Genomic DNA, 72,089 nt, shown 5'->3' with positions numbered 1-72,089 from the left:
GCCACAAGTGTGGGACCCCGCCGCAACTGCAGGGCCTCTGCGGTGACTGCGGAGGCCATTAGTGAATCAGGCCCTGAGTGTGCACGTTGTTGCATCCTGATATTAGTTATTTTGATTACAAGAAAATGTTTCTGGGAAAGGCCCTGGGCTGCTTTGCAGCTTGATGTAGAGCTCTACACAGAACCTGTGCTTGGGTAAGGGTGGAAGCTCCAATTTGTGTAGAAACTGGTTGCTTGACACTGGAAGTGGCCTCCTATATTCTACAGTCTACATTGACCCCTGCTGAGTTTCCGTATGAAGCTCAAGCTGGCAACTACGGCCAATAAAGACCTTTGCATGACCTCGGCCCAGTATTGGTCAACACAATTCAGTGGGCTAAATCTCTGATATGTTCTATAGGCCTCTTATTGCTTTGCCTCAAATTCAATGTCTAAACTTTAAGGGCCTGATTACAACCTTGGCCGATGGGATACTCCATCACAAATGCGACGGATGTTACAAGTTCTATTATATCCTATGGAACTTGTAAAACAGCGGGCGGGATGTCTGTCATGTTTGTGACGGAGTATCTCATGCGCCACAGTCGTAATCAGGCCCTAAATGTGTGTCCAATTTGTGTGCTGTGCCCCTATTATGCAATTTTCACCCACCTTCTATTCTATCATTTTGTATATTTTGTGGTTCACATATTTTCTTTTTTCCCTTTGTGTAGGCAGTAGTTGTTGTCCAGGAGGTAAGTTGTAGATCTTGGAACTTAGACACCTGCGGTTTCATCCTTGCTTTTGCACTGAATCACAATTCATAAACCATTTCATTTTTCTGTGCCTCAAATTGTAAGTATTTTTCGGTAGGAAGCAAGCTCTACTATGTACTGTACCAACAGGGCTGGCCACAGACTTTTTGTTGCCCTGGTTGAAAATGCTTAAGTACACCACCTCTCATCTCTTTGTACACACAAACACACAAACAAATCAGACAGTTACTTAATATATAAATTGCACCCATATGTAAGATTATTAGCAGTAATAGTTTTTACAATCTACAAAAAGCTTTGTCTTCGTAGCTCTCTATACATAAACATATTTCTCAGACAATTCCAGGCCTCGTGACAGTGCTTAATTAGTACCAGAAGTTGCTGGTGGTGGGCATCAGCAACCATTTTTAAAGAGTCGGAATAATTTTTTGTATCCTTATGAAATGAAAAAAAAACTCATGAAGTGTAGAGTGGTGGAAAAAAGAGCAATGTCCTTGAATCCAGACTAGGGTAAAATCAAGATAAGGGCGAATCAAGATTATAAATGCATGAAAATTCAAATTTCAAAATTAGTATTATTCACTGTGGGAATCAGGGACATGGTTCTAATATTTCTGTAGTCTAAGTAATGAATGTAATGAGAAGGCGTGTGAGTAGTTCCTGTTTGTTTAGGAAGCTTGGCCTTGTGTTACACAAGTTGTGTCATGTCATTTTACAGAGCATTGTGGACCGCAGAGAGAACCTCCAGGGTCTTCTCACTTCCATGATCCTCATGGAGGATGAGTAACTTCTTAAAGGTGAATCTTCAGTGCCTCAAGTTGCACATCACGCCAGTGGGGGGTGGGAGAGAGCTGATCCCCACTATATGTTAAGCTATAAGAGTTGGACATGTTCTTGGATAGGTCTATTTGCTTGCCAGGACCCGGGCCCTGTGGTGGGTCAGGTTGTCCCTTAATGTTTAGATTGTTGTAGATAATTGTTGGAAAATGGTCTCTCTGCAGGGACACCCCAAACTTTTTGCCTTCCTCCTCTTCCTTTCTGTCCTCATTTTTGCTGGCTTTAGAACTCTGGATACTTTAACCCCTGCTATCTAGTGCTAAAGTGCATGTGTTCTCTCCTTAAAAACATAGTAACATTGGCTCCTACCCAATTGGCATATTTAATTTACTTGTAAGTCCCTAGGAAAGTGAACTACCTGTGCCCAAGGCCTGTAAATTAAATGCTACTAGTGGGCCTGAAGTACTGATTGTGCCACCCGCATAAGTAGCCCCTTAACCATGTCTCAGACCTGCCATTGCAAGGCCTGTGTGTGCAATTTCTCTGTCACTTCGACTTGCCATTTAAAACTACTTGCAAAGCCTTAAACCCCCCTTTTTCTATATATAAGTCACCTCTAAGGTAGGCCCTAGGTAACCTATATGGCAGGGTGCTATGAAGGTAAAAGGCAGGACATGTACTTATGCGTTTTACATGTCCTGGTAGTGAAAAACTCATAAATTCGTTTTCCACTACTGTGAGGCCTGCTCCTCTCATAGACGAACATTAGAACTGCCCTCATATGCTCTTAAGAGGTAGATTCTAATCTGGAAGGAGTAGCCATGTCTTGTTCGGTATTGCCAGAATGGTAATAGAAAACCCTGCTTACTGGTAAAGTTGGATTTAATATTACTACTTTAGAAATGCCACTTTTAGGAAGTGGGCATTTCTCTGCACTTACTGCCATCTGTGGCTTACAGCCTGTCTCCAATCCACGTCTGGTCTGTGCTGGTTGACAGTTCCCCTTGTGCATTCCACCCAGACAGCCATAAACACAGGACACTCAGCCACATCTATATTCATCTGCATACTGAATGGGTCTCCCTGGGCAGGAGGGATGGAGAGACTCCCTCTTACAATTCAAAGGCCAGTGGCCTGACCTCACACAAAGGACTGATAACCCCACAGGGATCCTGGCAGACAGGACTGGGCTGAAAGGGGAACATGTGCGCTTCAAAACAACTCTTTGAAGTTTCCCCCACTTCAAAGGCATTTTTGGGTATATAAACTGGGTCTCTGACCCCATCAAATCAGACACTTCTGTACCTAGACCTGCACTCTGTCACAGTAACTGCCTGGCTGCCCAAAGGACTCATCTGGACTGCTTTGCTGGCTGAGAAGAACTGCTGCCCTGCTTGTTGCCTTGCCTGCTTCTGACTCTGCTGAAATGGCTCTGCCTTCCTCCTGAAGTGCCCTCCAAGGACTTGGATTGAGCTTGCCTCCTGTTTCTGAAGTCTCAGGGCCAACAAAGAATTCTCCTCTTCAAAGAAACTCCTTGTGCATCGAACATTGACGCAATGCCTGCAGAAATCAATGCAAAGCCTGCATCAGGCCTGGGCAATCACTGCTCTGTGGACCGAAACGACGCAGCACCGACTTCCCGATGGAGAATTCGATGCAGTGCCTGCCTTGCAATGGAAAATTCGAAGCATCGCATACTGGATTGATGCAGCAGCTGCTCCTTCTACCAGCGTGTTAAGGATTTTCAATGCATCGTCCCTGGGTGTCAAAATATCCCCGCATCACAGTAAGGAACCAAGACTGTGCGCCTGAAAAACACCACAAACCCTTGCAGTGTTGAAACAACACATTGTGCCGCGCCGGAAAATACGACGCAACACCTTATTTTTCTATGCATATCCTCCGCTGTGGTCTCCATGCGTCGTTATTTTCGACGCATCCCAGGTACTGTGTGTAACAACTATTGATTTCTGACGAATGAGACTCTTTTAAACCTTTTAAAAGTGATATTTCAACTTATGCTTATTGGATCTTTGCCGATTTTACCTTATTTTATTCAGATAAATATTGTCTTTTTTACTAAACCTGTATGGTGTATTTTTGCAGTGTTTTCACTGTGTTACTGTATGATTTATTGCACAAATACTTTACACATTGGCCCTCATTCTGACCCTGGCGGTCGGTGATAAAGCGGCGGCCAAGCCGCCAACAGGCCGGCGGTCTAAAATATGCAATTCTGACCCTGGCGGGAACCGCCAACACAGCCCGCCAACTTAACACTCCGACCGCCACAGCGGTACAAACAAACAGCGCGGCGGTTCCCGCCAACAGCCCGGCGGCAGACAATGTACCGCCCACCCTATTACGACCCACCAATCTGCCACCTTTTCCGGGGCGGGAGCACCGCCGATAAGAACACGGCGGAAACAGACTACGAACGGGAAAACGCTCACCTCTACGCACTCCACGCGAGATTCCGGCAGTATGGAACCAGAGTTGCAGGTCATCCCCGCACTCCTATTCCTGCTCATATACCAGGAGCACGCCCGGCGGCGCGGAAGACATCGGTGAGTACTGCACCTACGACACAGGGGAGGGAAAAGATTACCGGCACACACCCACCCACCCACACCCACTACAACACACACATCAATGCATTCCCACAGATCACTGTCACAACCCACAAACCACCCCCCTCCGAAATAATGCAAAGACCAAAAGAAGAGATCATAAACGGGCAGATATATTGAAATATGTACACCAGTAATCCCAATAAATAAATAAACTATGTACAAAATATATACAGCTACTAAATGTAGTCCAACCACTGTCCGTGGATCACAGGGGTCCTGTGCAAAGGGGCAAGGCCCAGTCCCACGACAAGAACTCCACGGAGAGAACACTGCAGGGGCATCAGAAAGAAAATAGGACAGGCACCTCAGGGGGAAGGGAAGGGGGGGCCCCTCAGCCACTTGAGTACACGACGCCAGATCCACGAGGGGACTCCATGACCACTGGCCCATCCTGGGGAGAGCAAAGCCACAGTCCATACAGTCCATACAGTGGGTGGCCTGCCCACTGGGCCATCCTGGGGAGAGCAAAGCCACAGTCCAAACAGTCCATACAGTGGGTGGCCTGCCCACTGGGCCATCCTGGGGAGAGCAAAGCCACAGTCCAAACAGTCCATACAGTGGGTGGCCTGCCCACTGGGCCATCCTGGGGAGAGCAAAGCCACAGTCCAAACAGTCCATACAGTGGGTGGCCTGCCCACTGGGCCATCCTGGGGAGAGCAAAGCCACAGTCCAAACAGTCCATACAGTGGGTGGCCTGCCCACTGGGCCATCCTGGGGAGAGCAAAGCCACAGTCCATACAGTCCATACAGTGGGTGGCCTGCCCACTGGGCCATCCTGGGGAGAGCAAAGCCACAGTCCATACAGTCCATACAGTGGGTGGCCTGCCCACTGGGCCATCCTGGGGAGAGCAAAGCCACAGTCCATACAGTCCATACAGTGGGTGGCCTGCACACTGGGCCATCCTGGGGAGAGCAAAGCCACAGTCCATACAGTGGGTGGCCTGCCCACTGGGCCATCCTGGGGAGAGCAAAGCCACAGTCCAAACAGTCCATACAGTGGGTGGCCTGCCCACTGGGCCATCCTGGGGAGAGCAAAGCCACAGTCCATACAGTCCATAACAGACCCCACTGCCACTGGAGGAGGCAAGTTGGCCAGAGGACATCCTGCAGCCCTGCCCGAGATAGATCCTGCCCTGCCACGTCTGCCAAAGGGCCAGCGGTTCTTGCCCTGAAGGGCCCAGTTCAGCGGTTCTTGAGACGGCGGGGCCCAGTTCAGCGCTCCTTGCCTTGAAGGGCCCAGTTCAGCGCTCCTTGCCTTGTAGGGCCCAGTTCAGCGGTCCTTGCCCTGAAGGGCCCAGTTCAGCGGTTCTTGAGACGGCGGGGCCCAGTTCAGCGCTCCTTGCCTTGAAGGGCCCAGTTCAGCGGTTCTTGAGACGGCGGGGCCCAGCGGAGCGGTGCGTGAGACGGCGGGGCCCAGCGGAGCGGTGCTTGAGACGGCGGGGCCCAGTTCAGCGCTCCTTGCCTTGAAGGGCCCAGTTCAGCGGTTCTTGAGACGGCGGGGCCCAGCGGAGCGGTGCTTGAGACGGCGGGGCCCAGCGGAGCGGTGCTTGAGACGGCGGGACCCAGTTCAGCGGTTCTTGAGACGGCGGGGCCCAGTTCAGCGGTCCTTGCCCTGAAGGGCCCAGTTCAGCGGTTCTTGAGACGGCGGGGCCCAGTTCAGCGGTTCTTGCCCTGAAGGGCCCAGTTCAGCGGTTCTTGAGACGGCGGGGCCCAGTTCAGCGGTGCGTGAGACGGCGGGGCCCAGTTCAGCGGTTCTTGAGACGGCGGGGCCCAGTTCAGCGGTCCTTGCCCTGAAGGGCCCAGTTCAGCGGTTCTTGAGACGGCGGACGGTCTATGGCCAACTGCTAATTGCCTGGTGGTGCCCTCCTGGGCAGCGGGGATGGTGCTCCTTCACTGCCCACCTGGGCTGTGGGTGGTGGGGCCCTCCTGGCCAGCTGGGCTGGGTCCTCCCTGGGCAGCGGCTATGGGGGTGGTGGGCTCTCCCGGGGCAGCTGTGCCGGTTCCTCCCGGGGCAGCGGCTATGGGGGTTGTGGGCTCCTCCTGGGCAGCAGGCCTGCTGCCTGACCTCTCCGACTTGCTGCCCTTGCCCTCCTTAGTCGTGGGCCTGTGGCCCTTTCCTCCCTTTGGAGCTGTGGCTGGTGACTGTCTCTGGGTGGTGTCCGGGGGGGATGTAGAAGGCGGGCTCCTGCGGCGACCCTTCCGCCTTCTGCTCCTCTTCCCAGGGGGTGGGATGGCTGTCCCCTTGCTGCTGGGCGAAGATCCAGACATGCGGGCTGGCGGGCTCCAATACCCCTGCACCCTTGTCAAGGGGGCTGCAGGGCTGGTGGTGGCTGAGGTGCTCTTCTTACCCCGACGAGAAGGAGGGGGGGGCTCAGGGTCAGGAAAGAAGTTAGTAGTGGCGAGGAAGAGCTTCTTGGGACAATGGAGAGTGGTAGGTACAGTGGGAATGGGAGTGGAGGGAGAGGATGTGGTTGTAGGTGAGTCACGTTTGCTGTCTTTGGGTGTAGGTGCAGGAGGGATAGGCTGTCGTGAGGTGGATGGCTGTTGGGTGGGTGGGTGGCTGCGTTTGTGTGGTGTGGAAGAGGGGGTGACAGACACAGTGGGAGAGGACACAGGGGACGTGTAAATGGCAGTGGGGGTGGTGACTGCACGTGTGCGGACTGGAGTGGAGGGTGTGCTGGTGATGGAAACACTGGCTGATGGTGAGGTGAATGGAGGTGTGAGTGTAGACGTCACAGGGAGGGAGGAGGGAGACGAGGAGGTGGGGGTCACAGAGGTGGTAGTGACTGTTGGCATGTCTGCATCGGAATGTTGCGTGTGTGAATGTCTGCGTGATCTGTGGTGCTTATGTTTGGATGAGCTTCTCTTGGGTGTTGAGGTGTGTGCAGGCTGGTCTGATGGTGTGGGTGGGACAGGCAGAGGAACAGGAGACTGGGAGGAGGGAGTTAGTAGAGGGAGGCAGGAGACAGGGACAATGGCTGCCGTCAGTGCTGAGGCCAGAGCCTGGAACGATCGCTGATGGGCAGCCTGACCCGAATGAATGCCCTCCAGGTACGCATTGCTGCGATGAACCTCCCTCTCCACCCCCTGGATGGCATTCAAAAGGGTAGTCTGCCCAACAATGAGCGTTCGGAGGAGGTCAATGACCTCCTCACTGAGGGCAGCGGGGGTAACAGGGGCAGGGCCTGAGGTGCCTGGGGCGAAGGAGATGCCCGGCTTCCTGGCAGAGCGGGCACGGGGCGAACGCTGAGGGGCTGCTGGGATGGCGGAGATGGTGCGCTGGGTGGCGGCTGTACCTGTAATGGCGGGGGGCACGGATGGTGCCACCCCCGCAAGGGAGCCCCCTTCCGAGGACGTGTCGGTGTCGCTGCAGGGTCCAGTCGTCCCCGTTGTGGAGCTCCCCTCGCCCTCCGTCTCACTGGTCCAGTCTGACTCTGTGGCATGGCCCTCCTGGGCCATGTGAGATGCAGCTCCCTCCTGCCCCGATGCCACTTCTCCTCCGCCTGATGATGCTGATGCACACAAGCACAGAAAGACAAACAAAAAGGGGGGGGGAGAGAGAAATAAAGGGATATTGAGTACATGGATCTCCGGTACAGTTAGCGGACATGACAGACACAGATGCCCCCTGCACTAAGTTGCGCACTTGGGGTCCGCTACGCATTCCGTGGAACATGCCCTACACGCCTAGAGTTGACAACTGCACCCATGGATGACACGGCCCAGGGATGGCTGTACTGACAAACTATTGAGGGTGGTGGCTGGGGACACAGGGGCTTACGGGGGTGCCCAGCCTACAGATATCGCCCTGGCCTAGGGGGACCCCCAGCCCTCCTCCCCCACCCAGACACCTCCACTGCGCGACAACAGAGTAGATAATGCTTGTACTCACCCCCTTGTGTCTGCTGTGCTGCCCTCACGCGCCCATCCAATTCAGGGTAGGCCACCGCCAGGATCCGGAACATCAGGGGGCTCAGTTGACGGCAGGCACCCCGCCTACGTTGGGAGGCCATCCCCAGCAGAGACTCGGCGGTCTTCTTGGTCCCGCGGCGGATGTCCTCCCACCTCTTGCGGCAGTGGGTGCCCCGTCGATGGTGGACCCCCAGGGTCCAGACTTCCTTGGCGATGGCACGCCAAATCCCGATCTTCTCATGGGCGCGGACCTATGTGACACGTACAGGGAGGGAGAAATACCACGTTCAAGTTTCTCAGCATTTTCCTTTCCAGTGGCCCAACGCCCCCCATCCCCGCCAGGCCCCCCGCCAGGCCCAACATGCCCCCCATCCCCGCCAGGCCCCCCGCCAGGCCCAACATGCCCCCCATCCCCGCCAGGCCCCCCGCCAGGCCCAACATGCCCCCCATCCCCGCCAGGCCCCCCGCCAGGACCCCCGCCAGGCCCAACATGCCCCCCATCCCCGCCAGGCCCCCCGCCATGCCCCCCGCCAGGCCCAACATGCCCCCCATCCCCGCCAGGCCCCCCGCCATGCCCCCCGCCAGGCCCAACATGCCCCCCATCCCCGCCAGGCCCCCCGCCATGCCCCCCGCCAGGCCCAACATGCCCCCCATCCCCGCCAGGCCCCCCGCCATGCCCCCCGCCAGGCCCAACATGCCCCCCATCCCCGCAAGGCCCCCCGCCAGGCACAACATGCCCCCCATCCCCGCCAGGCCCCCCGCCAGGCCCCCAAGCCAGCCAGTGGCCCCAAATCCATATTGAATTAAACTCACTTGTTGGTCTGGAGGACCGTAGAGTAGGGCATACTGGGGGAGGACCCCATCCACAAGTTTCTCCAACTCCTCTCCAGTGAAGGCAGGGGCCCTTTCCCCAGGCGCAGCAGCCATTGTCCCTTCCAGACCGAGGTCACAGCAACACTTGCAGTATAGGTCCTCTCCTGTGAAAGTTCAAGTCGCAAGTGGATAAGTAGATAGAAAATGGCGGTGACGTCCGCGGCGGTGCGTACCGCGGCGGTGCGTCCCGCCACCGCTGGCGCCCTTCGCCATTGGCTCCTGAAACCCATAGGCTTCAATGTTAACCAATGCGGCTTTGCGCCGCGGGCTTCGCCCGCCGCGGTGTGCCACGCCAGCGCATTGACCTCACATCCCATTGTCACACTTCACAGGTCAGGCAGCCGCCATTTCCAGGGCCCACATGGCTCAATTTCAACAGCGTCACACAGGCCTAGGCCTTGCATAGCCACTCAGACACGCCATTCACTGCATAGAGAATCGTTTACTGTGCTAGCTGTGAGTACGTACCTGTGGGTTGCTTGACTGTGTGCTCCATGTTGTCCTTCCTAGGCACCGTCCGCTGGGTTGGGCGAGGAGACGGATGAATCCTCCCGTGTACCGACCGCTGGTGGACCTGTCGACAATGGAAGAACGCCACATTATCCTGACCTACCGTCTTAACCGTGCCACTATCCATGAACTGTGTGCCCAGCTGGAGCCCGACCTGATGTCCCCCATCCGCCAACCCACAGGGATTCCCCCTCTGGTGCAGGTCATGTCAGTACTCCATTTCTTGGCAAGTGGGTCATTTCAGACAACCGTGGGAATTGCTTCTGGGATGTCTCAGCCCATGTTTTCGAAGGTGTTATCCAGAGTGTTGTCTGCCCTGATGAAATCCGTGAGGAGCTACATCATTTTCCCTGAGGTGGGCGAATTGGCTACAGTGAAGGGTGATTTCTACGCCCTTGGACATATTCCCAACGTAATTGGTGCCATTGATGGGACCCATGTGGCTTTGGTTCCCCCAAGAGACAGGGAGCAGGTGTACAGGAACAGAAAAAATTACCATTCAATGAACATCCAGGTGGTGTGTTTGGCTGACCAGTACATCTCGCATGTAAATGCCAAATTCCCAGGGTCAGTGCATGACGCCTACATCCTCAGGAATAGCAGCATCCCTTACGTGATGGAACAGCTACAGAGACACCGTGTATGGCTAGTGGGGGACTCTGGGTACCCCAACCTGTCGTGGCTACTGACCCCAGTAAGGAATCCCCGGACCAGGGCAGAGGAACGGTACAATGAGGCCCATGGGCGTACTAGGAGGGTGATCGAACGCACCTTTGGCCTCCTAAAGGCCAGGTTTCGCTGCCTGCATATGACAGGTGGATCCCTAATGTACTCACCTAAGAAGGTGTGTCACATCATCGTGGCCTGCTGCATGCTTCACAACCTGGCTTTGCGCCGCCAGGTGCCTTTCCTGCAGGAGGATGGTCGAGACGGTGGTGTTGTGGCAGCGGTGGAACCTGAGGAGAGTGACGAGGAGGAAGACGACGGGGCTGAAACAGACAACAGGGACAGAATCATTGAACAGTACTTCCAATAGGACACAGGTAACATTTCAAAGATAATTTAGTAAATGCTAACTACTCTCCAGCATCTCTGCTGCCTGTCTATTTGCCCCAGTGTATGATGACTGAGTTTTGGCTTTTCCCTCCCTATTTCAGATCTGGGGTCCCCACTACGAGTCCTGTGCTTCGTTTCCCCATGGACTACAGCTTTGTGGCAGCTGTTTGTTGACTTCACCATGTACAAGGACATATTTGCACTGTCATGTCAATTACAATCTATTGAAATCACAGCCAGACTCCTGATATTTTGGTGCAAAATAGGTGTTTATTTAAGTGCTCAAAATGGGATGGGTGGTTTCAAGTGGGTGGGGGCTATGGTGAAGGAATGTCCATGGCAGAGTCCAGAGTAACAGTCACACAGGTGCATTGTCCAGAGGCCTGTGGAGAGATGGAGCATGGGCAGTTCAAGGGTGGACAGGGTGACAATGTGGGACAGTGGGATGACATCAGGTGGTATCCATTGCTGGCGGGGGTCTTGACATCCTACTCTGTCTTCTTGCGAGATCTCAGGGCCCTCTTGCGGGGTGGTTCTTCTCCTGCAGGAGGTGGGGGTCTGGTGGGCTGCTGCTGTGCGGGGGCCTCCTGTCCACTAGCGCCGGCGGAGGTGGTTGGCTGTTCTTGGTCCAGGCTAGTGGCAGGGGCCCTTGGGTGTTGTTCAGTGTCCGCCCTGTTGTTGACGAGGTCCTGCAGCAGCCCTACCATGGTAACCAGGGTGGTGTTGATGGCTCTGATGTCCTCCCTGTACCCCCGATAGTGTTCCTCCTGCAGCACCTGGATCTCCTGGAACCGGGCCAGTACCGTCGCCATCGTCTCCTGGGAGCGGTTGTATGCTCCCATGATGGTGGTGAGGACCTTGTGGAGAGTGGGTTCCCTGGGCCTCTCCTCCCCCCCCTGTCGCACAGCTGCCCTCCGAGTTCCCCTGTTTCCCTGGGCCTCTGCCCCCTGGCCGGTGTGCCCACTACCACTGCCCCCAGGTCCCTGTTGTTGTTGGGGTGGTGGGTTATCCTGGGTGCCCTGTAGTGGTAGACACACCGCAGATTGACGCGCCCTGGAGACAGAGGCATGGGCCCGCTGGGTGGGAGCTGTGCTGGTGTTCCCAGAGGGGTTTGGGTCTGTAGTGGCCTGGGCCTGTGTGAGGGGAACCGACTGTCCAGAGGTCCCCGATGGTCCGGGCTGGTCATCGGTGTCCAGGTCGACAGAGCTGCTGTCATCGCTGACGGCCTCTTGGGTGGGGGGTGTGGAGAATTCTGGCCCCTCCGCCGCGGTGTGTTGACGGTCGGGTCCTGCAGGGGTATAGAGGTATGGTTATAGTTTCAATGTGTGGCATATGGGTGTATCTGTGGGTTCTCGTGTCCCCAAGTGCTGGCATTCGTGTGTGGGGGCTTTGGTGAGGGTGGCTTGTGGGGGGGATGTGTATATGCATTGGGCATGCTTTGGTGATGGGTGTCCATGCTTAGTGGACGCATGCAGGCCTAGGTTTTGGGATGTGTGGGTTGTGATGGTGAGACATTGGCGGGGAATAGGTGTGCTGGGGGTGGGGGTGAGGATGGTGGTGGGGGTGAGGATGGTGGTGGGGGTGAGGATGGTGGTGGGGGTGAGGGTGGGGGTGAGGATGGGGGTGGGGGTGAGGGTGGGGTTCGAGGATGGGGGTGAGGGTTGGGGTCTGATTTGGCATGCAGGTGGGGGGGAAGCAGTATTGAAGCTTCAACTTACCAGTATCCATTCCTCCGCCGACTCCTGCGAGGCCGTCAGGATGCAGGATGTTCAAGACTTCCTCCTCCCATGATGTGAATTGTGGGGGTTGAGGTGGGGGTCCTCCGCCAGTCTTCTGCACGGCGATGTTGTGCCTGGATACCATGGAACGCACCTTCCCCCGTAGGTCGTTCCATCGCTTCCTGATGTCTTCCCGATTTCTGGGGTGCTGTCCCACTGCGTTCACCCTGTCGACAATCCTCTGCCATAGCTCCGTCCTCCGGGCAATGCTGGTGTATTGTATCTGTGTGCCGAACAGCTGGGGCTCTACCCGAACGATTTCCTCCACCATGACCCTGAGTTCTTCGTCTGTGAAGCGGGGTTGTCTTTGGGGTGCCATGGGGTGGTGTGTATGATGTGTGGGGTGGAGTATGTGTATTTAAGTGAGTTGAGTGTGGTGGTGTGTGTTGTTTTGTGTGTGGATAGTGTGTGGGTGATGGTGTTGAGTGGCTGTGGCTGTTATTTTTTGGATGCTGGTGTCTCGCTCTTGCCTTCTTGACGAATTTTTTAGCGTAGGGGTTTGTGGGTGATGTGGGTGTGTGTTTTATATTGTATTGTGTGTGTGGGAGTGGTGTGTGTATGTGTATCAGGTGTGTGGGATTCAAATCGTCCAATGTGGCTGAGTTTTGTTTGTTTGTGTGTATTCTGACCGCGGCGGTGTGTCCAGCCAATGGAATACCGCGTTTGAATGACCGCCGCGTGGATTCGTGGGTCGTAATGGGATGGGCGTATTTCTGTTGGCGTGGCGGTGGAGGTTTGGTCACCTCCACCTTTCCGCCGACCGCTGGTCTGGCGGTCTGTTGTGGCGGTCGGATTTTCGGAGGTTTGCCTTCTGCGGGTCAGAATGACCGTGGCGGGTTTCCGCGACCGCGGCGGGATTATGGAGGATTTCTGACCGGCGGTAGGCGCCTTTTACCGCCGAGGTCAGAATGACCACCATTGTCTTCTAGGTTAAGCCTGACTGCTCAGTGCCAAGCTACCAGAGGGTGGGCACAGAATAATTTGGATTGTGTTGTGACTTACCCTGACTAGGATTGTGGTCCCTACTTGGACAAAGGTGCATACCTCTGCCAACTAGAGACCCACTTTCTAACAATAATCCTCATTGACTTGAGTCCAGTATTTGTTGCTACAGTCATTACATTGAGAATCTGTGCCCGGGTCCCCATGGAGCGGCCTAACACAGGATCAGAATGTCCTCTTGTTAGGTGGTCCATGCCGGGTCAACAGATAGAGGACTTCTTGAAGTCAAAGGTAAAAGGTGGCAACAGGGTACTCTCTGTGAAGGTGAACTCACCTCTGTCTCGTGTTGACTGCAACAAGAACAAGTAAACTCAGAATAATGAGGATTACTGGTAGGTAATCTGAGCATTTAACACCTCTCCAGCCCGTCAACAAAAAAGTAGCCCTGCTAATGTCGGTGGCAACATAATCTGCAGAAGGAAGATGTGAAAATGACTGGATCAATAAATACTGCTAACCTCTCAACTGCCTGCCCCTGAAGGCAGCTTCTCACACGTACTGAGCAGCTCCTGTCACTGCAGGCCTTTCTAAGGAGCTAAAAGCAGAATGTGCTATTAGTGGATGCTTCAAGCCAGGCAGATGAAAAACCCCAGAGTCTCCAAGTTGTGTCTGTGGCGTCGTGAAGCATAAATCGGAGGAGGACAGGGGAAGCAGTCACAAAGAAGAAGCAGGAATGGCGGCCGAGAGCGGGGAAAGCCTGTTCTTTAAGGAAATCCGCCATGGAAATACATTCCTCATCCCGGCCTGACGCCATTGACAGATGAAATGTATGGCACCTATTGCTTTTGCCGGCAGACCTGCCAACTTAGACTGTGCCACCGTGTGACACACGATATTGGCTCCCATCACACAGTCACCCGGTGAGGCGACCATATCATATGGCGGCAGAGAAAACGAACTGAAAGCCCTTGTAAACAGTGGTTTTTAGCTTGTTTTCGGAGGCTTTGAAATGCTGACATCCATTAAAGGGGGTGAAAACACCCCAGGATATACGTAGAAGCCTAAGCAAGTTTTTTTTGAGTAGGTGGCTTGGGGGCGGGCAGAACTGCTAATTAAGTAATTCTCAGCACAAGGCCCGCCCCTCCAAGGCCTAGCCCCCCTCCTCACACGATGAGAATTTTATTCTAGTTGGCAGGTCTGTACCAGCACTGTGCCTTAAAATGTCATTGAAATGGTCCGAATTTCCTCAATACCCTGGTCACCATTGGTGTTTCCGCTACAAACACAAAGGGTTTCTGTCCTGGCCTCTAATCCTCTGCGCTACACATCCACTCCACTCTACCCAGAGGAATGCTGGCATCGCTTAAGAAATCCTTTATTCCCCTATGAGCATCTGTGCTCAATGAGGCCGGATCCCATAAGTACAGACATAGGAGCAAATTATTAAAGCAACGTATGATGATCCAAAAAGTTTTCCCTATTTAGCTGGTCATGTGCGGTCAACCCAAGGTATAGGGCACAGTTGTGTGGAAAAGGCAGATATTGCACTCCCCGCCCGATAAGGAGCAGGTCCCAATGAACAAGCATGCCACCCTGGTGGGCGAGGGTACCTGTATCCTAATATGATAAGCCTTGTAAAGCCTCTGTGAGAAAGCCCCAGTGTTAGTGTTACAAGCCTCTCTAAATGCCTGCTAGTAAAGTTCTTGTGCTGTTGTGTCGATTGACCAGGATCTGTGTCTCTTGGCATGCTGTGAGGCCCAGGGACTAAGCGTGGATCTATACAGCACACACCATGCTCAGCGGATACCTCGGTCAAAGGTTTCAGGACCTGTGCCACTTTCTCCAGTATTGCGGCCTCTCCACAACTTAAAATAGGAAAAAGTTGTGCTTTGACTCGTTGTGTTACATCATGATAAAATGACAAGCAGGAAACAAAAGCATCATGATTTTATTTGGAGTAAGACTCAATTTTATGTTGAAGCCTATCAGACATTATCTGGTTTTGAAGACTTCTTGGGGACATTCACAAAGCCTCCCTGGCAATGCATTCTGCCCATTGCTTACCACTGGTTTTGTGTTTTGTAACTCAGAGTTGCTCGTTTTCTATTTGATGGATTTATTTGTTGGATATTAGCCAGTATATATTTGTCCCTCCCATGGAGCATTTCTTCTTTACTGTATCCTTCAATGAGAGCATATTTTCTGTTAGAATTTGTTCTTATCTTGTCACATTTGCTGTGCATTTAAAGACAGAGGTCAAATGTCAGGCTCTGTCTTCTGAGGAAGCCTGGTGTTTACTTATCTTTCTCTGACTTCAAAGTGAGATGATTTATGTGACAATCATGCTGGGTGCTAGGGGTTGTGCTGGAGGAGGACTGTACAATGTTATTTTTTCTAGAACACAACAAAATGTAAATGTCTGTAAATCAACTGTGCAAATATTTGAGAATATTTCAGAATTAGGAAGGCACTAATGAAGCACATTTTTTGTACTTGTGAAGTGTGGTGTAAACAAATATTTTAATACAATCAAAACAAATCAATACACTAGGTGATGCCTTTTCCACACATTATTGTTTGTGCGCTGTATAAGTTTATGAATAAAACTGTCAGTGCAAATGTAATGGTCATATTAAATGAAAATGTGTTGTCTGTAATTGCAGTGCACTACCACATCCTCTACTTCACAACACTTTACAACACTCTGTTCCCCTCCATGCTATGCCACTAAGTTCTATGCCACTCCATGCCACTCTATGCCAATCCACTCTACTCCACTCCACAACTCTACTCCTCTCTATGCCACCCTACTCTACTCCATGTCACACCACTCAACGCCACTTTACTCAACTCCAGTTTATGCCACTCCACTCTACTCCACTCTTCAACACTCTGCACCACTCTGTCACTCCACTCTATGACATTCTATGCCACTTTATTCTAGGCCACTCAACGCCACTCTACACTACTCCACTCTATGACACTCCACTCCTCTCTATGACATTCTACTCCATTCCACTCGACTCAACTCTACAACACTCTATTCTATGACACTCCACTCTAGAACCCTCTATGCCAATCTACGATGACACTCTATGCCACTCCACGAAACCCCATGACACTCTATGGCTTTCGACGCTATGCCCCTCCACTCTGTGACACTTTACTCCACTCTACGCTATGTCACTCCATTCTATGCTGCTCTGCTCGACTCCACTCTACGTCTCTTCACAATACTCTACGACCCTCCACAACTCCACTCCATGACACTTTACTCTATGACACTCCACTGTACACCACTCTATGCCACCCTACAACCCTCCTCTCTATGACCCTTTACTCTACTACACTCTACTCTTCACCAATCCACTCTGTCACACCACTATAGGCTACTCCCCTCTATGCTATTCCCCTCTATGCTACTCTACTACACTCTACAACATTGTACTCCACTCTATGCCACTCCACTCTACAGCACTCTATCCCACTCTATGCCATTCTACTCCACAGCATGCCCCTTCACTCTATGTCCCTTCACTCTATGCCACTCTACACCTCTCCACTTTACGCCATTCTGTGACACTCTACTCCACTCCTCACCATGCCATTCTGCTTCACTTTGTGTCACACTACTCCACTCTGCGCCACGCTACTCCACTTTACTCTTTGTCAATCTAGGACATGATACGTCACTCTATCTTATAACACTCTACTCCACTCTATGCCACTCCCCTCTTTGCCACTCTATGCCACTCCACTCTATGCCACTCAATGCCACTCCACTCTATGCCACTCCACTCAGCTCCACGTTCCTCCACTCCACATCCCTCCACTCTACGCTACTCCGCATCACTCCACTGCACACCACTCCACTCCACTCTGACATTCTACTTAATTCCACTATATGGCACTCTACTCTGCTCTACGCTACTCAGCTCCACTCCACTCTGCACCCTCTTCTCCACGCTACTCTACTCCACTTCACTCTGGGCCATTCCACATCACTCCAACCTGTAGGAAGCTGGCCTGGTGTGTGAAGGACACCTATGGTGTTATCACCCTATACCAGGTATCCCCTATTAGTGAAGTGTAGGCAGTGTCTAGGAAGCCAGGGCTCTTTAGCGGTAGCTGTGGGTGAGCAGCCAAGACTTATCTAGGAGACATGCAAAGCTTATGCAATGCCACTATAGACACACAGCACTATCACACATGAAAGAACCACACAGTGTTACAAAAATAAAGGTACTTTATTATGGTAACACAAATACTAGAATACTAATAGGCAGTCCCCCAACTGGAGGTGAGTTAACACACTATTATACACACATTATCTATCAGCAAAGAGCATAGAAACCAATAACCATTGCCAAAAGTGTAGGTAAATAGTGAGGGCCATATGGGGAGGGCCAAACCATATACTGAGAAAGTGGAATGTGAAAGGCAGTCTCCCACCCAAGGATGTGGAACCGGTAGTGGGAAGCTGGAGGAACTAGCAACCCCAAGAGGTGAGTACCACAGTGACCCCAGCAACCAGGAGAGGAGAGGTAAGTACTTGGTTTTCCCCAAAACCAACAGGAGGACTTTGGAAAAGAATTGTGCAATATCCAAACAAGACTGGAAGAACCCGAAGGTGGATTCCAGCAGAACAGGACGTGCAAGGGAGTGGGACCAAGTCCAGTTTGTGAAAGAGTATCCTGTTGTGGCAGGAGCCACTACCCACCCTTCTGCGGATGCAGGACCAGGCCGACAAGGGACGAAGAAGAGCAGCAGTGCAGCACAGGAGATGAAGAGGAGTTCCTGAAGTGATGCAAATGGTGTCCCACGTCATCCATCGGGTTGCAGTTGGTCAGTGGTGCTGGAGGACAACCAACAAGCCTTGGCAAATGCAAAAGAAGATGAGTTGCAAAGCTGAAGAGGACCAGCAAAGCCCAGGGGACTCAAACCAAGGAGGGGAGTCTGAAGTAACCCTCAGCAGCTGGGAGAGTCTCAAGAAAAGGAGGCTACGCACACAGGCAGCCCACTGGCAGCAGGCGCAGCAGTCGTAGTGAGGCCCACTCAGCACACCTGGATAGGATTCCCATATCTCTGGAGCGGCAGGAAGGAGACTGTGCTTTGCAGGAAGAAGTGCTGGGGGCTGGGGCTACAAGGAGCCTGAAGATCCCTTTGAGGAGGAGCAAACAAGCCTTGGTAGCTGCAAGAGTAGCGGTTCACAAGGGTCCTGTCCTGCAAGGATAGGCAAGGGCTTACCGTCTCACAAGTTGGATAGCTGACAGAGAGGACCAAGGGGAGCACTCCAGACTACAACCTGTGATTCAAGATCTACACAGTTCCAGAGGAGAGCAGATCCACGTGGCCAGTCGTCATTGTGGTTGGTGCCTTCAGATGCAGGGGAGTGACTCCTTCAATCCAAAGGAGATTCCCTCTTACTTCTTGGTGCAGGCTGGAGTCTCATTGACCTCAGAGAATGCACCACCAGGGAAATGTTTCAGTTGCTGGAAGGAGCTGGAGAAACAATGTTGCAAAGCGGCGCTGGAGTTGCAGATTGTTGGTTATTGAAGAGTCCAGTTGCAGTTCCAGAGGCCAAAAGATTAAGTAAACGATGCAGAGGAGCCCTGCTGGAATCTTGCACATCGAATCTGAGGACCCACCCAAGAGGGGCACCCTAAATAGCCCTAAAAGGGGGTTTGGTCACCTGCAAGGTGACCACCTATCCGGAGGGGGCTGTGACGTTATCTGCCTGACCTGGCCACTCAGATGCTCCCAGGGGCCTCTGGGATGGCAGAACCAAGTGGCCACCTGGAGGAGCTCTGTGCACCACCCCTGGGGTGGTGATGGACAGAGGAGTGGTCACTCCCCTTTCCTTTGTCCTGTTTCGCGCCAGAGCAGGGACCAAGGGTCCCTGGACTGGTGCAAACTAGTTTATGCAAGGAGGGCACCAAATGTGCCGTTCAAAACATACCAGTGGCTTGGGGAGGCTACCCCTCCCAAGCCATGTCACACCTATTTCCAAGGGGAGAGGGTGTTGCCTCCCTCTCTCACAGGAAATCCTTTGTTCTGCCTTCCCCTGCTTGAGCTGGTCAAGCAGCAGGAAGAAAGAAACCCATCTGTAGGTTGGCAGCAGCGGGGCTGCTTGCAAAACCCTGAAAGGCTAGTAGGAGCAATACTGGGGGGGGTCCTCTCAGGAGCCCCCAGAATGCATGGAATCATACAACCAACACTGGCAACAGTATTGCAGTATGATTCCGACATGTTTGATTCCAAACCTGCCCAGGTTCGGAGTTACCATTATGTAGCTGGATATAGGTAGTGACTTGTGTTCAGTACACGGGTAAAATGGCTTCCCCACTCTTATGAAGTGCAGTGCAATAGAGCTGTAGTTTGTAGGGGCCCCTCTGCTCATGCTCGGGTGCCCTCACCCACAGGGACCTTCACCCTGCCCTCTGGGCTGGGAGGGCCTACCATAGGGGTGACTTACAGTGAACTGGTGCAGTGACCTGTAGTGAAAGGGTGCATGCACCTTTTCACGCAGGCTGCAATGGTAGGCCTGCAGACACATTTTGCATGCGCTCCCATGGGTGGCACAATACATGCTAAAGCCCATGGGGGACCCCTGCTGCCCCAATATCCTGGGTACCTAAGCACCATATACTAGGGACTTATATGGGGGGACCAGTATGCCAATTGTGGGGTGTGCAAAGTCCTAGGCAACCAAATTTAGAGGGAGAGAGCACAATCACTGGGGTCCTCTTAGCAGAATCCCAGTGAACTACAGCCTAAGTACACTGACATCAGGCAAAAAATGGGGGTAAGCGTGCCAAAAAGAGGGTTCTTTCATGCACATCCTACGACACTCCACTCTACAACACTCTACACCACTCGTCTCCCCTCTACGCCAGTCTACAGCAGTCCACTTTACACCACACCACTCCTCTCTGTCACTCTTCATCACTCCACTCTCCTTTATGCCATTAACTATTAGCCAGGCTGAACAGCAGCCACAATGGTGTACAACATGGATGGATAAAAAACATTGGTAAAGACAACAGGTCTTTGCCAATGCTTGTCTTGTAACTAATCAAAGCTGTCAGATGTGTCCTAAGTGCTAGAACTACTGATTTTGGAACTGGGGAACAAGGGTCAAGTCAGGCGTCAGCTCACCATACTGGTAATTCTGGCCAAAATCATTATGGGGGTTATTCTAACTTTGGAGGAGGTGTTACTCCGTCCCAAAAGTGACGGTAAAGTGACGGATATACCACCAGCCGTATTACGAGTCCATTATATCCTATGGAACTCGTAATACGGCTGGTGGTAAATCCGTCACTTTTCCGTCACTTTTGGGACGGATTAACACTCCTCCAAAGTTAGAATAACCCACATAATCTCCCCGTGCCAAAAAAAGAAAACAGTCGGACATTGTGTGGTGTAATTTGGTATGAAGCGCTCCAAAGCCCTTGGGCCAAATATGCGCTATATGAAAACTGCAAAAAAGATATTTACTGTTTATTGCTGTTTTTATCCACATCGGTTTAGAATAATTAGGTAGTTATGTTGTTGGCCTTGGTAGCATGAAAGGCTGTATAGAACGTGTCGGGGCCTAACCTACGGTCTGTAGGGGACATATCGATCTCTGGATCAATACATAAAGTTGAGTGTGTTTCCAGACGTCCTTGAGGGATGTGGTAAAATGAGGAGCCGGGGTGGCATCCACGAGTGGGTGGTAAAGCTGCATGTTCCGGGTCTTGAAGCCTACAGACTGAAGGGAGGGCACAGCTCTCCGAGTCCATGGCGAGCGCCTAGACCAGTGAACTTCATTTAAACATGTATGGGAGTGTTCAAACCTAAGATGCACGATATTACAAAAATGAAAACACGGCACTAGATATGTGCACGAATTACTATTTAGGCGACTACAGAGAATTAACATCTCGAGCCGGGCGGGACATTTCTCAATAGTGTCCACCACTGTCCGAACACAAAAAGGAACATCCGATAGTATGATACACATACAAGGGCCTTGCCAGCATAACGAGGAGGTGCACTCTGTCAGTGCAGAAGGTGCAGTGGCACCGGGTCAAGGTGTGCAAGGGACTCCCTTCACCTCGATTAAATTGTGGTGGTGTTGGACAGAGTTTTTGTGCTTTACTGGGCTGCAATATGTACTGAGGTTTCCAGCGAAGCCAGGTTTGTACTTTGTTGTAACTCCTTTTAGGTCAGTTACTTTGTTTTCCTTTCCAGGTGCATTGTCTCCTTCTGCAGGACAGTTTACTGTTTATTAAATGATATAGAACTAAACGGAAATAAACGTGCTTTGTGGAGAGGCCGCCAGGTTAAAACGACCTGTGGAAGTTGAAATGGAATCATGGTACGGGTCTGGTAGAGAGAGAGTTTGCTGGGTACACGGGGGCAGCCTCGTGCATGCGGAGGTTTATGTAAAGGGGTGAGAACTAGAGACAGGGCCGCTGTGCGGAGGAAGCCAGGAATCAGCAGGTGAAGGCCCCACAGAGGGGGTTCCGGCGCGCACCTGGTGAAAGAAGGACCTGTGTGTGTACCACTGCTGGGTGGGCGCTCCAGAGCCGGAGGCAGAGAGAGACTGGATTCAGGACATCAGAGATGATGAAGGTGAGCGAATGTGTCAGAGAGGGCAGGTGCCCCGTGGCTTGTCCTGCAGTGCTTAATTTGTAAATAAAAAGGTGCCAGTGCCCACAGCTGTCCTCTGAAACACACGGCTGATGCATTTAAATGTGCGAGGACATAATACTGAGGCAGCGTAATCCTAAATCCACCTCGGACCTTTTAATCCATTTACAGCCTCCCTGCCCCTTCAGCTCACTCTTGCAGCTTTCTGCTTTCTCCCTTTGTGAGGCTTTTTCGTTTGTCTCTTCCTCCGTCTTTCCCATGTGTGTCTTTTGCTCGCAGTAAATGCTTGAGGCAGACGAATAAGTGCCTGTGCTTCGCACCGGAAACCACCGGATCAAATTAAGCACTGCTGTCCTGGGCAGAGCCAGCCTCGGCGCTAGGTATCCCACGTCCTGAAAGCGAGAGAAGCTGGCTGTTCCAGGGGACCTGAGAGGATTATGCAGCGATAAACTGTGATATCAGTGGCCTGAAAGGGATTTGTCTGGAAACAGCTCCTTGCCCTGCGGAGGCGTTGCGGCGGAGCCGGTTGCCAAGCACTCTGAAGGTGAATGAATAAAGCAAGAGACGAGGGAGGGACGGGAGCACGCAAGTCCTCAGCACACTCCGGTCCTGGAAGTGCACGGGTGTGCCGCAGACACACAGATGCGCACACACCCAACACATCTGTAGACACACGTGAACAGGAATTCAGCCCACCTACCCTTCTGCATGGGAGCCACGAGGAGTGCTGAGGGCGGGGTGAAGCCAGGCTGTTCCTGCTGAGGCGCCTGCGGGTCTCATCATTTGATTCCGTTCACAAGCGGAGGATGAATGACGAATGACGAATATACTGGATCTCAGAAGGGAAGAATGAACGCTGAATGATGAATGTTCTAGATTCTACAAGGGGACGATGAACAATGAATGATTACTGGACCTCAGAAGGGAAGAGTGAACGCAAAATGATGAATGAACTAGATTCTACAAGGGGAGGATGAATGATGAATATACTGGATCTCAGAAAGGAAGAATGAATGCTGAATGAACTAGATTCTACAAGGGGAGAATGAATGGTGAATGATGAATATACTGGATCTCAGAAGGGAAGAATGAACGATGAATGTACTAGATTCTAAAAGAGGAGAATGAATGGTGAGTGATTAATGTACTGAAACCCAAAAAGAAAGAATGAATGGTGAATGATAAATTTGCTAGATTTTACAGGGGAAGAATGAATGGTCAATCATGAATGATGAATGTTCTGGGTCCCACAATTGAAGAATGAATGGTGAATGTAGAGGTTCCCACACTTTAAGAATGAATAGTGAATGATGAATGTAGTAGAACCCACAAATGAAGAATGAATGGTGAATGTACTAGACACCACAATTTAAGAATGAATTGTAAATGAAGAATGTAGTAGATTCAACAATTGAAGAATGAATGGTGAATTATGAATGTACTAGATCCCAAAAGGGAAGATTGAACAGTGAATGATGAATGTACTCTATCCCAGATGAGGGGAATGAATGATGAATGATTAATGTAGCAGATTCCACAAGGGGAGAATGACAGGTGAATGATAAATGTGCTAGATGCACAAGGGAGTAATGAACAGTGAATGATGAATATACTGGATCCCCTTAGAACATTGTTGGGAGCTCCAGTGGAGACAATGGAGTGCTCTGGGCTTTTACTGGCTGGTAAAAGCTTGGAGCGTCAATATTCCAATGTTCTTTGTTCACAGCAACAGCTGTAAACAAAAGCCTAGTGGAGCCCGAGGGGATTTCAATCCCCTCGGGCTCCATGAGGACTTTGTTTTCTTTATTAGAACATTCTGCCCTCTACTGGCAGAATGTTCTAATAGCCTTACAGCCCTTCGTAGCTGGGCTAGACTGGCATTAAAGCCCCACTCCCTTGTTAAAGGCCCGAGCCGAACGCTGGAGCGGGCCTTTATCCCTGGAGCAAGCCTTTAATGGCCGGTATAGCCCGCTACGCCGGGCTCTTAGGCTATAGTAAATGATGAATGTACTAGGTCTCACAAGAGAAGAGTGGAAAGTGAATGATGAATGCACTAGATCCCATAACAAGAGCTGAGAGATGAATGCACTAGATCCCATAACGTGAGCTTAGAGAGGAATGTACTAGATCACACAAGGGGAGAATGAACGGTAAACTATGAATGTACTTGATCCCACAAGGGGAGAATGAATGATAAATGTACTAGATGCCACTAGGGAGGAAGGAGAAGCAAATGTTAGATGTAGCATGTCCTACAGGGGAGAAAAGAGTGATGAATGCACCCGATCCCACAAGGGAAGGACTGGTTAAGGATAAACGTAACAGATCCCACAAGGGAAGTAGGCATGGATCATGAATGTACTGGCTTTCACAATTGAAGAATGAATGATGAATGAGCCAGATCCTGCAAGGGGAAAATGAATGGTGAATGATAAATGTGCTAGATGCACAAGGGGAGAATGAATGAAAAATGGTGAATGCCACAAGGTAGGAAGGAGTGGTGAATGTTAGATGTACCATGTCCCACAAGGAAGAAAAGAGTGGCAGGGGCGGCTTCTTCGCAATGGCGAAGGAGCGTCACCCCACTGGCTGAGCCAGCAGCTGAAAAATAAAACAATATTTTACTGTTGTTTTATTTTTCAGCAGCTGGCTCAGCCAGCAGTGCAGGGAGGGGCGGGTCTGGGCCATGGGAGAGGGAAGGGAGTGTGGAGTGCACCTAAGTGCGCATGCTAGTTTGGTCGGCCATCTTAGGCCAGCCAAACAGACCTGCGCACCTAGGTTTCTCCAGCCCGGCGGTGTTGTACAGCCGGGTTGTAGAAACTGCACAGACTCCCATTCACTGCCTGAGCAGCAGACCAAGCTGCTCAGACCATTCCTGATGTTGCTCTCATGCTATGTATAGCATGAGAGCAGCACCCAGATTGCTTGGGGGAGCCTGTGCTGGTGTTCCAGGGACTACTGGGACACCAACACCGTTGAGGGAAGAGGAGTGAGGTGGCTGGCGGCAGCAGCAAAGGTAAGTTTTTTTATTATTATTATTTCCCCCCAGCCCCCTCTTCCTCTCCGCCCGCACCTCCCCTTGAGATTAGCAATGGCTGCAGCTGAAGAGTGGTGAAGGATGAACGCACCAGATCCCATAGCGGGGAATGGATCAGCGATTATAGAATATAACAGAACCACAAGGAGGAATAAATATTGAACGATGAATGTAGCAGATCCTATAAATAAGGAAGGAATGGTGTCTGATGAATGTAATCGATCCCTCAAGGGAAGAAGTGGTGGTGAACAATGAATGTACCGGTTCTCACAAGGCTGGAGGAAGTGTCGAATGTAAAATGTAATGGATATGACAAGGGAAGAATGGGTGGTGAATGAAGAATGGGGCAGATATACAAGGAGGAAGGACAGGTGCATGATGAGTGTACCGGATCCACAAGGAGAAGGGAATGGAGAATGAAGAATTTATTAGGTCCCACACTGAACGAAGGAACAGTGACTGATGAATGTGGCAGATTCACTCGGAGAAAGGAGTGACGAATGATGAATGTACCGGAATCACTTGGAGGAAGGAGCGACGACTGATGATTGTATCGGAATCACCAGGAGGAAGGAGTGGTGAATGATGAATGTACCGGAATCACCAGGAGGAAGGAGTGGCGAATGATGAATGTCCCAGAACCACCAGGAGGAAGGAATGGCGAATGATGAATGTAGCGGAATCACCAGGAGGAAGGAGTGACGAATGATGAATGTACCAGAATCACCAGGAGGAAAGAGTGGCAAATGTTGAATGTCCCAGAATCACCAGGAGGAAGGAGTGGCAAATGATTAATGTAGAGGGATCACCAGGAGGAAGGAGTGATGAATGATGAATGTACCGGACTCACCAGGAAGAAGGAGTGGTTGAATGATGAATGTACCAGAATCAGCAGGAGGAAGGAGTGGCGAATGATGAATGTACCGGAATCACCAGGAGGAAGGAGTGGCGAATGATGAATGTACCGGAATCACCAGGAGGAAGGAGTGACGAATGATGAATGTACCGGAATCAGCAGGAGGAAGGAGTGGCGAATTATGAATGTACCTGAATCACCAGGAGGAAGGAGTGACGAATGATGAATGTACCGGAATCACCAGGAGGAAGGAGTGGCAAATGATGAATGTCCCAGAATCACCAGGAGGAAGGAGTGGCGAATGATGAATGTACCAGAATCACCAGGAGGAAGGAGTGGCTGATGATGAATGTACCGGATTTACCAGGAGGAAGAAGTGACGAATGATGAATGTACCAGAATCAGCAGGAGGAAGGAGTGGCGAATGATGAATGTACCAGAATCACCAGGAGGAAGTAGTGGCGAATGATGAATGTACTGGAATCACCAGGAGGAAGGAGTGACGATTGATGAATGTACCAGAATCACCATGAGGAAGGAGTGGCGAATGATGAATGTCCCAGAATCACCAGGAGGAAGGAGTGGCGAATGATGAATGTACCGGATTTACCAGGAGGAAGGAGTGGCGAATGATGAATGTACCGGATTTACCAGGAGGAAGGAGTGGCGTATGATGAATGTACCAGATCCACAAGGAGGAAGGAGTGGCGAATTATGAATGTACCAGATCCACAAGGAAGAAGGAGTGGCTAATGATGAATGTACCAGATTTACCAGGAGGAAGGAGTGGCGAATAATGAATGTCCCAGAATCAGCAGGAGGAAGGAGTGGCGAATTATGAATGTACCAGATCCACAAGGAAGAAGGAGTGGCGAATGATGTCTGATCTAGCTCTAAGTCAGATGATGAAAAATAAATCCTGGTCCCCATAAATGGTTACTGGCACCCACCAACTTCAACCACCGGCACAAATAAGGAATTTAGATCAAGGGAGCAGTCTGCCCCAGTGGCATTGGTGGGTGAAGTTGAACTATAGGGTCATTTTGGATCACTTGTATTCTATAGGAGAGTATGTGAACTCAAAAGGCTAGCTGATTCCTTTTGGAGCTGATTGGGCTGAGAATTAACCTTCCAGAGGAAAGATTGTCTCAGTCATTAGCATCATCACTGACAAACATTTCCATTCTCTGTTTGGAGAAGTCAAACACAAACCCACATCAGGCCTTGCAACAGTGAGAATAGTATTGGTGTGTCACAAGAAAGTCCTTTACCATTATTTCTGCCTGACCTGAAGAGGGGCTTTCAAGGTGAAAATGAGTTCTTGCAAACTTGTAATGTATCAAGGTATTGTGGGCTTACCAGAAACAACAGGGCATTTTTCATGTGGGAATTGCAATATCTGTCACCTCCTCATCCAGACCAAAGTGATTGACTTGGGATTAGCAAAACAATGGTTCCTACAGAATCATACAAACTGCAGTACCAATATTTGTGTTTTTTGTCGGATCAAATAGCCATGCAAGTTACAATATATTTGACTGACCACAAGATCAGTAAAGATTCAAATGAATGAACATACTAGGACCATCTGGTGTAGACACTCTGCAACCATGCTAGCAAACCACTTCCTAGGAAAAAAACTACACCAAATGGGATGATGTGGGAGGTCCTGGAGAAAATAGAAGAAGGAATAAACATACTAGAACATATGTTCAACAAAGAACAGTGATGAACATATGTGAAAAGGTGGTTCTGACCATCTAATCCGTCTGGACTTTTTGCTTTATGATCACCTGGTTTTTGACCTTTTACTGTGGGGGAGCCTCGTAACCTGTGACTCAGCTACGGTAAACTCAGGGTCCAATGGACTGCTTGTGTTTACTGCCAGTGGTCGTTTTTTAAGATAAGGCCGATGCAACGGAGCCAGGGTAAGAGGCAGGTGTGCACACATGTGAGGGCTGCGCAATGGGAGTTTACTGTCGTGTGCAGTCCAGGGACTGCGCACAGGTAGCCTGGTGCAGAAGGGACTATGTAAAGTTGGGTAGTGCCCTGGAATAGGCCTTATAATGTGGGTGTAGACATGTAGGGAAAGTCAGTGTGCTTTACTGTCTTAACTGTAGTGACGCTTTATTACACTCTTATGGGAAAGGTTGCCTTAGGGCACAGGTACAGTTTTCCTTGGTCTGCAGACTCCATAGTCACACCAATGTACTCTGTAACCTGTGTAAAAAGAACAAGTCTGTAAAGTCAAAAGCATATCTGTACAGCTTATGGGTCATCCAGGAATTTCATATTTCTATGACTCAGCTCAGGATCAGAGCCCTGGCCTTTTGTGACTCTGCTGGGATTGGTTAAATACTTTTCTCTCCAGTTACAGGAGCAAAGGCCTCACCCATCAAAGGGAGAAATTAACAGTGCTTAAGTCAGCTCTAAAGGAGGAAGGGAGTTGGTGTATTGCTCTGCATCAATCAGCCAGCTGTCACCCTGTCAGCTGGGAAGAGGGCCTGCCCCAGGCCACTCAACAAAGGAGGCACTTCAGACCTCTGGTGCCAAATCAGGAGGAGGGCTCCTTTGAAGATTTGCTGGGGGAGGACCTGGCGGTGATGTCAGTGATGGTGGAGCTGAGACCATCACCCAGAGCACATGTGGCAAGTGACTCCTGGGTGATGCCATTTTGAGCTATCCCAGAAAACTGTGCAGGGAGGTTGGCACAGGGGCGGAGAGATGATGTGGCACATCAGTATAGGCAGAGGCGCAGCCCTCGTGGACACTCCCGCCACCCTTTAAAAAAGTTCTACACAGGGGAGATAACTTTCTCTTGGTTGTGCTTTTCTGCGAAACACTGGACATGGAGGCACCTGCCATGAACACATGGAAGTAGGAGTCCCCTAACTGCCATCTGACCCTAGGACTCTGACTGAATCCAGGACCACTAGGGCACACCCCAGGATGAGGGAAGCTGGTGCCCTTACACCCCCTGAGGACCAGATGGGGGGAGCCTGGGCTTGTGTTTAAGGAGGGAGTGCAGCCCAGAGAGACAACCAAGTGAAAGGCTGGCGCAGGGGTCGAGTGAAACCTGCTGCCTACAATGTTTATCAGTTTGGAGGCCAGGAGGCCTACAGAAAGTGCTCTGTGTGGCTAGGGCTCTCCACCAGGAGCAAAAGGAGCCCAAGATCATAAAACCGGCTCAGCAGGGCTCGAGTTATGGGCGTCTAAAGTTGGGGTGACCTTTGACCTATTTTGTTTTTGGCAATGAAGCACATGGAACACCGTCGTCGCCGTAGTTGGTTTCTCCCACCGAGGTGGGCTAGGAACCAGAGGCAGCCCCCAAAAAGAAAGTCTGCAGGGAAGTGCTGTTGTGCTTCCCCACAAGAAGAGAAAAGGGGCCCTGGACCACATCCCTGGTCCCTGAAGAAACTATGAGGAAGTGCCGTAGCGCACCCTTCATCTGTGTTTACCAAAAAGGCACAGAGGACCCCATCCCTGGAACCCGTGCAGCAGTCGCCAGCGAGGGAGCACCATTGCGCCCTCTTGTGACTCCCGGTAGGGACCCAGGCCCCTTTCCTGGGCCCAGAGAAGATTGATTATCCAAGGATCACCATCGCGCTGCCCCCGAAGTTGCATGACAGGGGTCCAGGACCCCATCTCTGGGCCCGTGGCTCGAGGAGAGGGAAGGGAGTGCCACCGCACTCCTTCCGTTGTATTGCATCCAGATACACCCTGCCGAGAGAGGGAGCGCTGACTCCCATGGCCGCACAGAAGCGTGCGAGTTGCGAGGGAGCTGGACGTGGGTAGCTGGAGGTGGGCTCCCCGAGCTGCCCCCAGCAAGACCCCAAGTACGAGAGTGCCCAGGTGGGACTTGGCACACTGAAAACAAAGAGTGCGGCTTGAGGCAGCTTATTAAAAACAAAAAACAAAGAAGGAATCACAATGTGGCTCTCCCCGGCTCAGCTGGAGAGTCGCTGCCACAAAATTCAGGAACACGCGCCCCATAATGCCCTGTGAGCCTGGCAGCATTCCTTGACATAAACTGCTCATTGTCGGCTTGTGGTGGCCCCAGGAGGACGGGGTCACCACAAAAAAGGTTGCTAAAGTGCAGGGGAGTTGCAGGAGTGGCGTAGTCTCCGCTCAAAAGAAGTGCCAGAGTCCCCACCCTAAGTTGGATGGAGCTGTAAAATGATAACCCCCTCAAGTGTTTGCTTAGTTTTTAAGCTTCCCCCAGGCTATAGCTTTCATTCTATAGTTGGGTGTGCTGTGCACTCTAGGGGCAAGGACTATGACTGCAATTTTTGTGGCCTGGAATGGTTTAATAGAAGTTGTCATATCTGCAAATACCCTCCAGGGGTGAAAGTTGGTAATTGTGCATTGTGTTTACAGAGGTAATGCTTTTTAGGGACTATGTGCAATTAACTGATATTATGCTAAAGGTTATTTCAAACGTATACTGCAAACACCCCCCAGGGGTGAAGGGATGTTATTACACAAGTGGTGATTATAAATATGATACATGGATTGTGTTATTCATACTTAAAGTAATGTTGCCATCACCAATCACCCAGACATGCTTAGACCCTTTCCCTTGTAATGAAGTAATGACACTGACAATCATTCATGTCCAAAATATGCAAGTTTTATTGGCAATTTAAATGTGTTACTTTAAATTGATATTCCATCATGACATTTTAATACAAGTTAAGGTTTTGACATGATTGTTGACCTAGGCCTCCTAAGGGCAAGAGTGATTAAACTTTGCACTTGTATAGCGCACTACTCACCCGTTAGGGTCTCAAGGTGCTGTACTCATACCGCTATGGAACCCCTCCTGGTTTTTCCCTGTGAGGTGCCCACTCCTGGGCACCCCCAGGGTGAAGCCAGGCATCCAAGCGCTGTTGGGGCCGTTGTGGAGATTAAGCAAGCTATTGCCCAGAGTGGGACTCATTAATTAGATTAGGCACCAAGGCGAGAATTATCTGGTCCAAGGGAATTGAGCTCAAGACCTGCCGAAGCGGGAGTTGAACCCTGGTCTTGAGCCAGATCTCTGCTTCAGGGTCTGCCACTCTAACCATTGTGCCACACTTCTCCAATGTCACCAAGAAGCATTTCCATCCGCTTATGTATATTTGTAATTTGCTGCATAGTATTGAGTAGTGTAGGTGTAATAAATGTACTTTTACCTTTTACAAAAGAGAAAGCACAGACTGGACAATCATTTATTGAGTGTTATTATTGCGCATCAGTAGAAGGGGATTACTAGCCCACATCGCCTCCCTTCGTTAGGCCTTGGACTGCTCTGCTTCGCTCCCTGTGAGAGTCAAGCGCTACAACGGGGTGTTTGGTTCCCAGTGGAGGACAAATGTGGACCCATTGCTTCTGCAGGCCACACAACTAATGGACCATTTTCTTACAACATGTAAGATAAAAACCCATGATAATGGCCATATTTAAGAACTCACATGGACCACATTGCCAAAGAAATAGAGCATCCTCTTCTCTATGTTTTTTATTTCCATAAACCCACACACAAGCATATTGCCTGACACATACAAAGTCTAGACCTCATGTCGTCCATTCCATTTTAAAACTGGATACAATGTTTCTGTATGATACAATATATTGGTCACACTTACTATGTTCCCACTACTAAGCCATATTCTAAGTCCTCTAATACAGGAAGCAAATATACATTTGTGACCAATAGAAAACAATTTTTTTTTCAAAGTATGCTTGTTGAGTCAAAGCCTGTTTGCTGATCCACTTGCCCCGATTTTGACTCTTTCACGGTATATATATGTTTCCTTTTTAAAATAAATGGTTAGAATTTTTAGAAGATGATTGCATTTCTCTTCAAATATGTGAAGAATATACTCTTTTTAAAATATAGACTCCATTTTAAGATGGTAACTGAGAAAAAGAGCAAAGTACCTCGTCTCCTCCCAGTATGTCCACTGAGCTGCATTATGCACCTGCGGTTTGCTGAAGCGTGATGACATGCTACGTGGATACGCACACTGATAGTAACAGTGTTTTTAAGATGGTTCCACGTCCTCCACAACCCATGTTTGGGATTATTTGGGAACCCCAAATTAAAACGTTACATGTGACACCCATTAAAACCTGCCCATTTGGGCCTGTTTTGTGAGAGTTACATTTATCTAAATCTCTTCTTCATATTTTTATACCCTACCTAGAAGATTAGGGTTGACAAAGGTCCTGAAGAATTGCCACTGACCCCTCCAGGGCACTATAAGGAAGAATCATGTTGACCATATATTAGAACTCCAGGATTATTGTTTTCTCATTAGTTTATAACCTTAGCATGGGCACCCACTAGAAATAAAACTGTTTTGGCCATCCATAATTAATTTTAAAACTCCCATCCCAAACTACTTATTACCCTTCTACCATCACAGAGAAGGGCATTGTCTTTTGTTTGACCAACATCAAAAAACAGATGAGAAGATCTAAAGCAAAGTGCCCCCCGGGGCATGGTGCAGAAAATATTCATCCTTGCCTTACGTGTGGAAAAATTATGGAAGAGACATGGATGATGAACCAGAATAAGCATAAACTGCCACCTTCTTTTCATAGATACATCTTCTTTGTTGGGCCTTCTCTCAATAGCTATCCCAGAAGATCACATAAACATGCCTGCTCTGATGACAGTGCCCGGCAAGACTGTAACCACTGAGTGGCCTGCCGGGCAGTGCCTGTAATGCCGACGTAAGTTCATCATATTGTTAACTGCCAGAATCAACAGCATAATGCCACCACCACCTTTCACAAGCCATGCAGGGGTTAAGGTAGGGAAAAAACTTTCTATTCTGTGACCCATGCTCCACAACTAGATCACATTAGGTAATACCTTAGAAAAATGATGACATGGAAAGGAAATAACATTTGACAGAACTTAAAGTCTATGTAGACCTAGAATGTCCATCAGAGGAACAGAGATTAAAAGAGGATTTCCTTAGGAGGGTAGTTTCTTTAATCCACCCTACTAGATGGTAGGTCAGCAAGACATTGGAATTCAGCAATAAAGTTCAAGATAGAAATGTCTCAGGAATTAACATAATAGAAAGTCACTTTGCAGCAACAATGTTAGAAAAAAGTTAAGCACGTCTCCTTTCAGGACAGTTAGGAAAAATTGGGCTAATTGCGTATCTCCTCTCGGTGCAGTCTGGCTAAGTTAGATTCCCTAAAACTATTTCCCACATTGCTATTGGTCAAAGAATCGGACATTTACGTTTAGTCCAATGAAAGTAGAACCTCAAATCTAAGAATTTACTAAACTGTTGTTCACATGTCGATGATTGGCTCCTCTCCTCCTGTTCCCGTCTTTAGGCTCGTCAGGTAACAAATTTGTATCAGCTTATACTCCAGTCAGTGCATCCATTGTCAGCTCCTGGGAACATCGCCTTTACACATACTAAGTTTTACGAAGTATCCTTAGCTATTACAACATATTCTAGCAAGTAGTTCTCATGGGAAAGAATTCTAGCTACTAGCATTCTGTCAATGCAATGGAAAATTACAATTTTAATTCTCTAAGCAGCCATTTTATGATTCATCTAAGCAATGCAACTTGACATGAGGCTGTGCAACTAGGCCCAAGACCTCGCTAAATTAAGGCCTATGATTAATAAAGCAAATACATAATACATAACCATTATTATGACATACTACTACATTGATCCAAACATGAGCTCGATATTTTACATTAATAAGCTGTTAATAAGTACACTTCGTGATTATTGGTGGTCACTCAAGTAGACACATTTTCAAACTTCTGTATTACTTTCTATATTAACTCATTTTCTATGCAGATTTAACATTCAGAATACATGAATATTCATTATTAAAATGTCAGCGTTACCAGGTTCAACAGGGCTCCCAACACCCTAAGTAATCACGTATGTAAGGAAGGCAAGGATTTTGTAACATCCATAAATAATGCACAGGTACTTCAGAGAGTGGAGTAATCCCTTTCCCCTCCATAGCCTTCTCTGAAGAACATCATACTAGAGCCATCATTCACCCTTTGTCTGTGTTGCTTGTCTCAGTCCTTACATTTTGAGGCATTCCCGCCCTCCAAGACAGACAAGTTTGCAGCTTTCTTCTCTTTAAACTAGGGTATCATTTGTCTTTTTTGTTTTCTTACCAGTTGTGTAACTGGATCCATGGCCTTTAAGGCCAATAAGGAGGTACTCCAATCACCATTACCACCTCCTCCCTCTTACTTGTCTTCCTTACATAGTGAGGCCTTCCGTGCCTCCCTGACATCATTTTTCCCAGTATAAAAAGCTCCTCCCCCATCTTCTGTTTCTTTTCCTTGTCTCCGTTGGAAGGGCTGGCATGGTGTGTTTGCTCCAATGTAATTGAAGCAGGCTTCCCCCAGTGCTTAGTTTGAGCTGGTGTTTTCTGGTACGGAGCACCACCACTTATTTTTGAGGGCCGGCACTTATTTTTCTGCCTCAATCATTTACTGAGAGCAAAGACACACATGGGAAAGACGGTGGAAGAGAAAAACGAAAAAGCGTCACAATTGGAGAAAGCAGAAAGCTACAAGAGTGAGCTGAAGGGGAAGGAACTGCAACAGCCGCATGTTTAAGAGGCGGTCTTTGGGCACCAGCAGCTTTTTATTTGCAAATTAAGCACTGGCTTCCCTGCCATGGAAACTCAATATAGGTGAGGCCTGGGATAATGTTCGGGCTGACATGCAGATGCCGCAACAAGAGCAGAGATTTCCAGAGTGGTTCACTGTGACATCTGCTCTCTGATGCACTTCCTAACTTCGGAGGACTGTATCTCGTCTGGGAGCCGTCATGTAGAGGAACTTGCTGGTTGGGGGAGGGATGCCTCATCAGGAAATGATTGGTGCTGTACTACAGGGGGCAGCTGGGCTCTCCCATGCTAGTAAGGTGGATTGGCAGGTAGGGGAGCACTATTATGGGGCTGTAGCGATGCTGTGGCCTTTTGGGATTGGCTCCCTGTTCTTTTCTGTTGCTCTATTGGGAGCCTGTATATGTCTTCACTGTGGGGCTATGACTAATGGCAGGTCTCATTTAAGCTGTGCCTTTTCACAGTTTGATGTTTACATATGGAGGGGAAGAGGTGTGAGAAGTGGAAGCATTCTCCTTTTCCATTGTCGGAGGGTTTGGAAGAAAAGGTGTCTGTGCAGGAGACCAGTTGCTCTCCTGAGTCTGAGGACAGGTTAACAGCTAGACAATTTCTGGTCATGATTGATGAGGCAGTGGTGAAGGCTTTAGCTGCTGAACCTTCTCATCCCAAGAAAAAGAGGTCTACGGATTTATCCTCAGACACGAACAGTGATTATTTGCTGAAAAAAATAGTTCTGCAGGAAGGAAGTTAATTTCCAGAGAAAAATTAGGGGCCATGCAGGATAATTTGGGGTTTGATCCTCCCCCTGTTGATGAAGATGCTGATGGCCTCTTTCCTTAGGTTGCTAAAACGGGTCCTGAGACTCTTCCTTTACACCCTAGAATCAAGTAGGACATTTTTGGGGGTTGGAGGGAGCCAGATCAGTATCAGATTCCAAGGTTTCTGCAGAAATCTTATTAGTTGGAGGACGCGAAAGCTGTACTGCATAAGCCCATCAAAGTGGACTCTGTTTTAGCTCCCTTGCTGGGCAGGTCTTCATTAAAGTCTGATGACTGTTCACTATCAGACCCTACTGACAAGAAGGTGGACGCCAGCCCTAAATAATGTCTGGGGGCTGCAAATTTGGTACTGCAGGCAGCCTCCTATGCTGCTTTAACTTCACAATCCTTGGTGAAAGATTTGACTCTCTGATGGAACTGATGTAAGGAGAAGTGGATGTATCAGAAATCTTGGTACAGACGGAACAGCAGTCGAAATTCATAAAGGATGTTTCGGCTGATATCATCAAAGTGGCCTCCCTTGCTTCTAGTTCAGTGGTAATGGCTCATCGACTTGTTGGGCTGCAGGACTGGAAGGTTGACCTTTCAGGGAAAGTGTCTCTGATGAAGCTCCTTCTCAAGGCAAGAAGCTCTTCGGTGACCATCTGATTGACATGATAAAAACATCTTTTAAGGACAAGAAACATTCCTGATCATATAAGTCCTCTTCTGGGAGGACCTTTAAACCCTGGTCTCGGGATTCTAAGGATTATCGTAAGGGAGATTCTAAGTCATGTTCTTCGAAACATTACAAATACAAGCCCCATTAAACCACGGAGGTTGCAGGATGGGTCCAACAAGCGAAGCCCCTCAACACAGCAGTCCTGATTATTCCAATCCTCTGGCCTTGAATATGTTGGGAGGAAGGCTCAAGGACCTTTTTTCAGCAATTATTACAAATCATTGGGTTCAGAGCATCATTCAGAATGGCTACTTAATAGAGTTCAAATCTCTCCTTCCAGACTTGTGGTGCATCCCTACTCCTGTCCCCAGAAATCTGGTCCAGCCTTGTGGGACGGGATTTTGATGTTGCTGCAGAAGAAAGCTATTCTCCCAGTTCTCCAGGAAGAGCAGGGCCAAGGGTTGTATTCCATTCTGTTTTTGTTGCAGAAGGTCTCAGGGTTTTCGCCCGGTGTTCGATTTGAAAAGACTCAACCGCACGATAAAGATTGTGCATTTTCATATGGTGACATTGCAAGTCACCATTCCTCTGGTTTCTGTTCAAGATTTTCTGGCTACCATCAATTTGCTTTTATGTGCCTATTCATCTCGCACATCAAAGGTTTCTCAGCTCCGAGTTAGGATGAACTCACTTATAGTTCTTTGTGCTTCCGGTTGATTTGAAATATGAACCAATGGGTTTTCACAAAGGTTCTGGCTCCATTGATAGATCTGTGTCATGTTCAAAGGATTTGCGGCTAGCCATATCTGGACAATTGTCTGTTGTTGGCTGGTCATTCAGCCAAGCAACGGACCATGTCAATTGAATAGTCAAGGTGTTGCCATTTCATGGGTTCCTTATTAACACCCAGAAGTCACAGTTGCTTCCAGCACAGGATCATTTTTCATCAGAGCCAGGTTTTGCCCAGGCCTGGGTGCGGTCACTCTTCCAGACAACAGGGTGCAAAAACTGTAATCCCATATTCTGGGCCTTCTGGTGATTTCCTCCTCTCATGACTTTGTCTCTCTCCCAGATTGTTCAGTCTCATTTGTCAGAGGTGGGAGCATCCAGTGGTGGATCTGCATGCATCTGCCCACAATGCTCTGCTTCCCTGATTTTGCTCCAGGGTCAGAGAGGCTGTGGCCTGGAGGATAGCTGTGCTGTCCTATCCTTGGCCTCTGGGTCTTCAGTTTCCCCTCCTTTCCCTTTGATCCAGAGGTTTTTGCTCAGAGTGAGAAGGGAGGGAACTTAGGCAGCCCTGGTTGACTCGGCATGAACCACTCTTCTTGGTTTCCTCTTCTGGTAAGGATGAGGAGGAGCAGGAGATGATTGCTGCCACTAGTCGATTTCCTCTGACCTTTGCTATCGTTCAGGAAGAGACTCTGGTTCATCTCAAATTGACGGTTTGGAGACTGAGCTATCAGGATTGATGGCTCTAGGTTGTTCTGCTGCTGTTTCCTCTTTCATACAGGCTGCCAGGAGACATTCCAATTTGTCTTCCTATGCTCGGCACTGGGTTTCTTTTGGGCGGTGGTGTGGGAAGCAGCTGGTTCGGCCTATGTCTGCTTCTCTTCCTCAGATCATTCAGTTTCTATGGGATGGGTTAACTGTGGGGCTTGTTCCTTCCACTCTGAAGCTGCAGTGGGTGGTGATCAGGGCTTTTTGGGCTCCTTAGGGTTATCTGGAGGATCGGTCTTTTTGGGCTCCTTAGGGTTATCTGGAGGATCCCCAGGGTCTGGTCCAGAAATTGTATAAGGGGTTTTCTAATATTTGTTCTAAAAAGTTGCCAGTGTTTCCTTCCTGGGAACTTCCCCTGGTGCTGCAGGCTTTGTGTTACCCCCATATTGTGCCTTTCTATTCCATTGATCCCAGGTCTCTTAATGCTGTGTTTCCTTGTGGCCATTACTTCAGGCAGGAGATTGGTGGAACTAGGGGCACTTTCCTGTAGCGCCCCCTTTCTGCGGATTTTTGATGGTAGGTTGGTTTTGAGACTGGGTCCTGGGTTTGTTCCCAAGGTAAATTCTGCATTTCATTCCCAACTGAGGTTATTCTGCTTGTTTGTGTCCTGACCCACAGTCTCCTGATGAGATTAGTCTTCATTCTCTAGATGTTCAGAGAGCTGCTTTGGTTTACCTAGAGAGGGCGGAAAATTTCCATTAGGATTCTTCTTTGTTAATCTTGAGTCTGCCGGATAGGGTTGCAAACCTTCCACGTAAACCTTGAAGAGGTGGATTTATTCTCTGATTGCAATGGCTTATTCTCACTTTGGTGTCCTGTTGAAAATGGCAATTTTTTGCAGGGTTATCCCCACACTTTTTGCCTGCTTCTTCCTATTTTTTCAGATCTGTTTTTGCTAGTTTATTGTCTCTGCACACTTTACCACTGCTGATCAGTGCTAAAGTGCAAGTGCTCCTTATGTAAATTGTATTGGTTTATCCTTGATTGGCAAATCTGATTTACTAGTAAGTCCCAGGTAAAGTGCACTATGTGTGCCTGTAAATCAAATGCTACTAGTAGGCCTGCAGCACTGACTGTGCCACCCACAGGAGTAGCCCTGTAACCATGTCTCAGGCCTACCACTGCAGTGTCTGTGTGTGCAGTCTTGCACTGCAAATTCGACCTGGCAAGTGTACCCAATTGCCTGGCCCAAACCTTCACTTTTGGTACGTGTAAGGCACCCCTAAGGGAGGCCCTAGGTAGCACCATGGACAGGGTGCTGTGTATTTAAAAGATAAGACAGGTACTGGTGTGTTTTACATGTCCTGATAGCGAAATACTGCCTAATTCAGTTTTCACGATTGCAGGGCCTATCTCTCCCATAGGTTAACATGGGGACTGCATGTGAATTCCTCTTTAGTGTAATTTCCCATTGGGATCAGATAGAGATATGGAGTTTGAGGTCTCTGAACTCACAATTTAAAATGCATCTTTTGGTAGAGTTGTTTTCTAGATTGTCTGTTTGAAAATGGCACTTTTTTGGGGGGACATTTTCTTGCTTAACCATTCTGTGCCTCTGCCTGCCTCTGGAATTCACGCCTGGGTCAGACTGACAGTTGGGCTGTTTGTGAATTTCCTCTAGACAGTGACACAAAGGGAGCTGGGGTGTTGCCTGCATATCCTGATGAGTGTCCTGGGCGCGAGTGGGGAGGGAGGAGCTGACACCTGCACCTGAAAGGGCCGTGCCTGTCCTCCCACAGTGCAGTCTCCGGCTCCCTGGAGTGTGTTTGGAGCCAGGCCTGCGCAAGGCAGGACCTTGTGAACAACAGAGACATTCCTTTGAAGTTTGCCTACTTCAAAGACCTGAACTGGTATAAGTAGTTGCTGTGTGTGCTTTGCTGGGTTGGCCTGTAGTTGCTGCTTCTACCTGAAAGAGGACAAAGTCTGACGTTTACTGTGTATCCTGCTTGTGAAGTTTCTCCAAGGGCTTGAATTAGAGCTTGCCTTCTGTTAGAAGTCTCAGGGATATCAAAGACTTCAGGTTCATCTGCCTACAGCACTAGGAACTATGTGATTTGTGCTGCAACAAAAGAAAAACCACCATGACGCAGTCAATGACGCCGCTGCCAGCACCGTGACCTGACGATTCCACATGGTGCAGTGCTCCGTGTCGCACTGCGATCCTGGTCTCACCGACGCCACCACCTGACGCCATCACCGAGCCGCTGCTTGCACCTTCACCTATGGGCCCTGCACTCCGCATCGCCTTACTCACACTGCAGCCTTGGTATCCCTGACAACGATGCTCTGTGCTGACACTGATGACGCTGCCTGCACCATGGCCTGAGGACGCCGCTCGTGAGGTACGCGATGCACCGTCCCACCCCACAGCCCCGGTCCACTGACGTCATCGACTCCAGCATGGTCAACAGACACCCCTGTCTGCACCGTGACCCGTGGGCACCACACGGAGCCCGCCCCGCGCCGCACCACCATCTTGTGCCTACCAACGACTGTGCTTCAGCAACGCCGTCGCTGCAGACTGCACCATAACCTGGAGACACCGCACGTCGTACCGCCCGCTTCATACGGCAGTCTTGGCCTCACTGACGCCGCAGGACACTGTCATCGAGCTGCTGCCTGCACCGTGACCTGTGGGCCCTGCGCGTCACACGGTCCTGCTTCGGACCGCAGCCCCGAAGCCATTAACGCCGACACTCCTGACTTGGTCATCAGCTTGGAGTTCAACCTGCAACGGGTGTGACTTCAAGGGCTCAATGACCCCCACACTGACCTCCAGAACCAATTTCTGTGACGCCAGTGACACCGCTCTCCAGATCTCACTGTGTGGAACTGTATTTTTAAGTTAATCCATGCAAAAATCATATCTTTATTACTGTATGGTGTATTTTTTCCCATTTTAGTCTTGTTTTACCCAGATAAATATTGCCTATTTTTCTAAAGCTGTTGTGGTGTCATTTTGTAGTGTTTTCACTCTATTACTGTGTGTTATGTGCCAATACTATACCCATTGCTTCTCAGATAAGCCTGACTGCTCGTGCCAAGCTACCAACGGGGGGAGCAGGGTGTTATCTGAGTGGGTATCTCCCTTGCCCTGACTAGAGTGAAGGTCCCTACTTGGAAAAGGTGTAAACCGACTGTCAACTAGAGACCCCATTTCTAACATGTCCCATCTCCTTTAGGGGTTCAGGGCAGGTTGACTCGAGGATTGTCAGCTTCTCTAGCACAGTGTCAAGGGGCCTCCTTGGATGAGGTTTGTAGGCCAGCCACTATCAAGCCTACAAAGTCACTCAGGGGCCTGCTGTAGAGGATCTCTTAGGGTCTAAGGTGTTGTCTGTGGTGAAGTAACTGTGGCTTTCCTCATGGCAATAAGATTGTTTATTGCATTTATTCAGGTGTCCTGGCTCGCTTTAGCTTGGATACATCTCACTATGTAAGAAAGACAAGCGATAGGGAGGAGGAGGTAATGCTTCTATTACTCTACCAGTAATTGCATTTCTCTGACTCCTTCCCTTGCTTTGCGTCCTTACACCTTCCCTCCCGCCCTTTAGGTCCAGACCAACTGGGTTTGGTGGAACTCGTTGACGAAACAGGAGGAGAGGGAGGGAAGTTTTATAATCTGGGTAAAAGGGATGTGGGGGGAGCCGTTGGAGGTCTCACTATGCAAGTAAGCCAGGAGAGAGAAGGACTCAGAGTAATGCAATTACCAGTAAATAATCGAAGCACTATTCTCTCCTTCTGAATCTTCAGCACCATCAAGAGGAGGGGTATCAGGCTCTGATGAATCTAGCAGGCATCACTTGATGGACTCAGCAAGTAGAAAAAATATGGGTCTGTTGTCTGCTGAGACCTGATTTTAGTCGTCTTGTTTTTTTTATTTTCAGGCACCTTTGCGTACTGCTAAAGCAAGCACAAGTCACAGCTGTTGCTGAAGTCTGCTGCACAAAGCTCCATTATAGCAATGCTATTGAAATGAGATGTGATGCAGTCTGACTCAAAGCCCGTCTGGATTCCTGCTATGGAAATTGTGCTCAGAAGGGGAGGAGTGCAGCTGTCAAGCTCACTATGTTCTTCTGTGCAGCCCATTTTGTGGAATATTTTGTTTTTTCTGTTGACAATGTGTGAAGGTGATTGCATTGCACCTCATGTCTTTTCTCCACACTGGGTGCTTGCTACGTCCTGGATTACTTTATGCATCATTTATGAAGAGTTGGGCAAACTTGTACGTACTGTTAGGCTGAATCCAACCATTTACCTACTCCTTTGTACTGTTTAAGGTAATCAAGAAAAAACAGTATTAGGAACCTTCCAGTGGGTTCTTTTTCCCAGGTCCTGTACCAGAGGTCAGGGTTGCTGGACAGGATCGGTGGTAGCTAATGTCATTTATTAATGGTGGGGCTTGGGTACTATTGTGCTAGAGGCGGGCACCAGGTACTCCTGTTTTACGTCTGGGTCTTCAAGCAGCTTGAGTGAACAGTTGGCGTACTGCAGGAGGAGGTGGTAGGCTTGGAACTTAGTGGCATATTTACAAGCCCATTGCGCCAACTTAGCACCGACATAGCATCATTTTTTTAATGCTATGGCAGCGCCAAGGTGGCTTTTCTGCCACTCCATATTTACAGAGTAGCACAATGCTTGCATTGCGCCACTTTGTAACCCCCTTGGCCACATTATGTATTTCACTCAGACATTTTTCCATCATTTTTAATGCCTGCTCAAGGCAGCCGTTAAAATGACGCACCCATTATATTGAATGGGCCTCTCTGTGCTTTGCTGCACTAGCGTCAAAATCTTTGATGCTAGTGTAGCAAAGCGCCACAATAGCGTCAAAAATGTTGGTGCTATTGTGCTAATGACTGCCACGGTGCGCCATATTGTAAATACAGCACAACCATGGTGTTGTTAGGTGCCGGTAGGGGGCGCAAGACAAGTGGTGCATCATAAATGATGCTCCACTTTCCTGTAAATATGCCCCTTAATCACAACACACACGTAATGACACGAAAAAAGCCAAAATCCAACTAGAGCAAAAGATTAAGGGCCTGATTTAGAACTCAGCGGATGGGTTACCCCGTCACAACAGTGAGGGATACCTGGTCCGCCAAAATCTAAATCCCATGAGACATAATGGGATTTAGATATCATTGGACGGGATATCCGTCACCGTTGTGACAGAGTAGCCCATCTAATGAGTTCTAAATCAGGCCCTGATTTATAGTTTGGTAGAAGGGGTACTCAGCCATGAACATGGTGAGTACCCTCTCTGCCAAACTGTGAGGCCACCCTCTCTATTTTGAGGCAGATGTATTGTCATGATTAGGAAAGGAGTGCCCATGCTGGCTCCGTGGTCGGGAACCCTATACCAGCAAACAAACTGAGTTGAGGCTGTTGGTGTAAGTCCATCAGACCATGAGCCACATGTAGAACAGATGGCCTAATGTATTGTTTCAGTTGGGGACTCAGAGAAGTGCAAATTATTCCTGTGGCATGTGCAAATTTCTTTAGGATTGCAATACATTATGTCTAAATAAGATATTTTAATTGCCATGACTTTCATATACTGCTTGTAGCTTTGATGTATTTATTTTCATGGTACCGCCTGGCTGTGCATTGCATTACTCGTGCTTTGTTTACATTATGGCCCATGCTGTTTTAACCCTGTTCACACAGGCTGTGCTGTGGGGAGGCTCCATTTGTCTGGCCATCCATTGAATGTGCATGAATCAAAGACGACAGCTAAGGTTTAACTCTATTCCTTACCAGGATGTCAGTGAGATTCTAAAACATTTCTAGATCTCACTAGGGTTCTGTAACACATGGTTTATCCCAGTGGTTCCCAACCTTTTGACTGCTGTGGACCCCAGTTGATCATTACTGGACCATGGGGGCCCTCACTGAATCTTTATTGGAATCCTGGTACCCCACACTGAGTCATTACTAAAAGCTGTGGACCTGACCTGTTAATATTATTTGATTTTCTAAGCAGTCGCGGACCCCCTGTGGAGGGCTCGCGGACCCCTTGGAGTCCCCAGACCACAGGTTGGGAAAAACTGGTTTATCCAATCGAGGAGACATGCAAACTGGAGTGATTTACGACCCATCAAGTTGTCAATATCCCTTTTTGGTATAATCTTAAATATATTATTAGCTTCCTTCCAGTCTACTACTTAATCTTTGGATAGCAGTAAACTAATCTGTAAAAACATGGAAGTGACACAACACATCCTGCAATGGGCTGAATGTAAAGATACAACATGAATGGGGCTCTCATTCTCTTGGCCTCCGGAGGGTAGTGCAACCTGAGGTTTTGGTATCGGTTTACTGGGGGAGAAAGGAATAATTCCTAGATAACCACCATTCCTGTATAGCCAAAGTGATTGTTTGTAAATAGCAAGTACCTTAACTTTCTCAAATATCCAGGAGCTAAACAATGGTATTGCTGATACCCTTTTGGTATGAACCCCCCACTTTTTGAGAATCCCTTACTCTTGCATTACAATGGACCCCTAAAATAAGGAGACACTCAGACCTCAGTATTATATATTAATATGTGTACGGTGCTGATCTTATACATCATGTGTAGAATGATTATCATTATAACAAAGGATAATTCACTAATTATTAATATTATCAAAGTGAACAAAATATAAACCATGAGGAATTTTCCTCACGCATACAACACCAGTTAGTCTAAATCTCTGGTATGTCTTAAGTATGATGCTTGCTGCCAGGTTATGTAAATTCCCAGCTTACCTGCAGAAGACCCAACATGTGATATCACTCCCAGCATTCAATTTCTCTCTCTTCCTTCCATATTTAGGGAGAGTTTATATTTCTGGCTCATCTTAGTATTTTTATAAAGCAGGTAGGACTCACTTGCTGGGAACCTCAAGTTGGTTTTATCCGGCCAAAGATCAGGAGTGTAGCTTGGTCAGTAAGATTTGTTGGTGAGGGTGGGGAGTGAGCTTCAGGGTTCACTACAATCAGGCTGGGATATATTGTTAAAATACATCATAGGACAAGCAGGGCGCATGAGAGGGGCTTAGGAGGCAGTGGAAAGGGAAACGAATGGGATTGGCAGGTGTACTAAGTGAGAGAAAACACAATATTTTGTGATATAATCAAAATGCTTGAAGTCTTTCGTAGCAGAATGTGTGTGCGTTTTTGTCTGTGATTATGTAAAAATTCTTGGTGAGATCCGACCGAAACCTCACCATACCCGACTGAAAGCACCTGTGCCCTATTTACCAGAAAGCACATTTGTTTGAGGGTGTAACACCACAAATGACCCCCAAGCTACGCTCCTGCTAAAGATAATACTTTCTTTTAAAGCAGTGGTTCCCAACCTGTGGTCCGAGGACACCTGGGGGTCCGCAAAACCTCCTCAGGGGGTCCGCCACTGCATAGAAAATTAAATAATGTTAACAGAATAGGTCTCCAGCTTTCAGCAATGACTCAGTGGGGGTCCCCGGATTCAAATTATTATCCAGTGGGGGTTCCCGGGTTCTAGTAATGATAAAGATGGGGTCCACAGAAGTCGAAAGGTTAGGAACCACTGTTTTAAAGCATTAGTTCTTGTAAATGTTTGAACCCTGGTAACATGGAAACCAAAACTTATTGCAAGGTCATGTTGCACAAATTTCCTTCTGACTGCAGTTACTACTAAAGTTCAGCAGTAACTATGGGAAATTCTGCTTCGCTTTATGTAGTATAGAATAGAACACGTTTTGGACATAACAAGTATTCTGCTAGCTTGCTCAAACTAAAGCAGGAAAACTCGCATTTCTTTTCTAGTTTACTCCATTTATGCTAAATGGACACACTCAATGCCAATTCAGCACACACGTACATACCATGTTAATGTGCATCATGGCCTGCAATGCATGCTAACACACGGCTTTGTGTGCTTTGCAATAACAGAGTCAGTTCAAGAAACACTGTCCACTATGTGCATCTTGAGTGTAAAACATTCTAAGTATATGCCAAATTGGGCACATATATTCAATGTTCTGAAGAGAGATTCTCTCAATATTTAAGCCCTCATTACAAGTGTAAAGACAATTCTGGTGGGGCTGGTGTTTATAAGATTAAATGGTTGATTTACTTCCATTGCAGGGTGAGCCGAAAAAAAGGATTTTTAAATCTCGCCACAGATGGCAGACCAAGCCCAATCTCTTCTTACATTCCAGGTATGTGTCGAAACATAAAGTAACTCAAACAGCAGCTGTCATCAGTTTTAATGGATGCACTAAAAAAGTATTTTCACTGCTAAAAGTTGGACTCAGCTCAATAACATAGGCCTGATCACTGCTTAATTTGAGCAGGTGGTTTCCAATGCTGGGCACCAGTAGTTATTTTTGAGGTCCGGCACTCACCTTTCTACAGCAGACATTTAATGCGAGCAAAAGACACATGGGAAAGATGCAGGAAGAGAAAAACGATAAAGCGTCACAAAGTGAGAATGCAGAAAGCTGCAAGAGTGAGCTGAAGGGGCAGGGAGTGGCTGAAAATGGATTAAAGAGCCGGAGATGGCTTTAGGATTTTGCTGCCTCAATATTCTGTCCTCGCACATTTAAATGAATCAGACGTGTGTTTCTGAGGAGAGTTTTAGGCACCTGCACAGTTTTATTGACAAATTAAGCACCGGGCCTCACCTCTGGTGGGGCTAATACGGGAGTCATTGGATACCCACAAAAAGTCTAGTATGTTGCTCCATGGCAGTCCACTTATGTTGTCACGTAAGTGTGAGACCGTCCATCTTCAAAGTAGAGAGGCACTGTCACAAGGGCATTTTATAGCCTTTAAAGTAATACTCCTGTAGCATCTTCTATTAGATCTAACATGCCTTTGTGACTTGGCTCCATAACTTAAAAAATGGTAATAAACAGGGAATATTGTAATACAATTTGTAAACATTGAAAGGACTCAGCCTCTCTGCATTTTTACTGCTGGGTATTTGGACGTTTCACGACCGATTCACAAATGCATATGAGTATAAAAAAGGAGTACTCCTGCGGTATTACTTCCTATACTCAGAAGTGCTTTTGTGAAAAAGTCTCAGAATGTTCTCACAAAGGGGTGTTCCTCAGCTCCAGGTATGGCTGTAACATGCCAATGCCATTGTGCACAGATGCCAAAGTGCGTGCAGCCGGTTACAGAGCCGGGCAGATATCTGTATCGGTGAGCACCTACTCATATTTTTACAAAAGTTAATTTAACTTTGTTTCATTTCACCCCACCCTGACTGTGATTGCATCATGTGGGGTTGACTTGAGGTCCACACGCATGTTCCACCAACCAGAATTTAGAAATGCATCCAGGTGAGCAATATATTTATTTGTGTCCCAAGTGGATATGTACTTTAGATGTGCCCACAGCATCCATCCTACAATCACTTGAGTTAAAATTCACAGCAATTAAATTATTGTCAGTATTGCGCCTGGTGTCTGCTCCCTGTTATCATCCTGAACAGTGTGATGGAGAACAAATTGTGGCAACAGCTTGCAATCCTTGTGCTTATATTGGTCTCACATATAGTTAAATTTGTGATTTAATAGTGAGTAAGTGCCGGTTGAGTGAAGATTAAAACATCTTAATAACAGTGTTTAACTAAGCCACAAAGTGATCTTTTCTTCCTGGGTGAGGTAGAAGAGGTGCCCACATGCATGCCTATTGTCCCAGTACCTAAACCAGTGGATGAAATGAATGACATTCTGTGTTTCGGCCTCAGCTATTTAATAGAGGGACTGCCTCAGGACAATGAATTTAGGATACTGAATTTACAAATTTAGCTCTCTTTAACTTTTTGGTTCAGGCGGTTGCAAGGAGTTAACTGAATATGCATTCAGTCATCACTTTTCCATGATCCAAGGAGTGCATTCTTTTGTTATCATAAAATGAACATTAATATATGGATGATATTAAATCCAGGTACAAAAATATGAACAAAATAGGATCTAGCCAGGGCAATAGCTTGCAGGGTGCACTAATAGCTACATGGATGAGCAGTAATGACACAGCTGAGAGAAAAATATGAGAGTAAAGTGGGTGATCGTCCTGAATTTAGAGTGGAGAGACACGTCTTTAATAAATACGTGTTGTTTAGAGTGTAGATTTTGAGATTTGCTAAGCCTAATACATTTCCAATATAGTAGTAAATAAAATTATTCATTTTCTTTGGAAATATTATAAGTAGATGATACACATCGTTAAAATAAGCTAAGTTGAACGCGCAGTCACCTCCCTTGTATAAGGGCTAGTATTACCAAAAATTCTGTGCACGTCAATATTGTACATGCATACACAGAGTCACTGGTGAGGCAGCCAAAACCTCTGAAGAACAGTGGGATGCATCTTAACTGAGGCAGAGAAACCAGCATAGGTCTGAGGAACTCTCTCGTCGTTGCTGTTTGATCATTCATTGGGCACTGAATCTCAATGCAGGCCACAACTACATAAGGTAAAGACATACTTCCACAGTTCTTTAAAGTAGATTTCAGTGGCCTGTCTATTAAGGCAAGTGTATAAATCATTCAGCTTCCTGTTCATAAACACCAACACGTTGTTGGATGTGCAGGATTCATCAATTGTCCTCACAACATCATCTGTTTTTATTCTAATCCTTATCTTACAAGATCACCCCACAGTGATAACATGCACCATTAAGGGTAGAATACATGGGTGAGGGTCTGTTGCGAAATATCTCCAAGGGCCCTAAGTACATCAACATCGGGGTTCACTTCTTGTGGTTAATGGTATTAGGGCAAGCGGTCACTCTGTGTAACTATATTTGTCCCTTTCAGTGTAGCTCGCCCATCCCAGTAGATGCCCTGTGTTGGCCATTTAGAATCGTAGACAAAAGTTTACCAAAAACATCATAGATGACAGAGGTGACATTGTGCGCCTTTTGATCACCAGTGACATTGCCCCTTCTTGCAGATTTAATCATTCTACACCCATGGCCACTGGACTTATTGTGTTTTGTGGCTGTTTCATTTTCTGCATAATTGTGTATTTGGTGCATTTGCTACATAAAAATCCACCATCTGTTGCATAATCTGCAAATTTTCACAAAAAACATATTTTGTTTCTACTAAAATGTATCAAACGTTGCTAAAAACGCAGGGACAACTGTTGCCACCCAGTGGCAGACCCTTCACAAAGGTTGACTGTTCAGCTTACTGTTGCTTAATGCCTTATTTGGGTGTCAAAATGGTACTAATAAGGTGAAATCTGTGCTCAAATTGTGTTAACTTGTGTAAAAAGAACAAAATAATGAGGTATATCTATCCCAAAATGTGCAGCATTATGCCACATAATTTGCCTTTTCTTGCTACGCAATTTAGTAAATCCTGCCACATAATTTGGGCTTCCACTGCTGCATAATTCCAGTGGCCCTGTCTGGTGGCGGTTTGTGGGGCGCAGAAGGGGTGGGGCGAGGGGGTAAAAATTTAATTAAATACGGAAATTTAAAAAAACTTACCTCGTCGCCGTCGCACTGCTCCGCTCTGCTTCTTGGTGCAGGCACAGGATCCCAGCCTGCCCTGCGGCCAATCCTGATGCTGCTCAGAGCAGCGTCAGGATTGGCTGGGAGCGCCCAGCCAGGCGCTCCCAGGCAGACTGGGAGCCTCTGCAGGAGTTGCTGGGCTGGAGAGAGCCCTGTGTGCATGTGTGTTTGGCCGGCCCGAGACGGCCGACCAAACATACATGTGCAGTGAAGGGGAGTGCTGTGCACTCCCACGCAGTGCAGGTCACCCCTCTGGCCACGCCCCTTTCAAAGAAAATTATAATAAACATAGTTTGTTATCGTTTTCTTTGAAAGATTTTGCAGCTGCTGGCGGGAGGGGGTCGCTCCTCCTCCCTTATGAAGGAGCAGCCCCTGGCCTTGTCTACAGCTACTTAATCACTTCTAAGAGGTCAAAGGAAAGGCGAGGAGTGAAAATTAGACAATGTAAACAGCACAATTAAAAGCCTCTTTAACTGCTGTCATCAGACCGGACCCTATAACCAGGGGTTGAATGGGAAGTCCAGTGCCATGGGTACTGAAGTGCGCGTGCGGCGTAGCGGCTGCTTCCCCGGGCTACAGCTAATTGACGACCATGCACTGACGTGTGTCCTGTGGGAGACCTCCACAGACGCATGCGCACAAGGAACCACGCCCAAGTGCTCAGGCATCGCTCTATGCAATGCTTTCTTGTCATTACAGTTAATCAAAGGAGTTAATGTAATAAAGACCGGAAGCAGCGCGCGCCTGCTGAGCGTGATTCTCAGAAGCAACCCTTAAAGTAGCATGCACAGTACTAATACGATCCGAGAAAAAACACAGGAGGAAACTGATACTCGAGCAAAAGAAGCCTTTGCAAGGGAGGTAATTGATGGAAGAAGGCCCAAGAGAGGAATCAGCCCAGGAAGGCGCTGGAGAGTGTGTAGATTTGGAGTTAAAGGGTCCATTGCCAGTTCTGCATCTCTAACAATCACCAGCAATCACCATTGCTTTGTTTGATGATGTCAGCTGGGGTTTTGAAAAGTATTGTAACATCTTCCAACCAATGGATGGTGCCTTTAAAGACCAATCCTCATAATATTTCTGCTTCACATTTGTGATTTTGTCCTAGAGGCGCGGCCTGAATTTAAATATTGAATGGCACAGGATTCTAGCTCATTCTTTTTTTCCCCACAAATAGCGTTGTCACCAGGCCAGTAGTTTACCTGTCTGACTAGTATTTCTGTGTCACGGTTATTTAAAAAAATTGAGAAATTTATCAATCAATCAATCAAAAAATTTGTATAGCGCGCTACTCACCCGGAGGGTCTCAAGGCGCTGGGGGGGAGGGGGGACCGCTACTGCTCAAACAGCCAGGTCTTGAGTTGCTTCCTGAAGGAGAGGTGGTCGTGGGTCAGACGGAGGTGGATGGGGAGGGAGTTCCAAGTCTTGGCTGCCAGGTAGGAGAAGGATCTTCCTCCCATGGTGGCTTTTCTAATGCGTGGCACGGCGGCGAGGGCGTGGCTGGTCGATCGTAGCTGGCGGGTGGGAGTGTAGAAGGTCAGGCGGTTGTTGAGGTACCTGGGGCCCAGGTCGTGGAGGGCCTTGTGTGCGTGGGTGAGGAGGCGGAACGTGATTCTCTTGCTGATGGGGAGCCAGTGCAAGTCTCTCAGGTGTCCGGAGATGTGGCTGTGTCGGGGGATGTCAAGGATGAGGCGTGCGGAGGCGTTCTGGATGCGTTGGAGTCTTTTATGTAGTTTGACCGTGGTTCCGGTGTAGAGGGTGTTACCGTAGTCCAGTCGGCTGGTGACGAGTGCCTGGGTGACCGTCTTCCTGGTTTCGGTGGGGATCCATCGGAAGATCTTTCGGAGCATGCGTAAGATGTTGAAGCATGATGAAGAGACGGCGTTGACTTGTCTGGTCATCGAGAGGGAGGAGTCCAGGATGAAGCCCAGGTTGCGTGCGTGGTCCGTTGGTTTGGGTGCGCTGCCCAGGGCAGGGGGCCACCAGGAGTCGTCCCAGGCAGATGGTGATGATCCAAGGATGAGGACTTCCGTCTTGTCTGAGTTTAGTTTCAGGCGGCTGTTCATCATCCACTCGGCTACGTCTTTCATCCCTTCGTGCAGGTTGGTTCTGGCAGTGGCTGGGTCGTTGGTGAGGGAGAGGATCAGCTGAGTGTCGTCGGCGTAGGAGATGATGTTGAGGTTGTGATGGCGTGCGATGGCTGCGAGGGGGCTCATGTAGACGTTGAAGAGGGTGGGGCTGAGTGAAGATCCTTGTGGTACGCCGCAGATGACTTCGGTGGCCTCGGATCTGAACGGGGGGAGGCGGACTCTCTGGGTTCTTCCGGTGAGGAACGAGATGATCCACTCTAGAGCCTTCTCTTGAATTCCGATGTTGCTGAGGCGCTGCACTAGGGTGCGGTGGCAGACCGTGTTGAACGCTGCGGAGAGGTCCAGGAGGATGAGGGCCGCTGTTTCCCCATTGTCGAGCAGGGCTCGGATGTCGTCAGTGGCTGCGATGAGGGCGGTCTCGGTGCTGTGGTTGGCTCGGAAGCCGGACTGTGAGTGGTCGAGGGATCCATTAGTCTCGAGGAAGGCGGCCAGCTGTCTGTTGACGGTCTTCTCGATGACTTTGGCAGGAAACGGGAGGAGCGAGATGGGGCGGTAGTTCTTGAGGTCGGTGGGGTCTGCTGATGGTTTCTTCAGGAGGGCGCTGAGTTCGGCATGCTTCCAGCTCTCCGGGTAGGTGGCGGTGTTGAAGGAGCAATTGATGATGTCCCGGAGATGGGGTGCGATGACGGAGTCGGCCTTGTTGAAGACGTGGTGGGGGCATGGGTCGGTTGGTGATCCGGAATGGATAGTGTTCATCGTATGGATGGTGTCTTCGGTGCTGACCGGGGTCCAGGCACGGAGGGTGGTGTTGGGGGGCGTCTGTTTGGTGGTTGGGTGCGTGGTCTGTGCGCCGAAGCTGTTGTGTATGTCGGCGATCTTGCGGTGAAAGAACGAGGCGAGTGAGTCGCAGAGGTCTTGTGAGGGGGTGATGTCGTTGTTTCCGGCGCTGGGGTTGGAGAGCTCTTTGACGATGCTGAAGAGTTCCTTGCTGTTGTGTGCGTTGTTGTCTAGTCGTTCTTTGAATGCTGTCTTCTTGGTGGTGTGGATCAGCTGGTGGTGTTTACGGGACGCGTACTTGAGGGCGGTCATGTTGTCTGTAGTCGGGTTTTTTCGCCAGGCTCTCTCGAGGGTGCGGCAGTTCTTCTTGGAGTTCTTGAGGTCGTTGTTGAACCAGGAGGCTTTCTTGCTGTTGGGCCTGATGGGATGGGTTTTCAGAGGTGCGAGGTTGTCAGCGCAGTTGGTGATCCACTGTGTAAGGTTGTTGGCTGCTTGGTTGGGGTCCGCTGAGCTGGCGGAGGGTTCTGGCTCAGTGATGTGGAGAGCTGGTCGGCGGTGATTTTGTTCCAGCTCCTGCATGGAGCCTGTTGTGGGTGGTGGTGAGTCGTGGTTTTTCTGAAGCTGAAGTGGACGCAGCTGTGGTCTGTCCAGTGGAGTCCGGTGGAGTGGCTGAAGGAGATGTACTTGCTGGAGGAGAAGACTGGGTCAAGCGTGTGTCCGGCGTAGTGGGTGGGGGTGTTCACCAGTTGCTTGAGTCCGAGGTTGGCGAGGTTGTCCAGCAGGGTGGTGGTGTTGTTGTCGTTGTTGTTCTCCAGGTGGAAGTTGAGGTCCCCTAGGAGGATGTAGTCGGCGGAGGAGAGGGCGTGAGGGCTGATGAAGTCTGCGATGTCTTCGCTGAATTGTGTGCGGGGTCCTGGGGGTCTATAGATGAGGGTGCCTCTGAGTGTGGTCTTGGGGTCGGTGTGAATCTGGAAGTGGAGATGTTCGGCAGCTGTGAGGGTGTCGTCGGAGTTGGTCGTGATGCGGATGGTGTTCTTGTGGACAATGGCGATGCCTCCTCCTGTCTGGTTGATGCGGTCCCTCCGTGTGATCTTGTATCCGTCCGGGATGGCGATGGCGATGTCGGGCGCTGAGAAGGCGTTCATCCAGGTTTCTGTGAGGAAGGCGACGTCTGGAGATGTGGTGTCGAGCAGGTTCCAGAGTTCCACGGCGTGTCTGTGGATGGAGCGGGTGTTAAGCAGGATGCACTTCAGGTGGTTGCTGTTGGTGCTTGGTTTGGCGGGCGCGGTGCGGGTCTGGATGCAGGAGAACTTGCAGGATTGGCAGGTGAAGGGTCCGTGGGTGCGTCTTGGGGCGGCACGGCAGCACCCGGGGATCCGGCCGGTGTTGAGTGCGATGAGGGTGGCGGCTTCGTAGGTCCGGCGTGTAGGCTCGCAGCGGTGGGGGCCAGGAGGTCTGGCGCTGGGCGCGGTCCAGGCGCGGACGGGCGCAGACGGGCTTGCCTTTGGCGAGGCCGGCTGCGCGCGGCCGCTATGCGGCCGCTGCGCGGCCTCCATATGAGGGGAAGAGGGAGGGAGGAGCAGCTGGGAGGTGGGAGCGGGGCGGCCAATGGGGAGCAAGGGGGCGGAGCTACCGGAGTGTAGCGGCGGGAAACGAACGGGCGGCGATGGGGTGACGCGACGAGGCTGGAAGAGAGAAGAACACGGTAAGGGCAAACAAGGTAAAAACAATAAAATACAGTGGAACAATACCAGAGGCACAGGCACTCGGGGTACAGAAGAAAGAGCGGACACAGGCACTCGGGCACAACGAAGAGGGCGCTGGCGCTAGGTCACTGGAGGCGGGAAGGCAGTCAGGGCACAGGAGCACAGGGCACAGGAGCGAGAGCGGTCACGCTGGAGGCTGTGAGGCGGTGAGGGGAGCAACCTGCCTGAGAACCAGGGTCAGAGGTCGCTCTCTCTATCGCTGCGCGGCCTCCATATGAGGGGAAGAGGGAGGGAGGAGCAGCTGGGAGGTGGGAGCGGGGCGGCCAATGGGGAGCAAGGGGGCGGAGAAATTTAGTATTTTTTCACTCTGAAATGTTGGCTTGGAATACTAAATATAAAAAGGAATCGCTTTTAAAGTATTTAGATCAGTGTAAATTATTCTAAATAATTATTAACAATAAACTGAAGGAGAATACTGGTGTTGACAGAGAATTGTGCACAAATTCTTATTCCCCTAGAAGTCCCTCCCCAAACTTTGCCATCAAAATTTCAACAAATGTCTGGTACTTTTTTTCTAAAACAGACAGCAACCCTACTCACAAATAGGTGTGTCCCTTCTAAGGAGATGCCATCCCTGCGGGATCAGTGGGTAGAAAGGGTATTGTCTTGGGGTCATGCGGCACGGTGGGCACACATGGTCACGCAGTGTGTAGGGCACACACATGGACCACCAAAGACACCACAAACGAGTATCAGAGAATGCAGATGCTACTGCAGACACGAGCAATGGGGGCTTGGCCTGTAACATTGTGATGGAAATCTTAGTTTGGTAGAAAATACCCCAAAATGCTTGACTTATTGAATGGTTTAGGTGTAGATACCTCTCAAGTCACCCTCATTTGGCGGTGTCACCAGCTTGTTATGTTACGTGTATTTGTAACATAGGCATATCACCCATGAGGGTATCCTAGCGCCTAGAGAAAGGGGATATTGCCCTGGGTGAGACCCATTGGATGAGTCAGCAGCGCTGGAAATAGAGGTGTTGGGGGGGGGGGCTACTGTTCCGAAGGCCAATGAGCAATAAAGATGCCTGTAAATTTTGTTTTTATTTTGTCACATTTGCTATGTGTTCCAAGACAGGGGTCAAAAGTCAAGTTATGTTTTCTGACAAATTGCTGCTTATTCTTCTAACATGGAAACTGATGTGTTCTTTCTCTAACTGCAAAGTGAGAGGATGCTGTAAATTGAACTATGTGACAGTCTTGCAGGTGTGAAAGAAAGGTTTGCAGGATGTATTTTCTATCTAAAACACAACACATTTTAAATATCTTTAAATGAACTGCACAAATATTTCAAGCTATATAAGCTGTTGGGAAAGCATAAATGAAGCATCTTTTTTTAATTCTGTATTGTGATGGAAACAAAGATTTCAATATTGTCAAAACAAATCAACACAGTTTACTTGGTGATGTGCAAATGACAAATATTTGCTGAAATGCAATTTCCACACGTTATCGTTTGTGCACTACATAGTTTTACATCCTTACCACTCTCTAGCCTAATAAGCACAGCTCATTTGTGACACTTGTTCCTTGTGTGACCCTTGGATTTTTCACTTTTTATAAGTTCAGAAATGTAACATTGATTGCAGTACCCTCACTCTAAAAATTGTTCCAGCACCACTAACTGCGCCAGGTTATCATATATTTTTGGGGAATTGGAAGTGGTGTCTTTAATGTCTCAGAATCATTTTCACCCTTCTGAGATTTGAAAGGCTACCCGTAGACTTCTGCGTGGTCACCCGTCCTGCAAACCTTTCTCGCCCTCCAATTAATTATCCATCTTTGAAGCACTCCTGTGGCCAGGCATCAGTGGGTGAGCTTGGTGGTCCAGGTCCTTCCAAGCCAGCGCCAGGCACACCCTAAAGCCATTCACAATGGGACAATCCTGCTTCTTGTTTTGAATGCTTGCTGTGAGCTAGATTTCTCCATGTCTCTGCATAATTGTTCAACTTGCTTAGTAACCAGCAATAGTTTGAATTACCGAATGTCTCTGAAGATAGGTGTTGGATCAGCATGATTACCTGCCTGCTACTCCCAGTTAAGGGACTCACACAGACACAAAAAATACACAGAAAATATGTGTCGAGTTAGATGTGATGATTGATTGCCAGCGCCTGGAAGCCGCCGGAACCCCCTTCACTGGCACTCTGGAGGACAGGAGTGGACTGGTGTGCGCCCCAGGAAAAGCCAGTCTATGAAGCAAGAGGTTGTCTGCAAAAACATGAGAGGATATGGGGCGGGTGGTGGGCGAATCATGGACTGACAATAGAACTATGTTTTTTCTTACCAATGGGATAATCCCATGCTCTGGCCTGCTGCGAAAAGCTCAGCTGTTTCGTGAATGTTGGTGGATGCTGCCACAAATTTTTATAACTAATAAAATGTGTTTATTAAGAAAAAATGGGATGATTGGTGATGTCCCTTACTTTTGTAGTGCTGTGTGCTCATTAATGAAATATGCTGCTCTATGAAAACTGAAACATAAACTAAACAAAAGGGATGTTGAATCCGGACATCAGGAAATGTTCTGTCCATCATTCTTCTCTATACAACATGATATGCATTTGTGCTCACATATGTGGAGGTAAAAGGCCTGTAAGGGTATTCTGCTGGTATGTATTGATACTTATATAGCACAAACCCATCCGTGAAGCATCGAGGTGGTGTACAATACTTGAACAGTCAGGTGATGATCTTGATCATGTATATCAAGTGAGGATTACACCAATACATTTTACACACAGGGAGATTACATGATCTGCTCACAGTCACATGATGTCGAGTCTAGTGCTGAGGCTGGGATTCAAACCTATGTCCTCGCATTCCAAAGGCAGCAGCACAAGCCACTAGGCCACACCTCCTCCTGGCAGTACTTCTTCCCATACTCATAAATGCTTTTGTGAAGAGATCTCTAGATGGCCTGTGAAAGACTAGAGTTTTAGGGGCATATTTACAAGAAAGTTGCACATTGGTCCAGATGCACCACTTTTCTTGCGTCTCCCCTGCCCCACCTAAGGACACCATGGTTGTGCTGTATTTACAATACGATGCACCATGGCGTCATTAGGACAATAGCATCAACATTTTTTACTCTATTGTGACGTTTTGCTGCACTAGCGTCAAAAATTTCAACGCATGTGCGGCAAAGCACAGGGAGGCCCATTGATTAAAATGGGTGCGTCATTTTAATGCCTGCTCTCAGCAGGAGTTAAAAATGACGGGAAAAAAGAGGTCAATGAAATGTTGTAAATTTCACTGCGTCATTCTTTCGGGCCTCCTTGCGTCAGAATGCCCCCATTGCATACATTATGTCTGACGTAGGCGTATTGTGGCGCAAAGGGTTGCAAAGTGGTGCAATGCAAGAATTGCACCACTCGGGAAATACGGTGAGGGGGGAAATCCACCTTTGCGCGTGTTAGCGCCAAAAAAAATACGTTATGGCGGTGCAAGGTGGCACTAGGGCTTGTAAATATGCCCTTTAGTTTTCAGGTTCTGGGCAGTGAGCATGTTCTTACTGCCCAGTCTGCAGAAACTAAAGCACCAACAGTTCTGCTGAGTGGATATACTTCCTGTGGCTGTGCTCCTGCGCGAAGATGATTTATGGCTGGTTTGTCTGCACGAACTACTGTAATCTGCTGAAATGATATCAGTATTGATTCAATGAAAGGGTTTCGCTTTACTGAAACCATAGGGGCAGGGATAGCAAATGGGGCCTGGGAGCGAAAAAATATAGCTTTATGCTTTGTCAATTTCACATGCTCTGATCCCCACCCACCTCCCCACAAGCACCTCCCCTTCCTCCCCACCAGCACCCTCCCCCGCTCTGTGGCTGCAACCGAAAGCTCCTGGTCTTTGGCCTTCTTGCCTCCTGAAAATGACCCTGGGCCTCACTTGCTCTCTGTGAAATTTAAGGCTGCAGCTTCAGGCCATCTTGGGTTCAGAACTAGATGCTTCTTACCTACAGTATATATATGGTTTGTCCATGGTCATTGATTCTGAATGAGTGAAATCCTGGCAGCCATTCGGTTCTATGTAGGGGTGAAGATGCAGCAAACTCGTAGGACCTTGCAACTTTGCACATTTATTTGTAAACTAGATCAGATTTGTGAACTGCGACGCTGGGGAAGTTTGAAAAAGCAAAACAAATTGCTTTGTGGTGCAACTGGAACATTCCCTCTACAGAGACTGAACACCGCCCTCGGTAGTCACATATTTTTATCACCAGACCTTTGCTCTGGCTCCTTGCCCAGCTGCCACTCAAGGGACAGCGGGAAAACACAGTTCCTTGAAGTCTGATGTCTTTAACAAGTTGGGCGGGGCTACTGGCTGCTGGGAAAGGTGTCTGAATGGACAAAGTAAAACTATGAAAACTATGGCAGCCTTGGCTGAAGTTGGAGAACTTCGCACTACTCTGAAAGTCTTATGACTTCCTGAGCTAGGATATGGCTGAGGGCACCACTAGCCCTATAAAGGCAGGACATTCCATCTTCGCCACTATAAACCAATCAGCAGTGCAGTAACCAAAAGCTGTACTTTGATTGGTTTGTCTACAAGGAAGGATCATAGACACAATATGAGACACCCCATGTCACCGCGCTTGTTTACATAACTACTGTCTGTGACAATCGATGCTCTGAAACCAAAAGGCAAGCTTTTTATTCTGATGAGCTCTCAAAATGATCCTTGTTTAGAAGGTCCAACCCTCATTTCAAGATCACTTCAAGCTGTAAAAATATTCATCTCCCATTGCGTCAACTAAAAATAGTAATTTTCTCTAATGTAGGTGTTTCTAACCGGTAGCTCCTGAGTTACTAGTAGCTCTCAAGCTACCCGTAAGTAGCTCTCGTATGTGCCGCCCAGAGTACAAAAACTGAATAGTGTATATTCAAAACAAACATATAAACTTGTCTGTTGTGGTCAGTATTAAAATTTGAATAATATGCGTAGCTCTGGATGATTTTCATTGAACATAAGTAGCTTTTACTACAGAAAAGGTTGGATACCCCAGCTCTAATGCAACTTAATACAAGGTCTGTGTCAGTGATATCTCACAAACCAGGAGAGAAAATGGCAGCCACATAGTTACCAAAAGCAGTGCATCACAGCTATTCGCCATTCATGTACTTTTCCAGCTAAAACAGTCCTGTCAAATACATATTTCAATAGATATTGCACATTAATCCCAGAATGTCGAGGGTTTTATAGTAACAAGCAGGTGGTAGTCTGGGGTAGCTAATAACCATTGGTGAGTAGGACTGTTAGTTCCTCCTTGGATCCCCTAAATGTACCTCTATTATTATATATACTTATTACACCCTTTTATCATATGTATTCAGTAACCACCTGGGCGTCCCCTCCCTGTTGCATTATATTATTTCAGTAGAGACCTGAGGGGCCTTCTGCACTCGAATAAAGCACCTAGTAGCCTATCTGTGCCCCATGCTAAACTCTAATCCTTCCTCTGGGTTAACCATTGAACTGCCTAGAGCTTAGTTCGGGAACAAATCTGGTTGCATGTTGAATGTCGCAATCAGCACCAATAGGTAGCCACTATAAAACAGAAATGGTTAAATCTGAATACCTCTAAATCAGAGTATCATTGTCAGAAATATCTTTTCACAAATAGTATGCTAATTTTTGTTTAAGAAAACATCCTACGTGGTGTAGGATTCGTATTATCAACTCCAGTGGACATTGTGGTACCATGCCACTGTGCACTGAGCTAAATAAACAGGCCCAGACAGCAACAAACAGTAACCTAAGTCTATATAACTTGGAAAATGCATGTAACTTGTGAAAGCTGAACACAAAATAAGAAATCATAATTACCAGGTGTATGATTAGGACAATAAAATAACTTAAAATAACTCAGATGAATATGTGTAGTATTTTCTTTGATATTTTCCTTTTTTGAAATGCCACAATACATCACAATACCTTTAATTTGTTTGAAAACTGGAATGCTGTTGTGGTCTTTCATTAGCAAATCAGTGCGTTCTGGGAGCTGTAGTCTTCAAGAAACACATGCATTTGATTCATTAACAATGATGTTTAAAGAAAAACTCTTGGAGTTGCTCCCCAATGGCTGGTTTGTAGATGGAGTCACATAGCAAAACTGGGACATGTTAGTAGTATTAAAGAAATGAAGGTTTTGGAGGGTGGTGAGTGCTATTTATGTATGACTATAACAAAGAGGCCAATAATAGAATGGGCACGGATTAGTCATACCAACACTTTGAGGGAGAAACCCGTCTGACTGCTAAAGGGACAGGGTTATTAGAGACAGGTAGAAGAATGGGTGTACTATAGCTGTCAAACACCTTTCTTTTTTTAGCCACCATCCAATGCAACAGTACTCCGCTGTCACTCTATACGAAATTTCCCTTCATTTCCAAATACATATTATCATAGATACCAATTAAAAACCACAAAAATTCAGAATTACATATCATATCACAATTTGGTTAAAAATATAAAATATCTTTTGTATAAAAGAGAAAACTTCATTCATTTTACTATACATCATCATGAACCATAGGGTTTCCATAGCCCCCACACACATTTTCGATGCAGCGTTTCAGTGGTCTTGATGATATATAGTTAAATGAATAAAGTTTTCTCTTTTGTACAAAAAATATTTTATATTTTTAACCAAATTGTGATATGATATGTAATACTGAATTTCTGTGATTTTTAATTGGTATCTATGATAATATTTATTTGTAAATAAAGGGAAATTTCGTATAGCGTTACAGCAGAGTACAGTTGCATTATATGATGGAGAAAAAGGGGTTTGACAGCTACAGCACACCCATTCTTCTACCTCAGATAGATGTAAAGGTGGCATTACCAATAACAATATATTTTATATAATTATAAATAATATCCCTAAAGGGAAAACTTTGCTGCTGCTCGTATTAGTCATCACATTGTTACCACAGATGTTCATTCCAAAGAAGGGAATGATTGAATGGAAACTGGTCCCAGGATGCTTGTTTCCGGTCCGGGGAGGATCTGGCCTGACGATTCGTGCTTGTCTGTTCCCATGGGGCGCAGGGTCAAAACTGATTTGCATATGGCTGGGTCCAAACTGGGGTGGCATGGTGAGCAGAAGAACGATGGATTAAACCCAGATCTGTGACTCGGGGTGAGTGGTTGAAAAGTTTCAGCACTCCGTCCATCATCCTTTTGTGTTGCTAAAGTTGCCCTAAGTGGGAAGGGTATGCCCAGACGTGGGTCCCTTGCTCGCTGCACCATTGGATTCAAGCTAGCCTGGCTGATGAAAGGTAATGCCCTGAAACTGGTCTCAGCTTGTTTGTTTCCAGTCCAGGGGGGACCTGGCCTGGTGAGTTGTACTGCTCTGTTCCCATGCAGAGTGGGTTCAAGACTGATTTGCATATGGCTGGGTCCAAAGTGGAGTGGCGAGGTGAGAAAACGAATGATGGATTTAACCCAGATCTGTGACTTGGTGTGAGTGTTTGAAAAGTTTCAGCACTCCGTCCTTCATCTTGTTGTGTTGCTAATGACTGAATGGAGTCATGTTGACTGAAGTACTGCAGCCTCCAGTAGGAGTGATTTCTCTCAGGTGAGGTCAAGGATTGATAGACATCCACACCAAACTTTTCTCACCTCTCTGAATATTTGCATGTATGACTTTTCGATAACAGTGTGCACATGGATGTTGTGCATCTGTGTGCATGTGTGCATACATTATACAAACGTCAAACCTTCTTGCATTGCCAGTGCTTTTCTCCCTTGCTTCTCTGGCCACCCATGCAGAGTTCTGCATGAAAAAACATTGTTCATGTTTTACATGCCTTCTCCATTCATATCACTGGCAAACAGCACCAATCGTTGTTATAATTATTTGTTTCATATCCCCTTTCCCTACTCACCCATTTACTTTCTCCCTGAAATAAATTCTGGGAAGGTTTTTTAAATGTTTCTCCTTGGTCTGTCAGGCAGGATTAGCATGTACACTTTGATTTCTTTTCTAATCTACTTGGGTGATATTACATTTGTGAACTTGTGTGCAAGGCAGGGGGTCTTGAAACATTGACATAATGTAGGAGTAACCACTGCTACCCCCATTTGTAGTTTGACGAGGTGAATCACTGGCCTCCCAGTGTACTCCTTGACACTTATAGCACCGGGTGAGTTTGCTTCTGTCTGCGTTGTTCTAGGTCACAGCTGCTTTTGTGATTTAGTCTGGACGGATATATGCCAGAGTGGATTGCATAGTCCAGAGGTCTCATTCCTTCGGTGTAATAGGGGCTACTTATGTTCAATTAAAATCATTGCGTGCTACTGTTATTACTAGTGTTGTAATAATGACACCTCAGACAAGATGACATTAGTGACAACATATGCAAGATTACCAGCAGTGATCACCTCCGTGCATCAGGCAGGGTTGCCAGCAGTAATGTGAAAAAGGCTTTATCTGTTTGGAATGCCTCTATGTAGGATTTACATACCAACCACAGCACAGTGCCCCTGGCACAAAAGTAATAATAGTAATGATAAGCCTCCCCAAATAATATATCACTCAAAAATCATCTTTAAAGATCTTTTGGAAATTCGTATTTTTTTCTACAAAGAGCCGTTTATGAATTCTGAAAATACACACATTTTCGTCTTCAGTAGCCAATTTTGGCATACATGTATTAATTCAACTAAGCAAAAGGTTCCAGTTTAGTATGCGGGATGCGCACAGGCGAGCTACTTGCAGGTAGTTTGAGAGTTACCAGTAGCTTACAAGCTACTCATTGGAGAAGCCTGGTATAGTCTTTCCATACCCTAAGTGATCCTGTGAGCCAGTCTCACAGGACAGCTCCTGCCATATAATTGAATGTTTATGCTGGATCAAACTGACTTTCTCTCTGAGGAGATTTTTGGGTCAAGAGGTTCGGTCAAGGAAGAGGATGAAGCTGGGTACCAGGGCAGTCGGTCCTGAGGGGGCCTTTCCTCAGGTACAACATCCATTGCAGGTCTTGCCTTTAACCATGACATAGACTCCCCCTGACACCAACTATGAGAGTGGTCATGTCGAAGCAGATGCCCATTCCAACGAGGCAATGAATCGCCTCTGGTGAGAGGTAGGCCCTAGGAGTGACACTGTCTCAATGAACCCCTTGTGGTGACCAGCATCAGGCAAGGTAAATGAATGAATGTAAGTGGGTGATGCTGAGAAAACCTTGTAGAGTCGAAATGTTAGTGATTACCCAAAGTCTCATAGCAGGCCCACTACCCACGGGTCTTTCGATAGAAACAACGAGGTGCATTTTATGGGAGAAATATTACCAAAGGACTAATTGCTTGCCGCATCCTACATGGTTCTGTTTTTCACAAGGTAACTGCATGCCTTATACCAAATGCCAATAATATCAGATCCCCTACATCAACCTGACCACTGGATCTAGGCCCAATGCAGGTAAGCAGATGTGGATATAAGAATTGTAAACGTATACTTACCCTGTGAGTTAGTGGTTAGGTGGGTGTTGTGGGTGTGATATTAACATAGGTCGATGTTGTAAATATGATGAGATACAACCACCATTGAGGGCAAATTAGAGACTTCATAGCTAACCACTGGCATGGAAAGCTATATGATTTGTGGGTTAGAGTAGATTCCCACAGGTACTGCCCAAGGCTGTTTGGGAAAATGAGGAGGAACCTGGCATGTGGTGAGCAAAGATATAGATGATCAGGGGGATGCTGTCTGGATCCTCACTGAGGCACAGGCAGTGGGCGTGAATGCGACTACAGCATAAGGATGCTCTCCACCAGGTGATTGAGACTATAACCTAAAACAGACAGAAGAAGGAAATACAGAAGATACATTCTAACAGGGAAATGTCATTCTTTATTATAATGGCAGAATGACATGCTCATTCCTGAGTTTCATTCGGGAAGACACCGAAAGAAGAACAGGAACCGTCTCAGGAGCCAGGAGGTGTAGGGATTTTGAGGGGCTGGAAGATAACCCCAACACTTATGGTATTTGGTGGGAGGATAAGATAAATCTACTCACTAACTCCAAATGATTTACTATTTACTAAACTTCAAATAGTGCACACCAAAAACCTCAGCTGTCAACATTATTCACTTTTTGCAGATTTTAACATTAATGGTTGATTGTAAAGGGGGAGTGTGTTTGTCCATTTATGAATACTGACTCAGATGAAATGATTGAAGTGCAAGAACTGAACTAAATATGAGCTGTCAGGGGTTACCAGGTTGACATAAATGGGATGCTCCCACTCAAAACCATGCCCAGCACATAGCAGATGGCCACGCTTTCACTAAATGTGCATAGCTTGCAGAAACTGATTGAAATCCCGAGTATTCTTCACACACCATCAATCAACAACCAAACTAAAGTGCGTGCACATCATCTCTGCCTCAAAAAACATGACATTGGCTCCTTCTCTCCGTGACATTTTCAAAGTTCACTATGTGATCTGTAAGCCACGGTAATCTGTAAATCCACAAAGACCATATATGCCAACTGAGGAAATGAACCAACTTTCTGAAACGTCCCTCTCGTGCATCACGGACTTGTTATTTCGTTGTGCAGTTCAGGCAATGTCTAAAACCCACCTCTTTACTCCATCCTTGAGGGGCCTGACCTAATTAACAGGTGGTCACTGACACAGTTGACCAGCGGTGAAGACATCCTTGTTTAATATTAGATTGTCATAGGACTGTCCAGCCACAAATACCCGAAGCCATCAAGTCGTGGTAATGTTTTTTTCTATTGCTTCCAGGATCAGTGTGGCCCATCATCTCCTACTGACCAGGGCTGGTGTGAACAGGGGTAGATCAAGTGACCTGTTCAGGTTCACCAGTGGGTGCATCCTGTAGTGTCTTCAGCACGGCTGCAACCCTCTCGTAATGAAGATGCCTGACTTACCTCTCACGTATGGTTCGGGGCACCAAGGTCTGCAGGTACCACAGTGCAGTCCTTTTCTATGGGTCTCAGCTAGGACTAGTTACCTTCATAGTCAAGAAGCTCCTCTGTTCTCCATCCATATCAGTCACAAGTCCTTTGGAGGAGGTGAGGAGCAGGCCTTCTCGGAGACCTAGGCTTCTTCTGAGACTGTGGGGAAACAGCAACATCTGGGATATCAGTCTGTCCTTACCTGATGATGAAGAGTTTCACATAAAGTCAAGGCGAGTTCAAGGTAGTGGCTCAAGAGGCCAGGACGTATCCAACTCCTGAAGCAGTGGTTAATTTGTAAATAAAATGGTGCCCTAAGCCCTCCTCTTAAACACGCGCCTGCTGCAATTAAATGTGTGAACATGGAATACTGAGGCGGCGTAATCCTGAAGCCATCTCGGGCCTCTTCAATCCATATAAAGCCACTCCCTGCCCCTTCACCTCACTCTTGCAGTTTTCTACGTTCTCCCTTTGTGACGCTTTTTCGTTTTTCCCTTCATCCGTCTTTCCCATATGTGTCTTTTTCTCGCAGCAAATGCTTGAGGCAGAAGAATAAGCGCCAGCCCTCAAAAATAAGTGCCGGTGCTCAGCACCGGAAACAACAAGCACAAATTAAGCACAGTCCTGAAGCCCTGGAAGAAAGTTACAGGTCAACCTGAAGGCACTGCCACTTTCACCTTTCACCTCTCTACCCAACCAGAGCAGCTTCACAGGCGCCTTCCTTGGCTTCTACGCTAGGGTGAGAGGGAGGAACATGTAGTCCAGGGGATGGGACCAGGAGAATTACAGATCAGGCATCCCTCGTGTGGTGGCTGATGAGCATTTCAAGCTACTGACTGCTTTCGTGTGGGAGGCGCGACGCAGCATGCATTGCGTGACAGCGTTCTCACACCCCAAACAAGGCATTCTGTCATTTTTTTCTGAAATGCAACCACATTTCTTAAAATAATAAGAAATGTTCAGGGTGTATTTCTGTACAAGGAAGCCTGCAAGGGTTTAGCACCAGGATTCCCCTGGGTAAGCACGCGTTATAAAAATATGCTAATCAGTCTCTCAATAAATACACTGTTGCTATTTTTGCACCATGATTGTTCTGTGTATTACCCGAATTTCTCATTTATTTCGAAACCATTTGTGGTGCACAAGCAAGATTATCAGGAAGATCTGCTTTGCCCTCTGTTCCATGCAGGGAAAGTGCCCATTTCGTCACGTGAGACAGGAGCAGAGAAGCCATTTTGTTTCCTTGGAGATTAAGAATACTTCAGCTGATTTAATGAGGCACCAAGACACCAGAGAGAAGAAGGGGAGATAGGAGATGGGATTCTGAATGGAGTTAAGGCTTCTGTAGGGGAACTCTCAACTTTTTTTTTTTTGTTTGCGGTTTTGTATCGCTGAACTCGACCCGAGGGTATTGGAGCACTTTACATTAGCACCAGTTACGTTACACAAGGACACATTCATTTTTGGGAGGCGCAGGGATGTTAGGTGGTTTGCCCAGAATCACAGAATGTTGAGCTGACGCCGTGACCCGAGCCTGGTTCCCCAGCTCCAAGTTCGGCAGCTCTGGCCGTTTACGCCACATCCTCTCCCCATTTCTAACCCATGTTCTAACCTTCAACCCGTTTCTGCAGGTAAGTCAAGGGTATACCAGTCAGTTGACGCTGCACACCCAAACAAACAGCACCAAACGTATGGTAAATTAAAATATTTCGGTTTTAGGAAACCTTTTATTACAAGTCATTGCTACGACTCAAGAGTAGAGGTCCAGACCTTGATATTTCTTTACATATGAAAGCATATTTAGATACAACTTCAAGAACTGATACATAATTCCTATAAGTGAAGAAAACAAGGACCTCTGTTTTGACATCAATAAGATATGTCCCTCAGGTGACAGAAGTCTTCACAGAGTGCCCTCATGCTGAATTTGTCAACAGAGTTGGAAGGGAGGTAGCAGGCTACACCGACCACCTTGTCTCGGGCTTCCCCTGGCAATAGACGGTCTGATGGCCACCTCAGTTTTCTTCCACCAGGGCTGTGCGTCGTGCATGATTACATATTCCTGTTTTCCCTGGCTCCCTGCTTGATCCAGAAAAGGAGCTTTATTTTTTTGTACAAATTTATTAATTTTATTTCTTCTATTTTTTTTCACTTGCTCATTTATCATTATGCTCCAGCGACTTGGAGCCACATCACCATCTTTTTGCTATCGGCCAGACAATATCAGCCAGATAAACATCACCAAGACTTGAGCGAGCTCGGACGCAACAGATATCTGCTTTGTGAGTATAATGAAAGCCGTCTGATCTCTGGCAGGGATCTCTCCTTCTGCAGGTTGGGCAACTCATTAGTATTCAGGTGTTCAATAAGTCGCTGTCACAGCAATGCCTTCAAACGCGGCTTGGCATCTGCAGGCACAAGGCTCAAGGCCATGTGTTACTTCCATCAAATGATAAGTTTAAAATGGAAGGGCAAAGGGGATGACGTACTAAGCTCCTTGCAACAGGCAATGCCAGAGGGTCACTAATATTCACATTGCCAGTTGCAATAAGCTCTTTGAGACTGACCGTGAACTGAAAGCACATGCATCAGCGCGTAGCCCCAGCGAAAGTTCTGAATAAATATTTACAAAGCCTAAGCGGTCCATAGCAGGCCTCTGGTTTTGTGTATGAAGATGCTAAGAATGAGGACCACAAGGGCTTCGGTCCCGTTGATGCCATGGCAACCTATGCCCGTTAAAGGGTCAGGTGACAAAATGCCATCTCTCGTCTTTACGGATGGAGGTCACTTGTTATATGAACACCTCTCCTCCTGGAAGTTCAGCTATGCCCTCACAATTGCATGATCAAGGCCCGCTTCATGTGACTGCCTACCTGGACTATGGGCGTGATTACGACCTTGGCGGAGGGGATTGCTTCGTCCCAAAGGTGACGGATATCCTGTCCTCCATGTTACAAGTTCCATAGGGCATAATATTCCATTCCATATTCCATTATATCCTATGGAACTTGTAATACGGGGGACGGGGTATCCGTCACATTTGGGACAGAGTGATCCCATCTGCCAAGGTCGTAATCAGGCCCTATGTGTGCAGGCCCGTCTGCCTAGGATTGAGTTTGTATGCCAGGGATGTGCATGCTCTTTGGGAAGTCGAAGCCCCACTGTAGACAGTGCAATTCTTCAATTTCTAGAGGTTATAACTCTGCCTCCACGTTTCCAGGGCTGTTTCTTTTTGTGTATTAGATGATAGCCAAACGTTTTATTTAATAGCTATCTACAGCCCTAGATTCTGTTACTCCTAAACGCTCCATTTAAATCAAATGTCAAAATCTACAGCTCCCTGATTTTCGGAAGAACTCCATGAAGCCCCAAAAAAATGTGAAAAATTAGAAAGGAAATAGAGAGAAGCATACAGAGTAGAGGCTAGGTCCGCTTATAGAGCAGCTATTATCCATTAGAAACAGTTAGTAAAAAAAACAAAGGGCCTGATTCTAACTTTGGAGGACGGTGTTAAACCGTCCCAAAAGTGGCGGATATACCACCTACCGTATTACGAGTTCCATAGGATATAATGGACTCGTAATACGGTAGGTGGTATATCCGCCACTTTTGGGACGGTTTAACACCGTCCTCCAAAGTTAGAATCAGGCCCAAAGTGTTTTACATCTTTAATCATGAATACAAAAAAGTCCGCCACAAAACTATTTAAGATTGTTAAAGATCTAAGGCAACCAGACACTTAAACCAATCCCTCTACTCATTTCCAAGAACTGTGTAACGAACTGGCAGGATTTTTTTAAAGACTAAATTGAAAAAATCTTTCTTTCAATAAAGTTGTTAACCAGTGGCGGCCGCAGTGGGAAAAAAAGGGGTGGGGCAGCACAGGGGGAAGAGGAGGGCAGCACAGGGGAACAAAATAATAAAAAATAAAAATAAAATAAACACTTACCTGCTGAGAGGGCAATGGGGCGACGCTTCTCTGCCTTAACAGAGGATCCGCAGCTGTTGTTAACCCAGAAGCTGTTAATTTACATTTCTTTACCAACACGATGGTTGTATCTAGATAAAATACTACATTGGAGGTGCTTACTCCGTTAGAGGCTCTGCTGGTGAAAGATGACTCACGAAGACCAAATTGGGCTCCCTAACTCACCCCTGTCAACCTCACATTTTGTACCTGAACAGCGATGAAGTTGTTCCCACCCTCAGCAATCTGTTTAAATGTTCTTTGTCTATGGCTGAAGTCTTCAATGGTTGAAATACCAAACTGCAGGAAAATGGCACTTGTGAGACCACTCTTAAACAAATCCATCCGCAGATTAAATCTCTAAAACGACAGGCTTATTTCTCTGCTCCCCCTACCGCCTAAGATAATTGTGGAAGTGCTTAATACTCCACTGACCAACTACCTGGAGTTGCTAAATGGATCCCAATCAAGGTTCAGGCCAGGTGACACTATGGAAAGGACTCTAGAAGCCGTAACAGATGACTTGAGGATCATTGTGGACAAGTGTTCTTCCACTGCTCTTCTCCATCTAACCCTTTCCACAGCCTTTGATAGGGTCTGCCATCCATCTTTACTTTCTAGACTAACCAATTTGGAGATGTGTGAGATGGTTCTCAACTGACTAGCTTCCTTTTTGACTGACTGTACTCAGGTTCTCAGTCTTCTTCCTTATCGCTCTGCCCCATTTACTATCTGCTTCAGAACGCCAGAGGGTTCACCCGTGAGTCCTATGCTGATTAATACTTATATGTCCCTGCTAGCAGACACAGTTACATCCTTTGGGTTTAGGATTTCATTATACACATCATACTTAGATTACCGTACGATCTTGAGTTTACTAGGATGGCCTTCCTAGACTGTTTGTCTGAAGGAGCCAGGTGGATCAAACAGCTTTAAATGTTTTAAGGCTAAATGGAGAAAAAAAACATAGATCCTCCTTTTTAGGAAACAAAGTAACTTCTCTTTGTTTTCTGATATTAAGGTCATTGGATCTGTCTGCTCCTACCCAACTCAGCATGTTTGTTGGGACGGAAAAGTTCTCTGCATGGTAATGGGCATGTACTGCTGGCCTACATGCCCAGCTGTACTGTTGTCTGGATCCCTAATTCTGATTTTTGTTGTCATAGGCAAACAGATCATGTGTGTGCACAATGACATAGGCCTATCTCATAGATTGCAGTCTAGTTGGACCTGGAGAGGCGACCCCTGGCACTGCTTTTGCGACCCCTGGCCTCAGAGATGGCACAATCAGTGCCAGGAGCACAGGGGCAGCTCGTTCTTAGGGCTCCACTTCCTTGTTTTCAATCAGTTTTTCATTACATTAATGGTGAATAATAAAATATTATTCTCTGTTAGTGTCATTAAATAATGGAGTACAGTCAGCTGGAATATGACCCTCATTGGTACCTGAGGTATGTAAAAAGCACATTTAAGCTGTGTGCATGCTTGCGGGTGCGCGGGTGCTTATAGAAAAGAGATGGTGTGGATGATGGAAAGCGTGTGTATGTGTAAGCATGTGTGTGTGATTGAAAGTAAAGAGGAAATGGCGTGTGATGTCACTTCCGCTAGTCCTGGCATTTTGGTGAATTGACGTCCATGAAGAGCGCCAAAGAGCAGAAGTGGAGATGAGTGCCTGCATGAAACCCAGAGGTGGTCCTATGTAACACATATCCTAGAAGTACGTAGTTTTCCTGGTGGATTCTGAGGTTAGGTAACTGAGATATGTGCATGACCAGGGAGTACCTCCAGGCGGTATCGCTGTAGGGTTAGAAGCTGATTCGTTGAATAACCTTGAGTGGTAGCAAGTTGGATATTGAGTGGTACAGGGATTCAGAAACTTCAATTCTTGGCACCCATAAGTACCTTCGTAGCAGCGATCTAGAGTGCACCCAGTGTGGCGGTTCCGCATTGCCCTGAGAAGCTTCAGCTATAGCCCTAGTCCCATGGGAGGGCATGAAGAAATGTAATTCCACCTCACTGTAATTGCTACTTAACAAATGTGTAACTCACAGCCTGCCGATAGTAGGGCATCGTAAGAATTTCCATAGTCCAGAAGTGAGCTTCCTAGCAGGTCCAAGGTTTCCAGCACAGCCAGGAGACTGATTGGGTGTGAAAAGGTGTGTGGTCAGTGGAGTAAACTGGTGGTAGAGGAGTACCTCAGTAGAGTATTGGTGCGACTGAAGCACTGTACCAGGTCACTTATGAGAGCGTGCATGGTGGGTGTGCACACCCATTGCAAGCCTGATTTAGGTGCGTAGTGGGCAGCTAGCGAAGGAAGTGCTGTTGTGAACCTTGATTTGCAGTTCATTCAGTGCTTAATTTGTGCTTATTTTTGAGGGCCGGCACCTATTTTTCTGCCTCAAGCATTTACTACGAACGAAAGACACATATGGGAAAGACGGAGGAAGAGGAAGACGAAAAAGCGTCACAAAGGGATAAAGCAGAAAGCTGCAAGAGTGAGCTGAAGGGGCAGGAAGTGGCTGTAAATGGATTAAAGAGGCCTGAGATGGCTTCAGTATTACGCTGCCTCAGTGTTCCGTGTTCCCACATTTAATTGCAGCAGCCGCGTGTTTAAGAGGAGAGCTTTGGGCACCGGCACGTTTTTATTTACAAATTAAGCACTGAGTTAATTACAACGTTGGCCTTGTTGCATGTGTGCTCAGAATCGTTGAAGGTTAGTGTGTGGCATGTGTGGGTCTATGTGCAACATACTGTCTAACTGCTGCAAGTTACTTAGTAATCAGAGTCAAGCGCTCTTGTGAACTCCTCCGTTCCCAATACTTGTAAAAGTTTCCAAGAATCCTTTCTCAATTTGTGCTTTCTAACCCTGCGGGTTCTTTCAACTTCCCTGTTGCCTCCTGCCGCTAACAGAAGTCCAAGGTACAGGCCTGTAGCATACATGCCTCTTTGAAGGACCAGAAGCGTTTGCAAAGGTGAGTTTCTGAGAGTGGTGCAATTGACATTAATTCTACAATGACCTATCTGTAGCACGTGCTACCAGGGCTTGCAGTGAACCACAAAACAACTGCTGGAGTGAAGGAGACAAACTGCAAAGTCTATAAATAGTTGTGTAATACATGAACCGCCAGATGTAAATCTGAAAGTATCAGAAATAATCAATACTTTCCTGGAAGAGGCAGGAAAGCAGCGGCCATGCTGGCAGGAATCTGCATTAGGAGACTGCTGCTGTTGATAGGTGCACAGAAGAGCTGGGGTTGAAGAAATGCCATAAATAAACATAAAGGACCACCCATGGTCTGAGGATGCTTCTGGGACAAGTTCAATTTACCTCTAGTGGACATGATTTCCCTACGACAAGCTACTGTGTGTTTGACGTACATTTTTTATGTTGCATGCGTAAGGGTCAGCAGACATTTCTGCTAACAGATTGCATTTAATCGCCTATTTTGTAGATTGTGTCTCCTGGAGTAATTCTCTGACCTGGGCTGGTAACAGGGCTTTCCTAGGTGGTTGTCCAGGCCCAGGAAAGTGTGGGTGAATGCCAACAATAGCTCTGTAGATCAATTTCCAGCTTCAAAATATTTTACTGCGCGGAGCAGGAAGAAGGGCCTGATTTAGAGTTTGGCCGACGGGTTACTCCGTGGGATATCTGTCCGCCGTATTATGATTTCCATAGGATATAATGGAATCGTAATACGGCGTATGGGAAATCCGTCAC

Source organism: Pleurodeles waltl, chromosome 10 (assembly GCF_031143425.1).
Source record: "Pleurodeles waltl isolate 20211129_DDA chromosome 10, aPleWal1.hap1.20221129, whole genome shotgun sequence".
In the NCBI taxonomy this organism is placed as follows: domain Eukaryota; kingdom Metazoa; phylum Chordata; class Amphibia; order Caudata; family Salamandridae; genus Pleurodeles; species Pleurodeles waltl.
The sequence above is the reverse complement of the archived record's forward strand: the minus strand, read 5'-3'. Positions refer to the sequence as shown.